The sequence below is a fragment of the Anomaloglossus baeobatrachus genome, chromosome 4 (assembly GCF_048569485.1).
Source record: "Anomaloglossus baeobatrachus isolate aAnoBae1 chromosome 4, aAnoBae1.hap1, whole genome shotgun sequence".
In the NCBI taxonomy this organism is placed as follows: domain Eukaryota; kingdom Metazoa; phylum Chordata; class Amphibia; order Anura; family Aromobatidae; genus Anomaloglossus; species Anomaloglossus baeobatrachus.
In genome coordinates, this window is record NC_134356.1 from 620,005,450 (window position 1) to 620,066,397 (window position 60,948).

General features: G+C 50.4%; 1 protein-coding gene across 3 annotated transcripts; it reads left to right on the top strand.

The window, feature by feature from the left end:
- The first annotated feature begins 23,246 nt into the window (after nt 1-23,246).
- LOC142304172 (melanin-concentrating hormone receptor 1-like) lies at nt 23,247-55,232 on the top strand. 3 transcript variants are annotated; one of them, XM_075346275.1, is made up of 4 exons: nt 23,247-23,585; nt 24,014-24,674; nt 31,585-32,136; nt 51,224-55,232. In XM_075346275.1, exons 2-4 carry the CDS (start codon nt 24,316-24,318, stop codon nt 51,438-51,440), a joined length of 1,128 nt encoding a protein of 375 aa, XP_075202390.1. In that variant the 5' UTR covers nt 23,247-23,585; nt 24,014-24,315; the 3' UTR covers nt 51,441-55,232. The 3 variants fall into 3 exon arrangements, with proteins under 3 accessions (XP_075202390.1, XP_075202392.1, XP_075202391.1); XM_075346277.1 differs by having other exon boundaries at nt 23,247-23,494; XM_075346276.1 differs by lacking the exon at nt 23,247-23,585 and adding an exon at nt 23,763-23,896.
- The last annotated feature ends 5,716 nt before the right edge of the window (nt 55,233-60,948 follow it).

Genomic DNA, 60,948 nt, shown 5'->3' on the forward strand with positions numbered 1-60,948 from the left:
GAGGCTGAGGCTGGGGGGAGGCTGGGAAGAGAGAGAGGCTGAGGCTGGGGGGAGGCTGGGAAGAGAGAGAGGCTGGGAAGAGAAAGAGGCTGAGGCTGGGGGGAGTCTGGGAAGAGAGAGAGAGGCTGAGGCTGGGAAGACAGAGAGGCTTAGGCTGGGGGGAGGCTGGGAAGAGAGAGAGGCTGAGGCTGGGAAGAGAGGCTGAGGCTGGGGGGAGAGAGGCTGAGGCTGGGGGGAGAGAGAGGCTGAAGCTGGGGGGGGGAGGCTGGGAGAAGAGAGGCTGATTCTGGGGGAGTCTGGGAGGGGGAGGCTGATGCTGAGGGAGGCTGATGCTGAGGGAGGCTGGGAGGGGGAGGGGGAGGCTTGGAGGAGGGAAGCTGATGCTGAGGGAGACTTGGAGGAGGGAGGCTGAGGGAGGAGGGAGGCTGAGGCTGGGGGAGGCTGGGAGGAGGGAGGCTGATGCTGGGGGAGGCTGGGAGGAGAGAGGCTGATGCTGGGGGAGGCTGGGAGGAGGGAGGCTGATGCTGGGGGAAGCTGGGAGGGTGAGGCTTGGAGGAGGGAAGCTGATGCTGAGGGAGGCTTGGAGGAGGGAGGCTGATGCTGAGGGAGGAGGGAGGCTGATGCTGAGGGAGGAGGGAGGCTGATGCAGGGGGAGGCTGGGAGGAGGAAGGCTGATGCTGGGGGAGGCTGGGAGGAGGGAGGCTGATGCTGGGGGAGGCTGGGAGGAGAGAGGCTGATGCTGGGGGAGGCTGGGAGGAGGGAGGCTGATGCTGGGGGAGGCTGGGAGGAGGGAGGCTGATGGTTGGGAGGAGGGAGGCGGAGGCTGGGGGAGGCTGGGAGGAGGGAGGCTGAAGAAGGGGAGGCTGGGAGGAGGGAGGCTGAGGCTGGGAGGAGGGAGGCTGGGAGGTGAGAGGCTGATGCTGGGAGGGGGAAGGTGAGGCTTGGAGGAGGGAGGCTGATGCTGGGGGAGGCTGGGAGGAGGAAGGCTGATGCTGGGGGAGGCTGGGAGGAGGAAGGCTGATGCTGGGGGAGGCTGGGAGGAGGGAGGCTGATGCTGGGGGAGGCTGGGAGGAGGGAGGCTGATGCTGGGGGAGGTTGGGAGGAGGGAGGCTGATGCTTGGGGAGGTTGGGAGGAGGGAGGCATAGGCTAGGGGAGGCTGGGAGGAGGGAGGCTGAAGCTGGGGGAGGCTGGGAGGAGGGAGGCTGAGGCTGGGGGAGGCTGGGAGGAGGGAGGCTGAGGCTGGGGGAGGCTGGGAGGAGGGAGGCTGAGGCTGGGGAGGCTGGGAGGAGGGAGGCTGAGGCTGGGAGGGGGAAGGTGAGGCTTGGTGGAGGGAGGCTGATGCTGGGGGAGGCTGGGAGGAGAGAGGCTGATGCTGGGGGAGGCTGGGAGGAGGGAGGCTGAAGCTGGGGGAGGCTGGGAGGAGGGAGGCTGAGGCTGGGGGAGGCTGGGAGGAGGGAGGCTGGGAGGAGAGAGGCTGATGCTGGGAGGGGGAAGGTGAGGCTTGGAGGAGGGAGGCTGATGCTGGGGGAGGCTGGGAGGAGGAAGGCTGATGCTGGGGGAGGCTGGGAGGAGGAAGGCTGATGCTGGGGGAGGCTGGGAGGAGGGAGGCTGATGCTGGGGGAGGCTGGGAGGAGGGAGGCTGATGCTGGGGGAGGTTGGGAGGAGGGAGGCTGATGCTTGGGGAGGTTGGGAGGAGGGAGGCATAGGCTAGGGGAGGCTGGGAGGAGGGAGGCTGAAGCTGGGGGAGGCTGGGAGGAGGGAGGCTGAGGCTGGGGGAGGCTGGGAGGCTGAGGCTGGGGGAGGCTGGGAGGAGGGAGGCTGAGGCTGGGGAGGCTGGGAGGAGGGAGGGTGAGGCTGGGAGGGGGAAGGTGAGGCTTGGAGGAGGGAGGCTGATGCTGGGGGAGGCTGGGAGGAGAGAGGCTGATGCTGGGGGAGGCTGGGAGGAGAGAGGCTGATGATGGAGGAGGCTGATGCTGGGGGAGGCTGGGAGGAGAGAGGCTGATGCTGGAGGAGGCTGATGCTGGGGGAGGCTGGGAGGAGAGAGGCTGATGCTGGAGGAGGCTGATGCTGGGTGAGGCTGGGAGGAGAGAGGCTGATGCTGGAGGAGGCTGATGCTGGGAGGAGAGAGGCTGATGCTGGAGAAGGCTGATGCTGGGGGAGGCTGGGAGGAGAGAGGCTGATGCTGGGGGAGGCTGGGAGGAGAGAGGCTGATGTTGGGGGAGGCTGGGAGGAGAGAGGCTGATGCTGGAGGAGGCTGATGCTGGGGGAGGCTGGGAGGAGAGAGGCTGATGCTGGAGGAGGCTCATGCTGGGGGAGACTGGGAGGAGAGAGGCTGATGCTGGGGGAAGCTGGGGGAGAGAGGCTGAAGCTGGGGGAGGCTGGGGGGAGAGAGGCTGATGCTGGGGGAGGCTGGGGAGAGAGAGGCTGATGCTGGGGGAGAGGCTGCTGGTGAAGGCGGGAGAGAGCGGCTGCTGCTGGGGGAATGGGAGAGAGGGGCCAATGCTAGAGACAGAGGACAAGGGTTGAGGGATAGAGCAATGACAATATCGATGGGGGGGAGTGTAAGGACTCAGAATAAGAGGGGGCCAGCATTGGGAGCTCATTATGGAGAAGGGGCAGCATGTCTGGGCTCAGTATGGAGTGGAACAATGTAGGGGAGTCAATATCAAGAGTGGGGTAGTGTGTGTGGGGGGGGGTCTCAGCATACGCGTTAGTGTGGTGGTCTTAGGATGAATGGGGCAGCATGGAGGTGTCATTATGGAAAAGAGGAAGGCAGCATTAGGAGCTCATGTAGAGGGGCAGCATGCACGGGACACTGAGGAGGGGGCAGCATGCATGGGACATTGTGAGGAGGGGGCAGCATGCATGGGACACTGTCAGGAGGGGGCAGCATGCATGGGACACTGTCAGGAGGGGGCAGCATGCATGGGACACTGTCAGGAGGGGGCAGCATGCATGGGACACTGTCAGGAGGGGGCAGCATGCATGGGATATTGTGAGGAGGGGGCAGCATGCATGGGACACTGTCAGGAGGGGGCAGCATGCATGGGACATTGTGAGGAGGGGGCAGCATGCATGGGACATTGTGAGGAGGGAGCAGCATGCATGGGACACTGTGAGGAGGGGGCAGCATGCATGGGACACTGTGAGGAGGGGGCAGCATGCATGGGACACTGTGAGGAGGGGGCAGCATGCATGGGACACTGTGAGGAGGGGGCAGCATGCATGGGACACTGTGAGGAGGGGGCAGCATGCATGGGACACTGTGAGGAGGGGGCAGCATGCATGGGACACTGTGAGGAGGGGGCAGCATGCATGGGACACTGTGAGGAGGGGGCAGCATGCATGGGACACTGTGAGGAGGGGGCAGCATGCATGGGACACTGTGAGGAGGGGGCAGCATGCATGGGACACTGTGAGGAGGGGGCAGCATGCATGGGACACTGTGAGGAGGGGGCAGCATGCATGGGACACTGTGAGGAGGGGGCAGCATGCATGGGACACTGTGAGGAGGGGGCAGCATGCATGGGACACTGTGAGGAGGGGGCAGCATGATGTGAGGACAATGTGCAGATCATATTTCATAATTGAGGAAGGTGTGGTGGATATAATTTATAAGGGAGGGCAGTGTGTAGTTTATTAGGGGCAGTGTGACAGTCACAGTATGTAAGTGGGGACGGTGGGAATATTTTATACTCATGCAATGTTTTGATGTGCCTGTGGTGATTCCCATTGGGGGGGGGGTTAGTGCCCTTCGTTTCTCATTGATACTTTTTCAAGTGTTTCACAGAGTAGATCTGCCTTAAACAGATGTCGTGTGCGAAAACTCAGTTTTACGTTGTCAATAAGGGGCGCGACCACTTAAAGTGCCTAGGGCAGCACGAAGGCAAAATACAGCCCTGCCCGGGAGGACAGAGACAGCAGCGGCGACCCATTCCCTGGCCGCATACCACAGGTGGCATCATGACATTCACCTCACTACTAACCCCATCATCCTTCCCTAGCCATCTTCTGTACGCCTCGGGGCAACGGAGCCAGGCTAGGCCGACCGTGACCACGACAGTCGACGGCCCGGCGACGAGTAAGTTAAATGCACCTGTACCGCCCCCACTTCAGCAGCCGGGCTGCTCGGATCCGGATCTGCAGTGTGGCTCGAGGGGTCTCCGGACCCGGGGGTCTCGCGGACACTTCGAAATAAAAGAGGGGATGTTGGTATCTGGGCATATTGTATACAGTCCGTGACGTCACCCATGGTGTGTGGTAAAATGGGGTACCACCGCTGCTATTGGGAAGCACCCGGGGCATTGGGATGGCAGCTAGCTGTTGTTAACCCTCCGTGGGTAGGGATGGATGCCCCGAGGCCCAGTGTCTCTGTGCTGAGGATGGTGATTGCAGGGGCCGGCGCGCCCGGACGGACCGGGGGATGTTGGTGTACTCACTATTGAAGAAATCACACAAGTCCATGGTAAACCAAGGTGCCGGTGGCCGGAGCTCCACGGCCGGGTGTATTCTGGTCCCTCACCCAGGGTGATGGTTTGTGTCACTTTCCTCTGCACTACTTTTGTTTCTTGTGGACTTCCCGGTATGGAACACGGGAGCCCACTCCCGTTATTATTGTTGGGAGCCGTGCCCACTGACGCTGGCCCTTGCGATCTACCGGGCCCTGGCAGATGCCCTATCCCCCGCGGTGGGCTGTTGTCTGCTTTTTGGGACTTTGGTTGGGACAGGACCTATAATCCTGTCCTCAATTGGTTAATTAGCGAGGCCGTTGGTTCCGGTCCTGGCTTCAGGGTCCAAGTACCCCCTCCGAGCATGGTTTCCGGGTCGGTTCTCCGGTGTCAATACAGCCGGCTCCTACCCTGTCCCGGTCCACCTCGGATCTCCGGCAGCTGTCTTCCTGTCTCCTGTCAGACACTGACCACCGTCTGCCACCTAGCCAGAACGCCGGGGCTCCAACCCTGACGCCTTTGCTCTATGACTTCACTTGCACTTGACCTCCTCCTCTCAACTCCAACTACCAACTCCTTTCCCCTCCAATTACAAACTGAACTCCACTCGACTCAACTCAACTCCACTCTTTTCCCGCCCCCGGATTCTCTAGACCCCTAGGTGGTCGTTCTCCATTCGCCTGGTTTCGCCCACTGATGTGCCTGTCCTACCCTGGGGGGGGTGACTAGGGTTTTGTTGGCTTGGTGTAACCCTGTGAGGGAAGGTGTTATGTGGGGGCCTATTCTATGTGTGACCACCTGGGGGAGCCAGGGCGTCACATTCCCCCTTGGTTTAATACAGACCGTCCGCGGGCTGCCCGACCACCGACATTTATTTTTCTTCAACTGTAGAATGGAAAAAGGGATAACAGGAATAATAACATTAAACTTTTTTTCCCTCACGGGAGGCACACTTCTTAAACGTTGCAAACAACAAATTTACTTTCCCATGGCACCCGCCACCCAAACAAACCTGCTCCCTGGTGCCACCGCTAAAACTAGTGGACACCCCTTTCCCAAGTCCAGGAACGGTTCCGGGTGACGCCCACTCGGGTCGGGTAAAAAGTTCCTTACCCGGCAGTCCTTGTCAAGGGCCCCTAGTCCGGGGGCCCCTGGCCTGGAGGTTAGTCACCGGTTACAATAGTGACTAGGCCTCGGCCTACTCTACCTCAGGCCCTTCCTCCAATCCGCCTCTCCAGAGGCCGAGCTGGTGCTCACAAGAAAGTAGGAGGGGATATTTACAAAGCCAAAAGTTTTTTGGTAGGCCTGCCAGTTCTCGGCCTTGGTCCATTTTTAAAACAACATCATTTTTAAACGGGGCTAAGCAACTTTTGGCTAGCCGGGAAACCGCTACCTACCCCATTCTCCACCACGGGCCTCCATTACCACCTCCACATGGTACACCGCTCCGGACCCCGATGGTAGTTTGCCGCAGGGGATCTTTCTCCTTATAAGTGCGGGCATGCACATCCGCTCTACACCGCTCTCGGGCAGCGATCTCCCTGCGCAGCTGCTGCCGCCGTTCCCAGCACGGGGCACGGGTTCCGTGCTCCGCCTCCTGCTCGGGAGCCAGGCCCGCACGGATGCCCTCGGCGCTGGCGACGACCGGACTCTCTCTCTGCCGTGGGCCCCATCGCTCAGTGGCCTGCTCCTCCTCTCTGCAGGTACACCCCGGCTGCTCCACAGCCGGGACGGGGTACTTTGGAGCGGTTGGCGCCATGACCGGGGTAGACTTCCGGTCGGGTGCTGCCTCCGCTGTGGCCGGGTGGACTGCCGGAGCCGACGTCATCACTGTTGCGGCCAGGCGGACTGCTGGAGCCGCTGTCATCACCGTTGCGGCCGGGCGGACTGCCGGACCTGACGTCATCACCGTTGCGGCCGGGTGGACCGCCAGAGCCGACATCACCACTGGTTCGGCCAGACTCGGAGTCGGATGGGATGTCGTCAGCGGTGCCGGAGCGATGGTGACGGTAAGGCCTGAGGACCCAGCCGCTGGGTCCTCCCCCGTAGATGGTACGGGCTCCGCTGCCACGGACTGAGGCAGCGGGTCGGTCGTGGCGTTGGCTGCGGACACGAGCGACGAGGGAGGTGGCATGGCAGATGGGAGCGGACCGGACCCCTCAGCCGGGCAGGCCGGTTCCTGGGGAACATAGGGGGGTGTGGGTCACTGCTTACCCGCTCCTCCGAGACCATCTCCACTCCGCGCGCCCGAACAGCTGCAGCCAAGCCCTTCATCTCTGACGTCCACTTCGCCAGCATGAAGTGGGCTTGGGCCTGGATCCTCCGACACATCCTGCCGCGTTGGTGTCCAGGAACGGGTTTCTGCAGAGTCCTGGCATCCCTGCACTTCACAGCGCTAGTTACATGCCGCTCCGTCCTCTCTTACCCACTTGGTTTTTCGGGAGCCCTCCCTTAGTGCATTTTACTAGTTTCATTTTAGGAGAGTCATTTCTGCCCTCCTCGTTCCCAGGGGGCGGGGCTTCCACTTCACGCTCTTTCTTGGGGAAGAAAACGCTGGGTTGTCGTTTTTCGCGCCCAAAAATGGCAACTTTTCAAGATTTTTACAGCGGAGAACCGCTGACAGTACGAAATAAGGGGAACTTCCACCAGGTAGGGGGATGGGTCACAATCCTGTTCGTGACGGAAAGTTTTTGTGGTGTACGGCCCCCACATCAGCAGCCGGGCTGCTCGGATCCGGATCTGCAGTGTGGCTCGAAGGGTCTCCGGACCCGGGGGTCTCGCGGACACTTCAAAATAAAAGAGGGGATGTTGGTATGTGGGGATATTGTATACAGTCCGTGATGCCACCCATGGTGTGTGGTAAAATGGGGTACCACTGCTGCTATTGGGAAGCACCCGGGGCGTTGGGATGGCAGCTAGCTGTTGTTAACCCTCCGTGGGTAGGGATGGATGCCCAGGGGCCCAGTGTCTCTGGGCTGTGGATGGTTGATTGCAGGGGCCGGCGCACCCGGACGGACCGGGGGATGTTGGCATACTCACTATTGAAGAAATCACACAAGTCCATGGTAAACCAAGGTGCCGGTGGCCGGAGCTCCGCGGCCTGGTGTATTCTGATCCCTCAACCGGGGTGATGGTCTGTGTCACTTTCCTCTGCACTACTTTTGTTTCTTGTGGACGTCCCGGTATGGAACATGGGAGCCCGCTCCCGTTACCTTTGTTGGGAGTCGTGCCCGCTGACGCTGACCCTTGGGATCTACGGGGCCCTGGCGGATGCCCTATACCCCGCGGTGGGCTGTTGTCTGCTTTTTCAGACTTTGGTTGGGATAAGACCTATAATCCTGCCCTCAATTGGTTAATTAGTGAGGTCGTTGGTTCCGGTCCTGGCTTCAGGGTACAAGTACCCCCTCCGTGCACGGTTTCCGGGTCGGTTCTCCGGTGTCGGTACCGGCGGGCTCCTACCCTGTCCCGGTCCATCTCGGATCTCCGGCAGCCGTCTTCCCGTCTCCTCTCAGACACTGACCACCGTCTGCCACTTAGTCAGAACGCCGGGGCTCCAACCCCGACGCCTTTGCTCTCTGACTTCACTTGCACTTGACCTCCTCCTCTCAACTCTAACTACCAACTCCTTTCCACTCCAACTACAAACTGAACTCCACTCGACTCCACTCTTTTCCCGCCCCCGGGTTCTCTAGACCCCTAGGTGGGCGTTCTCCATCCGCCTGGTCCCGCCCACTGGTGTGCCTGTCCTACCCTGGGGGGGTGACTAGGGTTTTGTTGGCTTGGTGTAACCCTGTGAGGGAAGGTGTTATGCGGGGGCCTATTCTATGTGTGATCACCTGGGGGAGCCAGGGCGTCACACACCTGCCCCGTGGGGCGTTACATTAGCACACCCACAGGGGCATACTAACATGGCTAATGGTGGTGACTGGCAAGGTGAACTCACACCCAGGGGACTAGTCCCATCACTCATTAGCATATGATAAAAGATCTTTAGAAATACTTTTTCTAAAGATCTCTTTATCTATGCTAGTGTGACGCCCCTGGACTAGTGAGGTCGTCACAGGGTACTGCACGTCCTTTATCTTCAGTGCAGGACTCAACCCCCATGGTTCTGGGTCCCCATCTTGCAGTACTGTCTCCAACAGCATTCACAAATCCTAATGACACCTCGTACCACACTCTGTCAGGCACACCAGTGGGCTGCTAAGGTGGAATAGGGCCGCCCACCTCGAGGTCAGGCAGGGAGGTGGGAGGTGACAAGTCAGTCGGCTCCAGGAGAGCAAAGAGTTCAGTGGTAGCCCTCGAGCTATGAGGAGCTTGAGGAAGCTAGGAGTTGGAGCTCCCAGGGGGAAGCAGACTAGGTCGCAGACGGTGGTCTGGACCCAAAGGAGTCAGAGACCCGGTCGCAGGAGATTGAAACTGGGTGCTTGGCTAGTCTTGGAGGATAGCCAGCAGCCGCAGTTCAATAGCCGGGCTGGGACCGATGGCACGTCGGGGTACATGGACCCTAGGTCGGGGAGAAGCTTCAAGCAACCCAGCAATTAACCTGCGGAGGACAGGACCTGTATGGACTGTTCCCATGAAGCTCAGAGTTCAGGGGCACTAGCGCAACGAGGGGGATAGGGCTTTTCAAGCAAAGCAGCCCACTGAAATCCCAAGCGTGAGCTCCTGAGAGCAAGCTCCTCTGCTACTCTTAGTAGGGGGCGGGGCCCGGAAAGCTCCAAGCTGACGGGCCACCTAGACACTCTAAAAATACTGCGCCTGGAGAAAGGCCACGAACCATCAGGCAGTGCTGCAGGGGACGGTACCCGGACGAGCTCCCCAAGAGGGCAGCGGCACCCAGAGACTTGGTTTACTACGTTGTCTGCGTCTGCTTTTCTTCTGAGTGAGTACCTGATTAACCCCTGCAACCAGCGAGCCTGCGCTCCCCCTGCACCCCACTCCACCATCCAGAGTCCGGGGGCCTTCCCCTACCTGTGGAGGGTAACGTCATCTGGCTGCCCCACTCCATGACCGCGGGTACTCCCAACGGCAGCGGCGGTACTGCTTATTACCGCACACCACGGGTGGCATCACAAACTACTTAAATCCCCTGAAAATAACCCCCCATCATATACCAGCGCGACCCCGAGCCCCCGGGTCCAGAGACCCTCGAGCCACGCCACGAGTAGCGACGTCCGGATCCGAGCGATCCGACGGCTTCTGGGGCGGAATGCGTCCGAGACACTATTGTATACATGGACGGTTATTCAGGGATTAGCAATATGTACCCAGAACTGCTCGTGGTTCTGGGTGCATATTAGACCTGACAGGTTCCCTTTAAGGTGACACAAATGCACAATCAGTTATTACTGGGGTAATACCACACAAATACTAAGGATAAACTCAATCAGTATGATTAACTCTGGAAAAAATCAAGGGCAAAGAACCAAAATATACCACTCTATGTGAAAGTGGTCAAAGACCATCCGACTCCTTTCCTCTCATAATAAGAAGGGAACATGGTTCCATTGCTATTTCCAGGTAAAAACAAAGGTGATAAAGTATTCTATGGTGTTATATTCAACAAAATTTTGGTAAATAAAGCTTATTTAGTCCATTGCAATCTGTCCACAGAAATCAAATTAGACGGGAACAGAGTAGGACCCAGACCTGAATCAAGTCTCGGTCCTGCTCTGCTCCCGTTTATTTAAAAATAGACTATTTTCTTTTGGAGTATTCTAGGAACTATCAGCAGCACAGAGGAACCCACTCTTCTCCCTTCTATGAATATCAGCAGGCTTTGTCATTACGTCTCACTCTTGTGACTTCTTCTTTTCATTTATAATAAGCTTTGGAGGCAGATTCTCAGAGATGTCAGTGTCCCTAGATAGATTTTAACTACTCACTTTTCACATCTTAAGAAAAAGCTTGTATTTTTCTGGAATGAGACATCAGATTAGGGGCTCCATGCAAAATCTCACCTTGTGGGGTATCCAGGATCATGAGGAAAGTAAGAGATCAGCCTAAAACTACACGGGGGGAAGGCAGCTGGGACCACTGACACCAAGAAAACAATTGATATGTGCAGGACCGTCTGAAGGTTGCCAATGAACAACTGGATGTGTCGCGGGCGGAGGGGCAGCGCTTGCTACGCTCGGATCCGCGGCTGCTGCTGTTCGGCGGCTCGAGCGGTGGGCCGGACCCGGGGACTCGAGCAGCGCTCCTCGCCCACGGGGGTGGTTTGTTTTAGGAGATAGTTCGTGATGCCACCCACGGGTCGTGGTGACAGTGGGCACCACCGCTGCTGGTGACGGGGATCCCGGGAGCGATGGCAGGGAGCAGCTAGGATGTTGTCCCCTCCGTGGGCAGGGGATGGTGATCCCGGGGCCCGGTTGTGGAACGGGGAGGCTGGATGGCTGGGGTGCAGGGTTGCAGGGGCAGCGTGGCGCGGTGCCGGATGGCACTGTGGTACTCACTCAGGCATAAATTCACAGAGTCTCTGGTAAACCAAACGGCTGGATGGACGGGTCCCGCAGCAGCCGGCTGCAGTGTCTTTGCTCTTGTGACACCCTGGCAAAACAAGGGTGTCACAGAGCCTGCATAAATCCAGCAAAGTGCAGGCCATTCTCCTCCTTGGTACCCTGATCCCACACCAGTGCAGCAGGACAGACACCCCCCCCCCCAGTGTAAGAGCTAAACAGAGCAGGAGGGGAGGGGCTGGAGCAGAGTGAGTTTGGAGTGTGAAGAGAGCAGACCAGGGGAGGATAGCTCCTGGCTGCTATAAGGAAGGGAAGTGTGAGGAAGGGGCCCGAGGTGGCCGGGGCAGGGTAGTGGCCCGCCGGCATCAAGGGGCGACCCAGATCACTGCAGGGGGAGTGGGCTCCCCATTGCCGACTGAGGAAGGAGAAAGAAGCGTTTGGCTGCAAAACAAGAACAGGATCCTGCTGTGCTGCGTGTGGGACCCCAAACACCCTCCACACCGAAGGCTGTGGACTCTGTCAGTTTCTAGTTTACCAGTGACTCTGTGTGGTTTACATGTGAGTACAATAGTGCCATCAGGCACTGCACCGCAGCACTGCGCCCAGCAGCCCTCCCCATTCACCACCGGGCCCCGGGATCACCAACCCCTACCCATGGAGGGGGACAACATCCTAGCTACTCCCTGCCATCGCTCCCGGGATCACCGTCACCAGCAGTGGTGGTGCCCATTATCACCACGACCCGTGGGTGGCGTCACGGACTATCTCCCCAAACAAACCACCCCCTTTTCACTTGTGGGCGAGGAGCGCTGCTCGAGTCCCCGGGTCCGGCCCACCGCTCGAGCCACCGAGCAGCAGCAGCCCCGGACCCGAGCGTAGCGAGCGCGGCCCCTCCGCCTGCGACACTCTCCCCGGACAGGTTTATGGTGGTTGTCTTTCCCTGCACCTGTGTAGAATGTGTTGACTCAGATGGTTTCCCAACGGTAGTCGGCTCCCCGGCGTATAGGTACCGAAGGAGCCTGTTTTGCCCGGAGGCGCTGGCCCTTGGATCTCTAGCCTATGGCGGTGGCTGTTGCCTTCTGTAGGGTCTTGGGTGTTAGGAAACCCCTGGGGTTGCGGTCACTTTCGGATTTGACCGTTGTCGGCAGCTCCAAGCCTAGTCGGGGTCCGATGGCCCTGCCTTTGTGCTTAGCTTCACTCCGCTCCCCGGTTCAGTACCGGCGGGCCACCGCCCGACCCCGATCCTATGGTTCCGCAGAGATCCACTAACTCCTGCAGATGGCCACCACCGTCTGCCGACCTTGCTGACAGTGCCTGGGCTCCTACCCAGACACTAGCAGTTTCTGTCCTCTCACTTTCACCTCCAAACTTAAACTGTTCCCAAAACTGTCTGCTTTTTCCCGCCTCCAGGCCTGTGAACTCTTCGGTGGGTGGGGCCAACCGCCTGGCTCCGCCCCACCTGGTGTGGACATCAGACCCAGGAGGGAGGCAACAAGGGTATTGTTTGACTGGTGTAGACTATCCAGGAGAGGGTGTGTGTGTGGTGTCATGTCTGTGACTACCTGGCTAGTCCAGGGCGTCACAAATGATTCTGAGAGTAATTGAGAGAAGGTGCTGTGGACAGAGGAGACAAATTTTGAGCTCTTTGGCCTTAACTCAACTCACTGTGTTTGGAGGAAGATAAATGCTGCCTATGACCCAAAGAACACTGTCCCCACTGTTAAGCATGGAGGTGGAAACATTATGTTTTGTGGGTGTTTCTTTGCTAAGGGCACAGGACTAGCTCACCGCCTCAATGGGACAATAGATAGAGCCATGTATCGTAAAATCCTGAGTGAAAACCTCCTTCCCTCTGCCAGGACAATAAAAATTAGTTGTGGCTGGGTCTTCCAGCACGACAGTGACCCAAAACATACAGCCAAGGCAACAATGGAGTGGCTGAAAAAGAAGCACATTAAGATCATGGAGTGGACTAGCCAGTCTCCTGACCTTAATCCCATAGAAAACTTATGGAGGAGCTGAAGCTCCGAGTTGCCAAGTGACAGCCTCAAAATGTCTTTTGTCAGTGGGCTATAGAATCAGTCACGGTTTAACTAATTATTTTTTTCACTGTATCAAAGTATTATTAAATTTAACCATGTTCTGAATACACATATAGATGGCTTAGGTTCGTTGATCTTACTGACAGATTCCTTTTAAGAGGAACAACATAGGAAGAGAAAGGAGACATTTGAGGAATAAAAATAATAAGAAAATATTGATTCAAAAGGAAAAAGTGTGTATTGAGCTGCACTGCTGTTAGGGGGTCATGGCTACGCCACTCCTGCAGATGTGGCCGGCTCGCAGGAAGGTTATTAAATGTATTAGTCTGTACTGTGTAATTTGGTAAATGGCAACTAGGTGGCAAGTGGCCCAGTGACTGCTTTCCTGACACCCCTAGGTAGGAAGGGGTTAAAGAAATGGAGGGGGAGAGAGTATAAATAGGGCAGGATGTAGAAGGAGGACAGGAGAGTCCCCAGTAGGAGAAAGAGATAAGAAGCCCAAAGCATTGGATTACAGAAGATCCTAAAGGTCAACCTTTTGACACCGGACATGTGAGGTCCTGCTCATTAGAGGACTGTTTGGAACTGCATCCCCAGAAGAGGGGTTGAGTCCGGACGGTTAGGGGTGGCGTTCGTCTTTCCTGGATTGAAAACCCAACAAATTCCTCTGCAAGACTGAAATTCAGTGGGATTTTAAAGAAAAGTAGGTCCTGGCAAGAAGCATGGGTGGAGGAGTGCTGTCGGAATAAGCCCCTTCAATAGCGCAAGCTAAATCCTTGTGGGTGGGACGTAGTGGCTAAAGGACTTTTTCAATCAGCTAGTGCAGTGTGACGATAGACAGGAGAATGAGGAACCTAGTACCATTCAATGAAGTGCAGTGCCAAGAAAGCGGTCAGCCGGTAAATTTAATGATGGAATGAAGTCTGGAGGGAGCTCTGTCGGGACCAGAAGCGGTGCCCGGGTAATACGATCTGAAAGTACCCATTTGATGAATGCAAGTAAAGTTCCGCTGGTTAAAAGAAGTGCATCTGTACCACCCCCACGCTCTGATCCGGAGCTGCGGTGGCTCGAAGGGTCTCCGGATCCGGGGGGGTCCGCGCGGACACTCAAATTAACAGAAGAGGTGGGGATATGTACAAAGGGATTAGAAAGTTCATGACGCCACCCACGGTGTATGGTAATGGGAGGGACCACCGCTGCCGTTGGGGAGCCCGGTGACGATGGTGTGGCAGCCTGATGTTTAACCCCTCCGTGGGTAGGGGGTTTGTGTCCCGGGGCCCGTTGGATGGTTGGTGTTTGGGTACCGTTAGAGATAGGAACAGGGGTTTTCAGTGTACTCCCTCAGTCCAGGAATAACAACACCGACAGCTTGTAAACCAGAATTCTGAGCACCACTGCAGCTTGTAGGGAGCACGCTTGGGTCCGTGCCCTTGGTGTTGCTGTTAGCCTGTGGCCCTGTCCTTGGTACCTTTGTCTCTGTTTGAACCCTCGAGTCTAAAACTCCTCAGGTCCCGCTCACTCGTATGGCTAACGGAGTGAGCTTGCTCTCAGGGTTCACACGTAGGATTTCTTTGGACTGTATTGGGAAAGTCCTATCCCATCAGTGCGCTAGTACCCCAATTTTGGAGTGGTTTGGGGATGAATCTTGAAGTCTTCACCCCCGTTGGGTAAATTACCGGAACGCGTGACGCTACTTTCCGGCCTAGGTTCCACGTACCCCGTCGTGTCCTGGCCCCTGCCCAGTGATAGCTTAAGGCCATCGGCTGCCCTCCTCATCAGTCCGTGCCCCTTGACACAATCCCCTGCGACCGGGGTTCCAGCTCCTACCAGGCCCAGACCAACGTCTGCCACCTAGTAACTACAGGAGCCCTGCTCACTGCCGATGACCTCTCCCTCTCAGAGAGTCACCTCCTCACTCTCCTCTCGGCTCTAGCTCAACTGTCACTTTCTTCACTTTCCCCTTACCAATCCCCCATGTCGGCGGCCCTATTCCCTTCAGGCCCCCCAATGGTCTGTCTGGTGGGTAAACTGTAAAGTGTTCCTAGGATTTTGATTGGCTAAGCTGTTAGCAACACCAAAGGACCAGGAGGAGTGGATACTGTGCAGAAGGGCAGATTGCACAATACCCTATGATGACCTGATAGGCCAGGGCGTTACACGTCGGTGTTTGATTCATTGTCTCAGTGGATGAATGAACTTTGTCAAAAACATACCTGCAGATGAGTGGCGATCGGGACGCAAGAGGTTGCCGAATGGCTGCGTTGCGGCCTGGCAGCCCCTGGGCGCATGATTACTACTTCCTTCCCTAGCGGCTCTACACTTTCATCAAAACAAAGGAACTATGCAATTTAAAAATGTTGAGTCTATGCATTTCGAAGTATTCATCATCAGGATTGTAAACAGATATCTGTTTAAAGTCCTGATGAAGAAGTTGGAGACTTCGAAATGCATAGACTCAATAAACATCAATTTTAAATTGCATAGTTCCAGTTTTTTGACGGCAGCGCAGGTCAATAAACACTTTTTTCTTTCGGATCGATCTCCTGCCTCGTGGAGCCTGTGGGACTCCAACAGCTATCGTTTACATGCCCAATTGTTCAACCTTAAGGTGAGCACAAAGGACAGCATGTTCACCTGTATATCTAGATAGGACCCATTGTGCTTTCTCTTTTCAGTTCAATAAGAAAATATTGGGAATTAAGAACACAGACAAACGTGATGTGATGCAATTGATGGAAATGAAGGACAACAGCAAAAAGGGAGAACAGAGTGCAGGAAATAATTATAGAAAGTGTCTTAGAGAGAAATTAAAATCCATAAGGCAACTCTGGATAGGGGACATATCCACCCCAACATGGAACATATGGGATTAATTATAACTGAGGAAGTGAGAAACTAATTATAACTGGGGAAGTAGAGAGAGTTGCTACTTCAAGCTCTACTGAAGTAAGACATACTGGTGTGGAGAGGTAATTGCTATCTATCAGATGTACCAGTTCAGATACAAAGTCTGGTATCTGTATATCCAGGGATTGAAACTTGCCAAACATGTCACCTCTAAAGTCAACATAACTGAATTTCAAAAGCTTGTCCTAGGCTTTTGGGCACCGATGGTCAGTGAAGAATATTGAGATTTGTATTGATCCAATATTTCTGGGAGGAACATTTTCAGCATCGCGATCCGGAGTCTACAAACTTATATATTTTTTCACAATTGTGAGGCCTACCTATGAGCTCCAAATTAAAATTAGTCATCTGGATGATGCTATCCATGCTCTGTTTCATATCTATAGAAAGTTAAAATCATGATAACAAACATGACCACGATGTCTTCTGCCTGGGACCTGCAAGGGTGAAGATATGAAAGAGGGGGATCTCATAATTTTCTGGAGACTAAAGCCACATCTCATGACCAACTCTGTTGTGAGCCACTAGAGAGCAGGTATGTAGGTGTAACTTGTGTTAATAAAAGCAAATGCCAAATTACGATCCTTGTTCAATACCAGGAAGATACATTGCTGTGTAGGGTTGGTCCAAGTTTCATTGGAGTTCTTCCCTCTGTAGATCTGAGCTATTTCTGTGACCTAGGTTTAGTAATTTTCTTTTGTTTATTCACTTTTATTTTATGTAATTGTGTATGCTGTATTGTTTCACTCCCCTGTGTAACATCTTTTGTATATTTTTAGAAACATTGCCTAAATTACTTTTTTAATTAAATATATAAATGTATTAGCTTCATTCCTCTTGCTCTATAAACAACATCCCTGAAACCAAACACTACACCTGTAATGGGTGTTCAATTGGCCTGTATAAACAATTGATGGTGGCAGCTAGTAATTGTTTTTTTTGTTATCATAGGGTTGGCAGCGACTGAACCCAGATGTATATATATATCCCATGCTTTGGAATCGGCTGTATATATACTATATTCTCACTGTGAGCTCCCCAATAATCAACCTAGTAGATTCGTCTATTACTCAACAGTCAATTGCATAATTGTCCTGACGACTGGGCGGCAGCAAAGTGTTCTTTGTGACAAATTGGTGGCAGCGGTGAGATATCTGTGTGATCTCCTAGGCCGTCTCCGTGACAGAAGGGCATCTTATTATTATCATTATTAATATTAATTTATTTTTAAAGAAACAATAATTCAAGGTGTTATACATGTGAACATGGTTTACATACAAATAATATATACTAAAAAATATAGTAAACTAACAGACTAGTACAAAGCGAGAGAGGACCATGCCCTCACGGGTTTACCATCTATAGGGTAGTGGGGAACCAAATAGTACATTTCTCCAACATATGTAAAGAGGTAAGAAGTGGGTGGTGGAAGAGAATAGAAAAAGATTGAGAGAGGAGCAAAGATTAAAGCGGGCTTTACACGCTACGATATCGTTAATGAATTATCGTCGGGGTCACGTTGTTTGTGATGCACATCCGGCGTCATTAACGAGATCGCAGCGTGTAAAGCCTGCTTAAGAGTAGAAGAAAGAGCAGAAGGTAATGGATAGAAGAGAAGATGGAAAAAGATCAATAGACACTCTATAGAGGAAGATTAAAGGAGTTGTTCACTAGTCTGATATTGATGGCCTATCCTTAGGATAGGTCATCAATGTCTCACTTTACCATTTTTCTTCCATCATTTTGCTCCTTTGCCCTAATTATACCCTACTTTCTTCCATTCTTAAAGGGGTTCTCCACTACTTTAACACTGATGGCTTATCCTTAGGATAGGTCATCAACGTCTGATCGGTCGAGGTCCGACACCCTGCTCCCCCGCCGATCAGCTGTTCTCGGTCCTGGCAGTAGCAGCAGACAGCCGGAAATGCTCAGTTCTGGAGCTGCTCCGTCTTCTGATAGCATCCACAGCCGGGCACTGCACATCCACCTCCTATAATGAATAGGAGGCGGATGTGCAGTACCTGGCCTTGGCCACTATCAGAAGATGGAACAGCGCCGGAACTGAGCATTTCCGCCGCCTGCTGCCCCTGCCGGAACCGAGAACAGCTGATCAGCGGGGGTGCGATGTGTTGGACCCTGGCCAAACAGACATTGATGACCTATCCTAAGGACAAGCCATCAGTGTTAAAGTAGTGGACAACCCCTTTAAGAATGGAAGCAAAAAAGGTATAATTAGGGCAAAGGAGCAAAAAGATGGAAGAAAAATGGTAAAGTGAGATAGATAGAACAATAACAGAAAGAGAGAACAAAAAATAGGTTTGTATAGTGGAGTTGTCGCGGGCGGAGGAGGGGACGCCGCGCTCTCCCACTGCTGCTCGGGTCCGGCTGCCGCGGCTGCTGCGGCCTGCTGCTGCTCGGTGGCTCGAGCGATGGGCCAGATCCCGGGGACTCTAGCGGCGCTCCTCGCCCATGAGTGAAAGGGGATTTTGGGTGTGGGGATTGGTTATTGTCCGTGACGCCACCCACGGTTGTGGTGATTTGTTGACACCACCGCTGCTCTGTATGGGGATCCCGGGAAGGATGGTATGGAGCAGCCAGTTGTTGTGTTGCCCCTCCGTGGGTAGGGGTTGGTGATCCCGGGGCCCAGTGATTAGGTGGGTGATGCAGGGCTTGGTGGGGTGCAGGGACGCGGGGGCAGCGCTGTGCCTTGCGGCACTGTGGTACTCACTCAGCCTGAGACGTTGACACAGTTTTCGGTAAAACACACGGCTGGAAAGACGGTTCCCACGGACGGCTGCACTTGCTTTCCCCAGTAGGTGACGGTGATGTCCCTTTTCCTGCACCTAATGTTTCTGTGTTGGTAGCGATGGGTTCCCACCGGTAACCCGCTCCCCGGCTTGGATATGGGCCGGAGGAGCCCTAGTTTGCCCGCAGGCGCTGACCCTGAGAAACTGGTGCCCTGGCGGTGGCGGTGTCTCTCCTCAATGGTTGGACTGTTGCCTTCAATCGGGACTTGGTTGTTTGGAGACAGACGTCCCCTTCACTGACGGATTTGGGAAATTCACGGCGACTCCTAGCCTTGCCGGGGTCCGAGAGGCCCCTGCCCTGGTGCTGACTGTTCTTCGTATACTGCTCCAGACCGCCGGGCCACTACCCGTCCGCGGTCCTTCCAGCAACCTCCGAGCAGTCACCCCTGCGGACTGTCACCGCCGTCTGCTGACCTTGCTGACACTGTCCTGGCACACAGCCGGACCAACTTCAGGCTTTACTACTCTCACTTTTACTCCTTTTCTGTTACTTCAGCTTTTCTCTTTAGCTCCACTACTACTTCCTTCTACTTTCACTTCCCTCACTGTTCTGCCTGGTTCCTCCCGCCTCCAGGGCTGTGAACTCCTCGGTGGGCAGAGCCAACCGCCTGGCCCACCCCCTGGTGTGAACATCAGCCCCTGGAGGAAGGCAACAAGGATTTTGGTAGCCTTGATGTTCCTAACTGGGGTGTAGGGTGTGGTGGTGCAATGACCTGTGACCCCTGGCTTGCCCAGGGCATCACATTCCCCCTTAGCAAAATGCAGACCGTCCGCGGGCTGCCCGTCCAACACCGGTTTTATTTTCTGTAAAGTATAAAAAGGTAAACGGTAACATAACATCATCCCACAACGGGAGGCACATTTCTTAAACGTTGCAAAACGGTTTACGGCTACGGTTTCCGCTCTCTCCCACCCAAGCAACCTGGCCCTGATGCTGCCCCTAAAACCCAGGCAGCACCCCTTTACCCAAGTCCAGCACAAGTCACCCGAGCGGGATCTGTCCTTCCCCTCCAGAGGGTAGCCACCGGTTCCTGTGGTGGCTGGGCCCCAGCCTGCTCTGCTGAGGGCCCTCCCTCCAACCTGCCTCTCCGGAGGCGGTAACTGCGGAAACGGTAACGGTAAAACAACTTATTTACAAGCCACTAACGTTTGTGGTTGCCCTGCAAGTTCACGGGCTTGTCCATGGAAAGTCCTCCATGCAAAACTTTTTAAACGGTCCCCACGGGGACAGCGGTGCCGGCAACGGCCGGTTTTCTCTCAATCACGGTTGTAGACAATCTGATGAAACTTCGGTAATCATTTTTGCTTATCATTCTTTTTCAACAAACTTGTAAACATGCTGACTGGTGGTCCCAACGGGGACTGTTGCAACGGTGCTCCGCTGCCATTACTCAGATTCTTCTGCTGAGGCGGACCCATCCTCTGCCACCAGCATATCAAACATGCACTGACATGCCCGCTGTGACAGGGGTACCCGGTACCCATTTCCACCGGTACGCGGGGTATGGACAACCACGGGGTCTCCTACATAGCGGGAACGCTCACTTGCCTCTTCAAACTCAACAGCGGACCCGGGGCTGGGGCAGGAGTCGTCATCTCTTGTTCCTGCGTCAGGCGGGTTGCCGCCAGCTGTCGCAGCCTCCTGGCCTCCAGCATCCAGCATTTCAGACCCTTCTGCAGTAGCACGGAGCAGCAGATTAGGCGAGCTTACACTGAGGCGCCCCATAAGTAACGGCAAGGGTGATGCATAGGCCGAGACTAGGCCGGGCCCCTCAGCCGCAGCGGCCGGTCCTGGTAGGACATAGGGACGTGGGTCACCAGTCGGTTCTACTACATCCATTTCCCCTCCGTACATCGGGGTAGTTGTAATCAGCTCCTCCACCTCGTTAGTCCACTGCTCCATCATCTGGAGGATTTGTTCCTGCTGACGCAGGTGGAACTGAATCACCCGGGCCCTCATCCAGGCCACGGTCTCGGGCTCAGGGTCTGGCACAGTCTCTACTGGGACTTCTGGCACCATGCTGTTAAGGGGCCGCGGTTCTAGCGGTTCCCCCTGGTATACTTCAGGGACGTCCCGGACGTCTGCAGCCGACTGGTCCGCCGGAGCGGCTGGGCAGGGTATCGCTACCGGTTGGGCAGGTAGCGGGCCTAATGGCGGAGCGGCAGCAGCTATCACAGGTAGCGGGGAGAGAGGCAGGGTGAGCGGAAGCCGGCCGGGCCCCTCAGCTCCAATGGCCGATCCTTCAGAAATACAGGGGCGTGGGTCGCTTACCCGCTCCTCCAAATCCTGTTCTACCTCGCGTCTCCACATAGCAGCCACCACATCCGCCATGTCGGTCTCCCACTCCTCCAGGAGGAGTTGCATCTGGGCCTGCAGACGATTACTCAGCGGGACGGTCCGGTCCCTCAACCACGTCGCCGTGCCGGGCGCGGGGGCTTCCTCGTTGGGAGTTGGGTTGTACATCTTGGCAATCGTGCCTTCCAGGAACCCAGTATTGCTGCAGAGTCCTGGCGTCCCTGCTTTTATAGCTGCTCTCACATGCAGCCAGCCGCCATCGCGTCCCCCTTAGCTTCTTTCCGGCCCCTCCTCTATTGGGGCGGAGTTTTGGCCTTCGCGCCTCTGCTACTCGAGAAGACGCTCGAGCAGGAACTTTTCGCGCCAAAGATGGCGACTTCTGGAATTTTTCAGCCGGATACCTCCGGCGGTTACAAGGCGCACCTCTACCCAACGGCAGAGCGGTAAGATCCTGTTCGTGATGCCAAGTTGTCGCGGGCGGAGGAGGGGACGCCGCGCTCTCCCACTGCTGCTCGGGTCCGGCTGCCGCGGCTGCTGCGGCTGCTCGGTGGCTCAAGCGATGGGCCGGATCCCGGGGACTCTAGCGGCGCTCCTCGCCCGTGAGTGAAAGGGGATTTTGGGTGTGGGGATTGGTTATTGTCCGTGACGCCACCCACGGTTGTGGTGATTTGTTGACACCACCGCTGCTCTGTATGGGGATCCCGGGAAGGATGGTATGGAGCAGCCAGTTGTTGTGTTGCCCCTCCGTGGGTAGGGGTTGGTGATCCCGGGGCCCAGTGATTAGGTGGGTTATGCAGGGCTTGGTGGGGTGCAGGGATGCGGGGGCAGCGCTGTGCCTTGCGGCACTGTGGTACTCACTCAGCCTGAGACGTTGACACAGTTTTCGGTAAAACACACAGCTGGAAAGACGGTTCCCACGGACGGCTGCACTTGCTTTCCCCAGTAGGTGACGGTGATGTCCCTTTTCCTGCACCTAATGTTTCTGTGTTGGTAGCGATGGGTTCCCACCGGTAACCCGCTCCCAGGCTTGGATATGGGCCGGAGGAGCCCTAGTTTGCCCGCAGGCGCTGGCCCTGAGAAACTGGTGCCCTGGCGGTGGCGGTGTCTCTCCTCAATGGTTGGACTGTTGCCTTCAATCGGGACTTGGTTGTTTGGAGACAGACGTCCCCTTCACTGACGGATTTGGCAAATTCACGGCGACTCCTAGCCTTGCCGGGGTCCGAGAGGCCCCTGCCCTGGTGCTGACTGTTCTTCGTATACTGCTCCAGACCGCCGGGCCACTACCCGTCCACGGTCCTTCCAGCAACCTCCGAGCAGTCACCCCTGTGGAATGTCACCGCCGTCTGCTGACCTTGCTGACACTGTCCTGGCACACAGCCGGACCAACTTCAGGCTTTACTACTCTCACTTTTACTCCTTTTCTGTTACTTCAGCTTTTCTCTTTAGCTCCACTACTACTTCCTTCTACTTTCACTTCCCTCACTGTTCTGCCTGGTTCCTCCCGCCTCCAGGGCTGTGAACTCCTCGGTGGGCGTAACCAACCGCCTGGCCCACCCCCTGGTGTGAACATCAGCCCCTGGAGGAAGGCAACAAGGATTTTGGTAGCCTTGATGTTCCTAACTGGGGTGTAGGGTGTGGTGGTGCAATGACCTGTGACCCCTGGCTTGCCCAGGGCGTCACAGAGTGAAACGCCAGTGTAAGTGGGCATCATTATATTAGTTTGTACGAAAGTGCTAGTGAAATCATCTGGTCCAGGATATAATACCTTTTTATTGCAACTAAGACCTGCATACTGGGGCATATTAGAAGAAAACCTATTTGTAGAATAATCTGCAGAGCTCAATAGAGTAAAATCATAGTCCAAGCTGAGAAAAAAATAAGAATAAAGAACAGGAGCCAGGGAGAGGAATAAAAAAGGAAAATGGAAAAGGATATGTGATGGGTGGGATATAAAAATAGAGAAAATGGAAATGAACTGTGGAGTATGGATAGCAACGAAGAGAAAGAAAGAGATGAAATAGATGAGGGTTAATAAATAGGAGATAGAAAATGCGGAATAATAAAGGAGTGAAGGCGGAAAACTGAAAAAAGACGAGAAGTGAGTGGAGGAGTGGTATAACAATGAGAGTGCAATAATGAGACACTAATGGATAGAGTGGAGGAGTGACAGAATACGAGAATGAACGGAGGAAATGAAGGAGGGTGGAAAGGATGACTAAAAGGAAAAATAAAGGGAGGGAATGAAAGAGGCAATGTGAATCGGTATATACAGAGGGGGCAGCAGAAGTGATCGGAAGCAGAAAATGGACAAGTATAACTAGAAAGCAGGGGGGAGGAGGAGAGCCATAACACAATGAGCAGAATACAAGAGAGCAGCTGGAGGAAAGGCGAGAAAGAGACATGGCTTTATTAGAAGAGCGAGGGGAGAAAACACTCAGGGGCAGATTTAAATAGATTAGTGTGTACAGTCCTTACCTGGCAGAATTCTCATTTCTTGCTATTTTTCATGCACTTCCAATCAACAAGTCCCAGGTAATCGTAGCAGCGATCTAGTCTGGGTGTCACATACTTCCATGCAGGCACCAGCGCACAGACACACCAGCGCACAGACACAGCTGGGGAGGTAAGCCGCTGGCACAGAAACGGCTATGGATTCCTAAATTGTATTGACTGACGTAGTAAATTTGTGCGTATAATGTGTCTGTGTTGTAAAATGTGGAGCGATATGATTCAGATGGATGCAATATATATACACTGTGCTCTGTGTTCCCTCCAAGCTATGTATTGACGGGTTGCGAGAGGCATCCTATACATATCAGCATATTTCTGTGCTGCAGACTGAATGGCATTTGGTAATGCGGTGTAGCTGCAGTGCCCAGAGTTGTAGGATGTCTGCGGTGCTATAGAGCTGACTGTGCAATGTGTGGATATGGGGTATGTATGTATAGGGCTGGATTCTGTGGAGCCACTGCTGGCACAGACTCATACAGGTGACTGATCCGAGCGTGGGAGGGAGGTGATTAACTACCTTTCTGTCCTTTTTTATTTCAGCTATCGGTCTGGCACACTGGAGGAAAAGTGAGAAATGGTGAAAAGGAGACAGATACAAGTGAATTAGTTCACACCTAGAATATGAAGAGTAAACAGTGAGCTGTGCGAGAATGAGGGGGTCGCTCTGCATGTATGTATCCTTATAACATCTCCCCCCAAACTGGGCTCCTGACCTAAAAGATATTACAGTAAAGGACCATCTCATCATATCTTCAATTTGGGATGGACTATGACAATCTAAGAGGGAGCAGGACAATCTCCAACATCTACGTCTTGACCCCTGTTCACACCTCGGTAACAGAATGACACCATCCCTGCCTCTGATGCCAACGACTCTGCCCCCTGCCTCCGGTGTGTTGTCACTGCGTGGTCCTGGGTGGGGAGTAGTCTATGGAATGATCTGTGGTTGTGGAGTCTTGTGTAATGGACTGGTCCTGGCCGTACTTCTCAGCTGTAGGCACACCCTGGTATCAGACTTGTATGTGGTGAACCTGGCGTTAGCCGACCTCCTCTCTTTACTTGGCATGCCATTACTAATCCACCAACTGCTCCATGATAGAGGCTGGGTCTTTGGAGATATCCTATGTCGTGCTGTGACCGCCTTGGATTTAAACAATCAAATCACCGGTGTGGGCATTATTACTGCCCTGTGCGTTGACAGGTAATATGTCTTGGAGGGTCTGGGTGTTTCATTTTTTTGTAGGAGCATGTTCCTTACATTCACCTGTAAGATTTTGACTTGTCTTTTTCATTGTTTCTGGGACATTTGGTTAAAAATGTCCATGATGTCCTGAGTAGTGATGAGCGAGCACTAAGATGCTTGGGTGCTCGCTATTTGAAACAAGCAGGTTGGATGCTCAGACGGGCTCAACTCTAGTACCAAGTATAATGGAAGTCAGTGGGAAACTCAAGCATTTTCCCAAAAGACTCTTCTGGAAAATTGCTCAAGCTTCCTATTGACTTCCATTATACTTGGTACTAGAGTTGAGCCTGTCTCCAGTAGCGAGCATCCAAGCATCTTAAGGCCGCTTTACACGCTGCAATATCGTTACTGATATCGCTAGTGTGCGTACCCGCCCCCATCGTTTGTGCGACACAGGCAAATCGCTGCCCGTGGCGCACAAAATCGCACAGACCCGTCACACTACTTACCTGCCTAGCGACATCGCTGTGACCGGCGTACCGCCTCGTTTCTAAGGGGGCGGTTCGTTCGGCGTCACAATGACGTCACTAAGCGGGCGACCAATAGAAGTGGAGGGGCGAAGATGAGCGGGACATAACATCCCGCCCACCTCCTTCCTTCTGCATTGCGGGCGGCCGCAGGTATGTTGAGGTTCCTCGTTCCTGCGGTGTCACACGTAATGATGTGTGCTGCCGCAGGAACGACGAACTACATCGTCCAAGCAGCAGCAACGATAATTAAGAATAGGGGGGGATGTCACCGATGAGCGATTTTGAACGTTTTTGTGACGATGTAAAATCGCTCATAGGTGTCACACGCAATGACATCGCTAACGCGGCCGGATGTGCGTCACAAAATCCGTGACCCCAACGACATTGCTTTAGTGATGTCATAGCGTGTAAAGCGGCCTTTAGCGCTCGCTCATCACTAGTCCTGAGTCCTGAAAGCGAAATCTGCAATGATATGGTTGTTGGGCATGTAAGGGTGGATACACACTTCACGTACTTGTTACAAATATTTTTTTTGCAAAATCCATATTAAAATTCTGTAAAGTACATTGTAATGTAAAGCTGGCTTTACACATTAGATATCTGTTGAAAAAAATGATTGTCTAGCTGACAGCTATCTTTCCAGACTCCTTAAAACACAAGAAGGCTTGGTTCTTGTGTTCATTATGAGAGCAGCTGCCAGAATCATTTGGCAGTGGCTTATCTACCTGCTGAAAAAAAGAGTTGTCTCCTAAGTGATCAATATTTATGTCTCCTGATATAATCTGTTCGGAGGCCACATGCGTATTAGATGGTCAGCCATTGGTTAGTTTGGCCAACTTTTTATCTAATTTTGGTGAAAGCCTTAAAAGAGTTTTCCAGCTTCTGAAAACCTCTGTTCACCGGCTGTAGTTTGTGTTAAGAAAAACAACAAACTATGTTGTATTCACCTCCGAGTTTAGTGCTGAGTCTCCACCGCTGCTCTGGTATTGTCTGCAGTGCTGCCATCATGTCGCCAGTGCCGAGCTGAGTTATTGGCGGCAGCACAGTCAATGTGACATAAGCGCTGCAGATAATACCAAACACCGACTACATCATTGAAGATTGAGCTCTGGACCCAGGGCTGGTGAGTAAAGCACAAGATTGTTCATCTTAAAACAAAGTGCAGCCAGAGGACAGGAGTTTTCAGATACCAGGAAAACCCTCCTTCACTCACATTGTAAAAACCTCTGTGGATTGTAGCCATGCTTCCGATGTTGAGAACATGCTTGTCAATGCAAGTCTATAGGTCCATGAAAAAAATCAGACCCAGTGTGGTCAAAGATTCATGAACTGTATGAAAACAGAAGGTGGAGAAACTTTTATTTTCCTGTACTTTGGAGGAAAAACTGATGACCAAAATCTGATCCGAAAAAATCAGTCTGTTTTTCTTGAATGTGGAAAAATCAGATGTCTGAATGAGCCTTAAACTTGACTGAACCCTCTGATTAAAGCAGAAGGTGTTGACCAGTAGTTGTGTATCGTGTGTTTTTGACTCTCCACTGACAGAAGATGAGCCACCACCTACAGCTTACTCCCTTCTCTTTATTGAAAAAACATGAACGCCTGGGCAAGCCAAATATCAACGTATTTGGGGGACGTAGGAGAGATAGGTGTCGGACAACCAAGTGTTTGTGTAAAGCTCACCGCCATGGATGAGGTGACGAGCAGGGATAGTGGACCCACTGGACCACAGGGGGAACCCAGGTTTACTCTTTAGTGGGAGCAGAAAGGTGAAACTGGCACAGCAGGTACTCAGGACTTCAGGTTGAAGTTACAAACACTACTTTATTCATAGAACATAGCAGGGCTTCAGACACAGACGGGATGGGTCCAGGAAACAAAAAGGAACTCAGTTGAGCAGAACTGGTTACAAGCAGGACTGGTGCTGGAGGCTTGCAGACAAGAGCACATGGCAGGACCAACACATGTACTAAGCAAGAACCTAATGAGATGCTCTAGCCCCTCCCAAAAGGAGAGGAGACCTTAAGTAACTGGTGCCTTCTGGGGATAGGCTAGGGACACCTTAGCAGGATGTGCATGCCTCCCTTTAAAGGGATAGGAAGTGTGTGCACGCACTCCCTAGGCTGGTGACCAGGAAACCCCACATAACATCTGCAAGGCCTGGGGCCTAGGCAGGAGCTGAAGGCCATGCACATGGGGGACGAGACAGGGACTGCATTACACGTGGATGGCAATGAAGGTGCGCAGAGGACCACGTGTCATGTGGGTGGCCACGGGGGGGGACAAGGCGAGGACCACGCAATACGAGGAAGGTCATGCAGAAAAGAGGAGAGAGCATAAGCCGACACTCACGTCATCTGTGTCAGCCATGGAAGGAGGTACTCGGTCCTGGGCAGTTGCAAACGGGAATGTCACTTCGGGTGGCCGTTGCCCAGTCCCGTGCCCTGGGGACGCTTAATGAAATGGCAGGGGCTATTTACAAGGAATAATGAAATTAATGTTCGTGGCACCACCTGCGGTAGTGCGGCAAGGGAATAGGTGCCGCCACTGCTGCTTTTGAGGGACTGGGGCTGACGGAATCAGCGGCAAGTGTGTTAACTCCGTCCGCAGGTAGGGTAAACCCCAGTGTCCTCTAGGTGCTGGATGAGGTGGATAGTGCAGGAACAGGCTATGAGACCTCTTGGTGTTGGATGAGGTACACAATGCAGGAAACAGCGACACACACTGCTGGTTACCATGGGGCTGAATGAGGTGCAGGCTGACGGAATCCATACAGGCAAAGTCCGAGTGAAACGGAGTCTTTACTGAAAATTTTTACTCACAGGTTACACTCCCCTGGTGCTGGGGACAGATACCTGATTCCCTTTGTCCCGGCTTTGTCTGTGTAGCCTGGCTATGGCCCCCTCCGTGCACTTCTCTTGCACAGCTCTGTCAGAGTCCCCTGCAGACCCCGCAGCCAGCTTCTTCTCCCCTGGGTATCGTGCGATGATCCTCAGGCCTCGCACCCAGACCTGACACCCAGCCGGGTGTCCCCCTCCTTCCTTCTCCTCTCTCTGTCTCTGTCTGGACTTGTCTGATTTTCTCCTCCACTTCACTCACCAACCCCTCCCCTCCCCTCTAGGGACCTAGCTACAGGATGGTTAGATTTACACCTCCTAGGCAACCTCCACTTCCTGGACAGGCTTTACACCATAGGACGGCCAACCCTCTTGTGGTTCAGGGTTGTGTGAGTGTTTTAGGTGTGTGCGGGTTTAGCCAGAGCTAGGACTCCAGGAACCAGGTTGAAGATTTTAGTAGCATGACAGCAGGGGCGCTACACATCCACAAGGTGGACGAGCTGGGGACCTTACTACACGTGGACGTCAGGAAAGCGGGAGAGACACTGTGTTAAGACGCGAAGGAGCGCCGGTGTACTGGGGGAGCCGGCGCTACAGTTGGTTGGCATCTATCTCATTTGACATGGACATGGTTGACTATCACTATAAACAATTACCTAAATAATGGCCACTTAATAATGCAGCATTTTAAGCAGCTCAATTGAGCTTAGAGGTAATATGTATCTTACAACAGAAGTGAGGAACAGTCTGCTTCGGATACGGCTTTGTGTCATTATGTGTTTGACTGTTCCTGTGATATTCGTCCAACATCCTAAAAGCTGAAAACTGTCATTTTTTCAATATTGGAGAAATGTCAAGTCTTGACTGATGACACCAACGGGACCCGCGGCTTTCTATATAAGATTGTTTAGCAAAGAACAGATATATAAAGCTACAGCACTGGTCAACATCAAAAATCTGTGCAAATGATAGCAGTCACCAAGACATTTAAGCAGGAATCTCGTTGATTGGTTTATGTTCTTCTTCCAAAATAATGGACCCTTGAAATAGATCGCATTTGGGTATAAGACAATTTAAAGACTTTGCATCCTATTGAGTCACGGCGTAATTATTATCTGGAATATATTGGGTACATTTATTTTACTTAGAAAAGGAGGAGGCAATGCCCTTTAAGCTGAGAGTGGCAAAAAAACCCCTACTTTTATAAAAGGTATTAAGAAAAAGACAGTGATACTTGGAGTTGCCCTAGAAACTGGAAGAAAGTAGGAAGGAGTGTCATTAATAATGGGGTGATCTACAAAAATGCATATAATCATGAAAAATAAGACACTATAGGGTGACAGCTATAAGTCGTCAGGTCCTATTTTTTACAAGACGAGTAAATTAGATTTAATATGAGGTTATATCCTTGATCCAGCTGTGCAGATACAACCCGACATTCAGGGGGACTTTTACCAAAAGTGTTTTTTGTGATGAAAGGTTTTCGTAATTAAAAATGCCACTAAATTTACTAGTCACCAAATTCTCAAAATTGCCTTGAAAAAGTGTTCATACCTTTCCCATATTTTTCCATGTTGAAACAATGATACCTGGTTTTCCAAATATTTAAAAAATATAAATCTGAAAATTGGGACGTGTGTTTGTATTCGGCCCCCTGTAGCCTGATTCCCCTAAATAAAATCCTGAGTGAACAATTGCCTCCAGAAGTCACCTAATTAGTACATTGAGTCCCCCTGTGTGTAATTTATTCTCAGTATAACTACAGCTGTTTTGTGAAGGCCTCAGAGGTTTGTATGTGATCATTAGGCTGGAGTCACACTTGTGAGAGACTCGCGCATCACCTGGCACGGCCTGATGCTCTCCGGCCACAGTGCGGAGCTGCCGCCTGACCACCGTGCGGAGCTGCCGCCTGACCACCGTGCGGAACTGCTGCCCAACCTACACCACACCTACTGTCTCCTCCCCAAAATCCTATAGAATGTAAGCCCGCAAGAGCAGGGCCCTCTTCCCTCTGTACTAGTCTGTCTACTGTAACTTGTATATGTATTCTGTATGTAACCCCCTTCTCATGTACCATGGAATTAATGGTGCTCTAGAAATAAATAATAATAATAATAATAATAATAATAATTAAACAACCATTGATTATCTACATGTAAGTCTTTTAACAGCCTGTTTAGACCACCCTAAAATACTTCTAATAAGAGTTAATATAACCATTCTTCTTGCATAGAACATCTTGTCGTCGACAGTACATCTACTGTGTATACTGGACAAACTACCAGCTGGTTAAAAACCATCTTATTTGAGAAACGAGTGTTTTGCTCATTCTTCAGATGATCGCCCTCATGTTTAGAAAAGTCGATAATCGGGAAATAAGTGTTCCTAGGAATGCACATTTCCAATTATTGACCTGTCGAAATGGGCCCTTTCTCAAAAGCAGCAGTGTGGTTGGAGTACGTCTATGCCTCTCTCACTCTGCTCCCTCCCTCTACATAATCTTCAATAGGAAGCTGTAATCTGATCCCTCAGTGAGTCGGCCGTCAATCATGTTTCCACCAAGTCAGAGTGAATGATAAAACCAGAAGTGGAAGAAGAATGGGCTTTTCTCTGATAAAATATAATACAAAGTAACTTATACTTGATTTAATAGTGATTTATGCCATGTTTGATAAATCATCTGACCGTGACCATTTTAGTTTATCATTGATATTACGTGAGTCCAGTTCTGGTGACAAGAAAAGGTAAGTGAAGGCAAAAGAGCTTTTATGGGGCATCCTGTAGGTGTTTATCGGGCACCTGTGTGTACGACATTTACTGGGTATCTGTGGTAAAGTCTGGCTTGGGGATGATATATAATTTAATGGAATCATTTGGGACTTATTTTCATATACTGCTAGGCCAATTAAGAATTCTACAGGTTGGGCCATAAGTATGGATACACCCTCGGTGGGCCATAAGTATGGATACACCCTGATAAAATGGAAGTGGTTGCTGATATCACCTTATCGTTTGTGGCATATTAGTACATGGGAGGGGCAAAACATTTGAGGTCGGGTGACGCCCGTCGCGGCCATCTTTTTTATCAGGGTGTATCCATACTTATGGCCCACCCAGGGTGTATCCATACTTATGGCCCACCCAGGGTGTATCCATACTTATGGCTCACCCAGGGTGTATCCATACTTATGGCCCACCCTGTAGTGTGCTGCAATGCAGTTGCCTAAGCATTTGCAGATGACTCTATAGGTTCTACAGTGGAAATAGGTGGTATGGAAAATGATCGAAAATGTACAATACCTATGTATAGAGTCCGTGGAATTTGCCTGCCTCTGCCCAACGCACGTTTCGTTCTGCGTTGGACTTTCTCAAGGGAGGGTAGTGATGAGAGTTTAACTATATAACTTTCACTATTTTCTATCTTTAAATGTTTTGGGGGCAGTGTAATTGAGTCCGTCATGTTTTTTATAACAGTGCCAAACCTATCACTGCTACTCTACAGATACTGCACTTCTATCCATTTTACTTATGTACCGTCTGCTTTCTCTTGCCTGTTTACAGATATGTAGCTGTGGTGCATTCTTCTACCGTGGGCCAACGACGGAGTGTGCGTTGTACATGGATAGTAACCGGCTGTGTTTGGCTATGTTCCCTTCTTCTCAGTACTCCAGCTCTCCTCTACTCTGGAGTGCGATGGGGCGATGGTGTGGCCCTGTGCGTATTGGACCTTCCTGGTGCTCCGCCATCCCTTTACTGGTACACGCTGATGCACAGTCTCCTGACATTTCTACTGCCTTTGTCCGTCATAGTTGTATTATACTCCCTCACACTTCACCACCTCTCAAGGGTTATGAGAAGAGTCCAAAGGGCACCATCTCAGCGCAGCCGGAGAGTTACACGTATGGCACTGGCTATTGTGGCTGCATTTCTATTCTGCTGGGCTCCTTTCCATGCAGTACAGCTTGTTAATCTGTTTTCCACTGGACCCCCCTCAAGCTCTACTTTCTACCTCAATCAAGCTGCTATTTGCCTAGGATATGCTCACAGCTGTGTCAGTCCTCTGCTGGTTATCTGCTGTACTGAGGGCTTCCGAGAACGCCTCCCGCATGCACGGTGAGCACTCTTAGTAATTTTCTTATGGATAAACATCATGTAATATGACCAGGAATAAATGCCAAGCCACGAACTCTTCTACCTACACTCTGCTTTGGGGGGTATTTATCTTATCTAATTAGCTGATCTCTTTATGGATAACTTCATATGTATAGTCTTCCAGTGTGTCCCAACTCAAGTCTTCAAGGCCCACCATCCGATCATGTTTTCAGGATCTCTTAGTATTGCACAGATGATGGAATTATCGACTGTGCAGATGAAAACATTTTGTGAATGTTGGCATTTTTATCACCCCATGTCCATGATTCCGGTACGTATGACGTCCGTTTTCATATGTATCGGAAACACGGACAAACGCAGACCCATTAAAATCAATGGATCTGCGCACACCTCTGTATTTTCATATGGTCTGTGTGCTCCACACGGCGACACGTTTATTTTTCTCCAGCAACACTGATGTCATAGGGACCACACACTGATGAGTGTGATTTTCTATACTCACCTGTCTCTGGCTCTGCTGTCTTTGGCGACGCTGCCACTTGCTTCCGGGCCTGCTCATTATGCTCATGCATATTCACTGCACCGCGGACCCGGAACTGAAGCAGCAGCGCCGGAGACAGCAGCGCCAGGGACAAGTGAAAAAGGGTTTCTGCTCTACATGTGCTATCATGGATAGCACACTGTGAACACTAATGTACCACAATGACGGCACATGGATGGCCATACGCACCTTCAACACGGTCCGTGCATAACATCAATGTTTTGCTCGGACGTGTGAAGGAGGCCTAAAGGGTACTTTATACGCTGCGATGTCAGTACCGATATCGCTAGCGAGCGTACCCGCCCCCGTCGTTTGTGCGACACGGGCAAATCTCTGCCCGTGGCGCACAACATCGCTAACACCCGTCCCATGGACTTACCTTCCCTGCGACGTCAATCTGGCCGGCGATCCGCCTCCTTTCTAAGGGGGCGGTTCGTGCGGCATCACAGCGACGTCACACGGCAGCCGTCCAATAGCAGAGGAGGGGTGGAGACGAGCGGCCGGAACATGCCGCCCACCTCCTTCCTTCCTCATTGCCGGTGGACGCAGGTAAGAAGAGGTTCGTTGTTCCTGCGGTGTGACACATAGCGATGTGTGCTGCCGCAGGAACGACGAACAACATCGTACTTGCAGCAGCAATAATATTAAGGAAATGAATGACGTGTCAACGAGCAACGATTTTTCACGTTTTTGCGCTCGTTGATCATCGCTCATTGGTGTCACATGCTGCGATGTCGCTAACTGCGCCGGATGTGCGTCACTAATGACGTGACACCGACGATATATCGGTAGCGATGTCGTAGCGTGTAAAGCACCCTTAAGGCAGCTCTACCAAAGTTGCAAAAAGCTGGTGCAGTCCAGTGGCATGACGGGTCAAGGTGATGCCCACTCACCTAATTGATGAAGAGCTGCAGAATGCCTTATTCCAGAGATCCTACTCTGCTCGTTGACTGGAGTACGATTTTGGAGAGGCACACAGAGCTTCATGCCACTTTCAGACACATCTGACCCATTGCAAGGTTATTGACTGTTAAAGATTCAGGTGCCTCGGACATCAACATGCCCCCTCATCAATAATGCTGGTCTTGATGAATCAAGCCTATGGTTTTTTGTGATATTCATATATATTAGTTGTCCTCCATCCTGAGCAGTTAGAATCCTGAAGGTAAAGATCAGCACAAAGTGCAGAATACAACTTTTTAAAATATGGGCAGAGAAAAGAAACATATGGGTAGTGAACGGCCATCACAGTCAGTAGCAAGGAGGGAGCAGGAAAGTAAGCAGGGATGCCCTAAGACTGTGTGCGCACCACTGGGCTCCAGAAGTGTTAGGGGTACTTTGCACACTACGACATCGCAAGCCGATGCTTGCGATGCCGAGTGCGATAGTCCCCGCCCCCGTCGCAGCTGCGATATCTTGTGATAGCTGCCGTAGCGAACATTATCGCTACGGCAGCGTCACACGCACTCACCTGCCCTGCGACGTCGCTCTGGCCGGCAACCCGCCTCCTTCCTAAGGGGGCGGGACGTGCGGCGTCACAGCGACGTCATACGGCAGGCGGCCAATAGAAGCGGAGGGGCGGAGATGAGCGGGACGTAAACATCCCGCCCACCTCCTTCCTTCTGCATAGCCGGCTTGAGCCGCGGTGACGCAGGTAGGAGATGTTCCTCGCTCCTGCGGCTTCATACACAGCGATGTGTGCTGCCGCAGGGGAACAAGGAACAACATCATACCGTCGCTGCAGCGAAATTATGAAAATGTCGGACAATACACCGATGATACGATTACAACGCTTTTGCGCTCGTTAATCGTATCAAAAAGGATTTACACACTACGATATCGACAGCGACGCCGGATGTGCGTCACTTTCGATTTGACCCCACCGACATCGCAGCTGCGATGTCGTAGTGTGCAAAGTACCCCTTAGTGCACGCGTCCAATTCAGTTAATGCAGCGCTCACTCTAGGCGAACTGACAATCAAGCTAAGCGGCTATGGTAAAAAGGAGGCGGAATGGTGAATGGAGAACTGATTTATTTGAACTAAATTAAGCCTTGTTTGATTTTATTTTTATGAACAGGATACAATTTATAGGAATGGCATAATTATTATAGATTGTAAGTCCCTATATGACTGTAAATACTGTTTATTTGGAGTTTTGAGAGTAGCAGACTTCCTTTAATCAGAACCAGTACTTCCTTCAGGATAGAATTCTGGAGCATTGTTATCACTATATGTTGTGATGTTCATGTTATTCTTCCTATAAATGTATTAGTAAATTGACATGATCTGAGTGGTACCTATTAGGGGTGTGACCATGTGATACTCTCCAAAAACTTTTAATCTTTATGGGGACATGTTTGTTTAACAAGGGGAATTGACACTCATTTGTCAATTTAAGGCTGAGGCCACACAGGGATCTACTGCGATCCTCGCATGACACTCAGCTCACGCTGGCAGCACAGCAGGAGCCGAGTGTCATGCGAGTGTCACTGCGACTGAGGTCCGATCATGCGAGCGGACCTCAGCTGTGGGGTTGGGCCGGCTCTGAGGAGGGGAGGGCCGGCTCTGAGGAGGGGAGGGCAGGCGCTGCGGAGGGGAGGGATTTATCTCCCTCTCCTCCGTTGCCGGCTATTGTCATTCTCGCTCTGCACGCATGGTATACCGGTGTACTGCGAGTGCAGTGCGATTTTTATCTCACCCCATAGACTTGAATGGGTGCGAGAGAAACAAAACTCGCATTACAATCGCAGCATGCTGCGATTGTTTTCTTGGTCCGATTAGGGCTGAGAAAATAATCGCTCATGTGTGCTGGGACATACGCTAATATTGGTCCGAGTGGAACGGGATAAAACATCGCATCCACTCGCTCCGATTTTCATGCCGCGTGGCTTAGGCCTAAAGAGGTTGGTCACAACATTTTTATGATGGCTTATCTTTAGGATAGGCCATCAATATCTGATCAGTGGAGGTGTGACACCGGGTGCCAGGAGGATCTAATGAAACTATCCCAGACCTTTGTGCTCCTGTGCCTCTGTTACACCTTGTGTGTGTCTTCCTCATCTCTCCTTGTTGATTCCCAAAGGAACTATGACATCTGCCGTCAGCATTGTCAGATGGGAAATTTTTGTATGAATTGTTCAGCTAGGGCCTTTTGGTATTGCATCATATTACTAGCCCTCTCTACCTCAGGTAGGAGAGTGTCACGGCTGTCTCTTTGTATTTGAGACAGATTTAGGGCTAGAAATCCATTACTATGCTCACCCCTGTAGTTAAATGTAGTTTCATTTCCTTTGGGGAGGAGAGGGTTAATGTCAGTATTCCTTGCCAACAAGCATTCTCATTACCATCCCAAGTGTTTCTGGTTTGGGACCTCTCCATGTACCTTTATATACCCTCTGCTCCCAGCAGAGGGTGCCGGGTACTCTCATTTGGATGCTTGGCCTGGAATTCGAAGGAGCTGGTGGAACCCTCTTCAAAAGTTGCTTTGTAGGCTGCAGTCTTGGTGCTAACTGCAGCAGTCTGTTGGTGTGTTTCCAACCCGTCTGTCTTTCTTTCCTTGTGTGTTGTTTTAGTGTAGCAGTGGGACTAGCATCCCTTACCTGTCCACTCGCTAGTCAGCACTATTGTAGGGTCACTCAGGGCTTCATGTTCCTGCTCGGCGACAGGTGACGAACCTGTATAGGGACTGGAGTTGCAGGTACAGTAAATGGAGTATTTGTCCATTTTTCCCTCTCACTTACACTAGGGCCCACCGTTGTTAAAGTGTCCCCAGTGTACCCCTTGTGTTGTGTGTTGCATTGTGTGTTGCATTGTGTGGCATATTTCCCTGTGAAATCTGTGAAATAATAACCAGCCCAAACATTTTTTTCTGAGCCCATATGGCTTAGACTGCTGCATTGGCCCACAGGCTGCAGACTCTTATCACAAGAGGTGGTGGAGATGCGGACTAAGGGGCACTTTGCACACTGCGACATCGCAGGTGCGATGTCGGTGGGGTCAAATTGAAAATGACGCACTTCCGGCATTGCATGCGACATCGCAGTGTGTAAAGGCTGGATGATACGATTAACGAGCGCAAAAGCGTCGTAATCGTATCATCGGTGCAGCGTCGGCGTAATCCATGATTACGCTGACGCGACGGTCCGATGTTGTTCCTCGCTCCTGCGGCATCACACATCGCTGTGTGTGAAGTCGCAGGAGCGAGGAACGTCTCCTACCGGCCTCACTGCGGCTTCCGTAGGATATGCGGAAGGAAGGAGGTGGGCAGGATGTTTACATCCTGCTCATCTCCGCCCCTCCGCTCTGATTGGCTGCCTGCCGTGTGACGTCGCAGTGACGCCGCACGACCCGCCCCCTTAACAAGGAGGCGGGTCGCCGGCCACAGGGACGTCGCACGGCAGGTGAGTGTGTGTGTGAAGCTGGCGTAGCGATAACTTTCGCTACGCCAGCTATCACCACATATCGCTGCTGCGACGGGGGCGGGCACTATCGCACTCGGCATCGCAGCATCGGGCTGCGATGTCGTAGTGTGCAAAGCCCGCCTAAGGCTGTGCAACATCTGCAGCATGTGGCGGGTCAGCTGGTCATGGCCCAATCACAGCCTGAACCTAATGTTGCCCTCCCATACAGGTTTTCTGGGGGGCGTGACAAGCTCAGGATTTTTGAAGGAGATTGTAAATTATATTTTAAGCTCTACCTTTGTTCCTCATGGAGTGAGGAACAGCGAGTGGGTGTTGTAGTCTCCCTGTTGCAGGGAGATCCCCAGTCCTGGGCCTTCTCTCTGCTGACAAATTATTTGGCTTTACAGTCGGTTATAAGTTTTTTGCGGCTCTGGCCCTGGTCAATGGTAATCCCAACGGCATCTCTCTTGCGGAATCAAATGTCCATAGTCTCCAACAAGGGGCATGGCTGGCTGAGGAGTATTGCTCTGAGTATCGGAGATGGGCCACAGACACCCAATGGAACGATCTGGCTTTCAGGTGTCAATTCTCTCAGGCCATGTCCCTAGCTATAAGGGTGAGTAGATGCCTCAAGGAGAGACCAAGTAGGACCTGGTTCCACGTAGTTCTTGCTCAGGACTAAGGGGTGCTTCACACACAGCGAGCTCACTGCCGAGATCGCTGCTGAGTCACGCTTTTTGTGACGCAGCAGTGACCTCATTAGCGATCTCGCTGTGTGTGACAATGAGCAGCGATCTGGCCCCTGCTGCGAGATCGCTGCTCATTACACACAGCCCTGGTTCGTTTTCTTCAAAGGCGCTCTCCCGCTGTGACACACAGATCGCTGTGTGTGACAGCGAGAGAGCGACAAATGAAGCGAGCAGGGAGCAGGAGCCGGCGTCTGGCAGCTGAGGTAAGCTTGTAACCAAGATAAACATCGGGTAACCAAGGTGGTTACCCGATATTTACCTTAGTTACCAGCCTCCGCAGCTCTCACGCTGCCTGTGCTGCCGGCTCCGGCTCTCTGCACATGTAGCTGCTGTACACATCGGGTTAATTAACCCGATGTGTACAGCAGCTAGGAGAGCAAGGAGCCAGCGCTAAGCAGTGTGCGCGGCTCCCTGCTCTCTGCACATGTAGCTGCATTACACATCGGGTTAATTAACCCGATGTGTACTGTAGCTAGGAGAGCAAGGAGCCAGCGCTCAGTGTGCGCGGCTCCCTGCACACACAGCGGTGTGCGCTGGTAACTAATGTAAACATCGGGTAACCATACCCGATGTTTACCTTAGTTACCAGTCTCCGCAGCTTCCAGACGGCGGCTCCGTGCAAGCGCAGCGTCGCTTGCACGTCGCTGCTGGCTGGGGGCTGTTCACTGGTCGCTGGTGAGATCTGCCTGTTTGACAGCTCACCAGCGACCATGTAGCGATGCAGCAGCGATCCTGACCAGGTCAGATCGCTGGTCGGATCGCTGCTGCATCGCTAAGTGTGAAGCTACCCTAAGTCTCACAGGTACAGATGGACAAACCCATGCAGTTGGAGGGTGTCTCCCCTCCTACTAGATCTCTTGTAGCTCGCTGTGGGATGGAGTTGTGCTGTTACTGTGGTCTCAAGGGTCATTACATTCGGGTTTGTCCATCTATCCCAAAAAGAGTACATCTATCAAAAAAACGCATTCCCCTGGTCATTTGGAGGAATGTGACCAGAGCGTGTACATTTCCTTCATTTTCCCCTCTTTGCTAGTCAAGGTTTTTCCAGGTCAAAGAGGGGATTTTTTTCCCCTCTCCTCTGGTTTATCCTGAGTGTAAGATATCAAAAACGGCTTTTTCGCGGGCTTCTCATATTGCTTACCCCGTGGATGCTACATTATTTCTGTTGCTGGTCCTTTGGGGAGTTTGCCAGTTTCTAAACGCATGAAAGGAAATAAACGTCCAGATCCGGACCTGTGTGTGAATGATCTTTTAATGGTTTTTTACTAATAACATCGTGTGGAAATGTGCGTCAGGGGCTAGGGGCTCCCAAAGTCTTGGTCCATATTGTGTTGCGGACATTACCAGTCCTGCGGCCGTTCGGCTGGAGCTACCCCCGATACTTAACACTCATAATGGTTTTTGTTATGATCCGGAACCATGGAAGACCACCATAACTCATTGGTAAAAGGTGACAAGAGCATTGGCAACTAATCTGGCCGCCATCCCCTTACTAACCATCAACACTAGAAGTAGCCGAGGGGTGAACTAACATCCTGTGCACCGCTGAACCCAGCCGGAGAACTAGCTATCCTAAAGGAAGGAAAGATGAATAACTCTCTGCCTCCGAAAATAGACAAAGAATAGCAAGCCCCCCACATTCAAAGACTGCGGTGATATAGGAAAACACAATACACAGATAGATGATAGGATTAGCAAAAGGTGAGGCCCCAACTGACTAAAATAGGAAAGGACAGGAAAGGGGCTGATGGTGGCCAGAGAAAAACCCTGCAAAATTCCAAATTCCTGATAGTACAAAAAGGCCCTCAGATCGCTCGATCTGCACTCCATCCTATACCAGGCGCTCTTGTCATACCAATGAACAGAAAACAAGAATCATTACAAATTTAAAAAGCCACAAACACATGGACTTAAAGGAGCTATACTCCAAACAAAACTGCAGGGAGTTTCCCAGCTAAGCAACTGAGAGGGAAAATCCTTGCATGCAAATAAACTGAAAACAACCACAGCAAATGACAAACTCAGATAAGAGTAAAAGAACCAAACAACAAATAAAGAGCAAAGCACTTATCTGGGGTAGATGTGGTGTGGAGCAGAATGAAGCAGGCTGGTGAACAAAGAACAACTGACATCCGGCATAGCCTGCTATCAGACTAGGATTTAAATAAGCAGAGAGTTAGCAATGGAAACGCCCATTGCTCAACACACCTGATCTATGTCCAAACCATTCCTGGCCACAAGAGGGAGCCTCCCAGCAGCCAAAGCATAACTGACATTCACAACAGGTTTTCCCAGGTCAGCGCTTAGGAGATGTGTGGTGTCTCGGGAGCCTGCATGCGTTACTGGTATCCGTAAGAGTCTGTTCACATGCGAATTGAACAACACATAGTATGGATTCCATCTTGAGAGTCCTGACTCCTGAGGCCTCTCATTAAAAGAGGGGGTACTGTTGAAGCGATGGACTGAGGGCTCTCGCTTTGCTGAGCAAGTCACAGAATCAGACAGACTTAACGGGTAAACCAGAGAAGGATGTTTATTGAACAGAGAGACAAATATACTCTTCCGCGCAGCTGAAGATAAGGAGAATAGGGAAACAAGTGTAAAAATGAAGAATCAAATTACAGTCTTGTATATTTTAGCTGAGGCAGCAAGGTCAGATTGCCACAACTAGTACAATGAACAAAGAAAATACAACTAGCAATACAACGTTATGCACATCCTGTTCTATCCACTACCTGACTGGCCTCCACTAAAAGGGGCCATGCGGATACCGCACTCTCACTATGGAGGCCTATCCTGATTTCCTCATCGTCGTACCCGGGTACTCACACATGGATCCGTCCGCAGGACTTGTTCGTGTGACGCTCTGGCAAAACCAGGTTGTCACAGAGAGTGCACAGATCTTCCAGGTGCAGGACTCCATCCTCCCTGGCATACCAACACAAACCCACACCCAGGTACATAACACCAGCCAGCAAAGCCTAGTCACCCCCCATGACAATAGGGACACACCAGTGGGCGGGACCAGGTGGATGGCAGCGCCCACCTAGGGGTCCTGAGGTGTCCTGGGAGGGAACAAGAGAGTTGAGTTCAGTGCGGAGACAGGAAGTGAGAGGAGTGTGGAGTGACAGCGGAGTCAGGGGTTAGAGCCCCTGGACTACCGGACTACTGACTAGGTGGCAGTCGGCAGACAGGGCCACAAGCGACGGAGATCCGGTCGCGGGAGATCTTAAGTGAACCAGGGCAGGATTGTAGCCTGCCGGTGCCGACAGCGGGAATCCGGTCTGGAGGCCGTGCACAGTCGGGGTGCCTGGACCCCAGGGCGAGGAAGGTTTCAAGCCCCTTGTCAATTAGCCAGCCGGGGACAAGATTCCACGTCTTGTCCCACCAGCAAACCCAACGCGGGGGATAGGGTGTCCGCCAGAACCCACAGAGATCCCACGCGTCAGATTTCGCGGCCCACAGCTCCCAACATACAAAGTTAACGAGAGTACACTTCCCCATTTCAAGTGGAGTTGTCCTGTTGAAGACACAAACACTGAGTGCAGGAGGAAGGGACCCCTGTTTGCTGTACCAGGGTATGGAACCCGAATACACCCGCCAGAGGTTACCGGTCAATGGCAATTTAGTTTACCACTGGACTCTGTGTGAACTTCTTTGGAACTGTGAGTAAACCATTCTTGACAGGTCCAGCCCTACATGACACTCTCCGCAACATCCTTCCCCGTACACCTGGGCCCCGGGACAACACCTCCCCTACCCGTGAAGGGGATACCATCCTGATGCCCCACTCCATCAGCCCCGGGCGTCCCATATCCAGGCAGCGGCGGTGCTACCAACCCTCACGGCAACCCACGGGTGGCGTCACTGACAAACGTTTCCCCTGTAAATACACCCTTCCTATGGTTGTGAGGACGGACGGCCACACAAGCCTGGGTCCGGCTACCACTTGAGCCACAGTAACGAACCGAGCAGCCCCTTGCAGCAGGCTGGCGCCCGTCCACAACATTCGCTCCGAGGATAATCAGGCTGAAGGTGCTCTCTCCGCTGTAGAAAAGCGATGAATGACTCTCCTCTTGACCACACTGGACAGCTGGGCTCATCAGGCACGGAGTTCTAGCAGGCCGGATTCTGTCTCTCCATTCTCTGCCTTCTCTCAGCACGAACTGGAAATCCCCTTGTCATTTCCTGTTTCTCCTTCCCCAGAGCCCGATCAGACCAACTTAGCTCAGGCAGCGGGGGGAGGTGGGGGGGGGGGGTCCGGGCAAAACCATTATGCCCTGCTTATGAGCCAGTACCTTAAGGCTATATTGCAACACATACAGGAAGCAGGGAAGCAACATACTCAGTAGGGGCTACACTCCCCTAGACTCTCACAGCTGTCTCTTTGCATTTGAGACTTGTGACAGATTCAGGGTTAGAAAGCCATTACTATGCTCACCCCTGTACTTAAATGCAAGATTTTTCATTTTTATTTTTAACTATAGATTGTGATACGGGGGGGAAAAAAAACCTTTTGCCGTAATGACTGAAAGATACATTTAAAGGGAAACTGTCAGTAGGATCAACCCTTCTAAGCCATCTATATGGCCATGCAGGTCATAGAAAATTCAATAACATAATACCTTGATATCTGCGGTCCGATGTCTTATATCAGAGAAATTCATGTTTTTCTTATATGTAAATTAGCTGTTAAGATCTATGGGCCGGACATAGCTCTCCCCGAGAGTCTGCCTCCAGAAATTATTTTAAATGAAAGGGGGAGTCACTAATGTGAGACATGTAATGACTGAAAATATACCATAGCTCTAGAGAAAGACATGGATCGAACATCCAAAAATCATGTATTGATCTAATGCCGCTAGGCAAAAATTCAGACATTTTTAGTTTAACATTCTAATCAGACTGTATGAAACCCACTACCATGTCACATGGGGCCTCTCAGTGGGTCCCTAACTTTTTATAGTCTTAAGGGTGCTTTACACGCTACGACATCGCTAACGATATATCGTCAGAGTCACATCGTTAGTGACGCACATCCGGCGTCGTTAGCGATATCGCAGCGTGTGACACCAAAGAGCGACGATCAACGATCGCAAAAACGTCAAAAATCGTTAAATGTTGACACATCGCTGCTTTTCAAAATATCTTTGGTGGGGCATGCCGCTGGTTGTTCCTGCGGCAGCACACATCGCTGTGTGTGACACCGCAGGAACGACGAACATCTCCTTACCTGCGTCCACCGGCAATGAGGAATGAAGGAAGTGGGCGGCATGTTCCGGCCGCTCATCTCCTCCCCTCCTCTTCTATTGGGCGACCGTTTTGTGACGTCGCTGTGACGCTGAACGCATTTCCCCCTTGAAGGAGGGATTGTTCGGTGTCTCCAGCGACGTCGTAGAACAGGAATGAGCGTGTGACGCTGCCGTAGCTACGTGGCCGCTACGGCAGCGATCAGCACATATTGCACCAAAGATGGGGGCGGGTGCTATCACTCGCGACACCGCTAGCAATCACTAGCGATGTTGCAGCGTGTAAAGCACCCTTTAAAGTTTGCGGCATTGTGCCACTGTAACGTCTGTGCTCCACTAGCAGGATGGGTGACCTGGTGCCCCATAGCACCCATGGTTTAAAGGCGGCGTTACATGTAACGATTTATCGTGTGATCGCACCCACCCCCGTCGTTTGTGCATCACGGGCAATTCATTGCCTGTGTCGCACAAAGTCGTTAAACCCCCATCACACGTACTTACCTCCCTAACATCGTCGCTGTGGGCGGCGAACATCCTCTTTCTGAAGGGGGAGGGACATTCGGCGTCACAGCGACGTCACACAGCGGCCGCCCAATAGAAGCGGAGGGGTGGAGATGAGCGGGACGTAACATCCCGCCCACCTCCTTCCTTCCTCATTGCCGGAGGGACGCAGGTAAGCTGTGTTCATCGTTCCTGGGGTGTCACACGGAGCGATGTGTGTTGCCTCGGGAACAACGAACAACCGGCACGCAGAAGGAGGAACGACATTATAGAAATGAACGACGTGTGAACGAGCAACGATAAGGTGAGTATTTTTGCTCATTAACAGTCGTTCGGAGGTGTCACACTGTCGGCATCTCTAACGATGTCGGATGTGCTATTAGTGCGACATTATGAAAATGACCGACACTACACAGATCACCGATTTACGACGCTTTTGAGAGCGTTTATCAGCGCATCTAGGCTTTACACATTGCGACGTTGTTACCGGCGCCGGATGTGCGTCACTTTCGATTTGACCCCGACGAGATCGCAGTAGCGATGTTGCAGCGTGCAAAGTACCCCTAAGGCTGAGTCCCCATGACTCCAGGACACACCACCCCACAAACAAAACCACAGCAACAATGGTCGACACACAGCACCCACACCAAGTGAAAGGAGAAACTCACCTTCCATAAGTTCCAGCTGCATTAGTGTGACGCCCTGGGCAAGCCAGGGGTCACAGGTCATAACACCACCACACCCTACACCCCGGATAGGTACACCAAAGCTACACAAAAATCCTTCTTGCCTTCCTCCAGGGGCTGATGTCCACACCAGGGGGTGGGCCAGGTGGTTGGCTCCGCCCACCGAGGAGTTCACAGCCCTGAAGGCGGGAAAACCAGGCAGATGAGTTTTAGCAGTGAAGAGAACAGTTAGTGAAGTTGGAGTGAAGTGGTAGAGGAGCAGGAGAGAGGAGTAAAAAGTGGAAGGGAAAGTGACAGTCGAGAAAGCCTGAAGTTGGTCCGGGTGTGTGCCCCGGACTGAGAACAGCAAGGTCAGCAGACGGCGGTGACCATCTGCAGGAGAGGCTGCTTGGAGGTTGCCGAAAGGACCGTGGACGGGTGGTGGCCCGGCGGTACCGGAGTGGTATACGAAGAGGAGCCAGCACCATTGGCAGGGGCCTTTCGGATCCCGGCAAGGCTAGGAGTCGCCGTGAATTTGCCAAATCCGTCAGTCAAGGGGACCTCTGGGTCTCCCAACAACCAAGTCCCGATTGAAGGCAACAGTCCAACCGTTAGAGAGAGACACCGCCACCGCCAAGGCACCAGTTTCTCAGGGCCAGCGCCTGCGGGCAAAGAGGGGCTCCTCCGGCCCATATCCAAGCCGGGGAGCGGGTTACCGGTGGGAACCCATCGCTACCAACATTTCATTAGGTGCAGGGACAGAGACCGTCACCGTCAACTACCGGGGAAAAGCAACAGCAGCCGTCCGTGGGAACCGTCTTTCCAGCCGTGTGTTTTACCGAGAACTGTGTCACCGTCTCAGGCTGAGTGAGTACCACAGTGCCGTGAGGCACAGCGCTGCCCCCGCGTCCCTGCACTCCACCAAGCCCTGCACCGGCTCTGCCATCCAGCATCCCCCACCTCACCACTGGGCCCCGGGACAACTACCCACGGAGGGGAGAACCAACAACTTTGCTGCTCCCTGTCACCGCTCCCGGGATCCCCATACAGAGCAGCGGTGGTGTCCATACAATCAGCACAACCGTGGGTGGCGTCACGGACAATAAACTATCCCAAAAACCAAACCCCTTTCACTCACGGGCGAGGAGCGCCGCTCGAGTCCCCGGGATCCAGCCCATCGCTCGAGCCACCGAGCAGCAGCAGGCCGCAGCAGCAGTGGCAGCCGGACCCGAGCAGTGGGAGAGCGCAGCGTCCCCTCCTCCGCCCGCGACATTAGATCAATGTATGATTTTTGGATGTGCAGTCCATTTCTGTTTTCTAAAGTTCTGGCATGTAATAACTGACTGTCTGCTCTCCTGATTGACATGTCTCCCACTGGTAAGCCTCCTTTCATTTAAAATAAGCCCTAGAGGGAGATTTTCAGGGAGCTCTGTGTCTGGCCCATAGTTCTTAACGGCTTATTTACATATAAGGAAAATGTGGATTTCTCTTTAATAATACATTGAATTGCAGATATGATCATAAGGTATCATTTTATTCCTCTCCCTATGACCTACATGCCCATATAGATGGCTTAGGACGAGGGTTGATTCCACTGACAAATGCCTTTTAACATAAAATCATGATTAAAGCAATTGGTCACTATCTTATGACACATTCCCCTTAAATACCAATGTGATTGACAGCAGCATTTACTGTAAAGGGGGCTTTACAGGCTGCGATAACGGTACCGATATCGCTAGCGAGCATACCGGCCCCCGTTGGTTGTGCGTCACGGGCAAATCGCTGCCCGTAGCGCACAACATTGCTAACCCCCGGCACACAAACGTAACTGCTCTGCGACGTCGCTCTGGCCGGTGATCCGCCTCCTTTCTAAGGGGGCGGGTCGTGCGGCGTCACAGCGACGTCACACGGCAGCCGTCCAATAGAAGCGGAGGGGCGAAGATGAGCGGGACGTAACATCCCGCCCACCTTCTTCCTTCCTCATTGCCGGTGGAGGCAGGTAAGGAGATGTTCGTCACTCCTGCGGTGTCACACATAGCGATGTGTGCTGCCGCAGGAGCGACGAACAACATCGTTACTCACCAGACAATGATATTTGGTGTTTGGACGACCTCTCAAAAGCAACGATTTTTACCACTTTTGCGATCAATGTAGGTCGCTCGTACGTGTCACACGCTGCGATGTCGCTAACGACGCCGGATGTGCGTTCCAAACACCGTGACCCCGACGATAAATCGTTAGCGATATTGCAGCATGTAAAGCCCCCTTTAGTGGTTAAACAGCAGCGATCAGAGCCAGATCTGATCGCTGCTGTTGGAAGTAGGTGCAGTATCATACACTAGCACATGACATCCGGTGCACATGTATGGCATAAAACAGGAAGGGATTAAAAAAGTTGACAGGAAGAAGTTAAAAAGGTTTGAGGAGTAAAACTAGCTGCCAGTTTAGGTATATATATATATATATATATATATATATATATATATATAAATACTAGATGGTGGCCCTAACGCATCGGGTATTCTAGAATTTATTGTGTAGTTAATGTATGATTTTTGTTATATATATACAGTCAGGGCCAGAAATATTTGGACAGTGACACAAGTTTTGTTATTTTAGCTGTTTACAAAAACATGTTCAGAAATACAATTATATATATAATATGGGCTGAAAGTGCACACTCCCAGCTGCAATATGAGAGTTTTCACATCCAAATCGGAGAAAGGGTTTAGGAATCATAGCTCTGTAATGCATAGCCTCCTTTTTTTCAAGGGACCAAAAGTAATTGGACAAGGGACTCTAAGGGCTGCAATTAACTCTGAAGGCGTCTCCCTCGTTAACCTGTAATCAATGAAGTAGTTAAAAGGTCTGGGGTTGATTACAGGTGTGTGGTTTTGCATTTGGAAGCTGTTGCTGTGACCAGACAACATGCGGTCTAAGGAACTCTCAATTGAGGTGAAGCAGAACATCCTGAGGCTGAAAAAAAAGAAAAAATCCATCAGAGAGATAGCAGACATGCTTGGAGTAGCAAAATCAACAGTCGGGTACATTCTGAGAAAAAAGGAATTGACTGGTGAGCTTGGGAACTCAAAAAGGCCTGGGCGTCCACGGATGACAACAGTGGTGGATGATCGCCGCATACTTTCTTTGGTGAAGAAGAACCCGTTCACAACATCAACTGAAGTCCAGAACACTCTCAGTGAAGTAGGTGTATCTGTCTCTAAGTCAACAGTAAAGAGAAGACTCCATGAAAGTAAATACAAAGGGTTCACATCTAGATGCAAACCATTCATCAATTCCAAAAATAGACAGGCCAGAGTTAAATTTGCTGAAAAACACCTCATGAAGCCAGCTCAGTTCTGGAAAAGTATTCTATGGACAGATGAGACAAAGATCAACCTGTACCAGAATGATGGGAAGAAAAAAGTTTGGAGAAGAAAGGGAACGGCACATGATCCAAGGTACACCACATCCTCTGTAAAACATGGTGGAGGCAACGTGATGGCATGGGCATGCATGGCTTTCAATGGCACTGGGTCACTTGTGTTTATTGATGACATACATAACAGCAGACAAGAGTAGCCGGATGAATTCTGAAGTGTACCGGGATATACTTTCAGCCCAGATTCAGCCAAATGCCGCAAAGTTGATCGGATGGCGCTTCATAGTACAGATGGACAATGACCCCAAGCATACAGCCAAATCTACCCAGGAGTTCATGAGTGCAAAAAAAGTGGAACATTCTGCAATGGCCAAGTCAATCACCAGATCTTAACCCAATTGAGCATGCATTTCACTTGCTCAAATCCAGACTTAAGACAGAAAGACCCACAAACAAGCAAGACCTGAAGGCTGCGGCTGTAAAGGCCTGGCAAAGCATTAAGAAGGAGGAAACCCAGCGTTTGGTGATGTCCATGGGTTCCAGACTTAAGGCAGTGATTGCCTGCAAAGGATTCGCAACAAAATATTGAAAATAAAAATATTTTGTTTGGGTTTGGTTTATTTGTCCAATTACTTTTGACCTCCTAAAATGTGGAGTGTTTGTAAAGAAATGTGTACAATTCCTACAATTTCTATCAGATATTTTTGTTCAAACCTTCAAATTAAACGTTACAATCTGCACTTGAATTCTGTTGTAGAGGTTTCATTTCAAATCCAATGTGGTGGCATGCAGAGCCCAACTCGCGAAAATTGTGTCACTGTCCAAATATTTCTGGACCTAACTGTATATATATATATATATATATATATATATATATATATATATATATATATACTGTATACAGTAGATGTTGTGTGTAGTTGCCAACTGTTTGTGTAGGGCGCTGTAAATGTTCTGGGTGTGGGGGTGTGTGAGAGCGGTGTTTGTGTGTTGCGTTGTTTGTGGAGCGCTGTGTGTCTGTAGCGTTGTGTGTGTGTGGTGTTGTGTGTGTTGCACGGTTTGTGTGTGGGTGTGTGTGGGGTGCGTGCGTGTGTTTTGGGGTGAGGTATGTTTTGTGCAGTGTGTGTGTGTTGCGCGGTGTGTGTGTATATTTGTCTGTGTGTGCCGCGGTGTTTGCGTGTGCGTGGTGTTTTATGTGTTGGGTGTTGTGTGTGTGATGCGTTGTCTGTGTGTGTGGGTGTCTGTGTAGGGCGGTGTTTGTGGTTCCCAGTGTGTGTGTGGTGTGTTGTGCGGTGCATGTGTGGCGGTGTGTGTGTTTTGGGGGGAGGTGTGCACCCCCATTGTGCTCCACCCCCCCAATGCTGCGCACCCCCCATCGTGCTCCATCCCCTATGCTGTGCACCCCCCATCGTGCTCCATCCCCCATGCTGCGCACCCCTCAGAGAGGAGTATAATAGGAGGACTATAATAGGAGGAGTAATCCTGGGGAGAAAGGAGTATAATAGGAGTAGTCCTGGGGGGAGAGAAGTATAATAGGAGGAGTAGTCCTGGGAGGTGAGGAGTATAATAGGAGGAGTAGTCCTGGAGGTGAGGAGTTAATAGGAGGAGTAGTCCTGGGGGAAGAGGAATATAATAGGAGGAGTACTCCTGGGGGGAGAGGAGTATAATAGGAGGAGTAGTCCTGGGGAGAGGAGGAGAGGAGTATAATAGGAGTAGTCCTGGGGGGAGAGAATAATAGGAGGAGTAGTCCTGGGGGAGAGGATTATAATAGGAGTAGTAGTCCTGGGGAGAGAGGAGTATAATAGGAGTAGTAGTCCTGGGTGGGAGGTGTCTAATAGGTGAAGTAGTCCTGGGGGCGTGTCTAATAGGTGGAGTAGTCCTGGGGGGAGGTGCATAGGTGCCCACTGTGTGCGGGGGCCTGAGCCGAGCGGCCAATGTGTGTGTGGGGGGGGGGCTCCATGTGGCCTCCTCTCCCCTGCAGCGTCCATGTGGCCTCCTCTCCCCTGCAGCGTCCATGGGGCACTCTGCACACTGACGCTAACAGGCGGCAGTATGGTGAGGTAATCTCACCACGCTGCCGGACGCCGGGTCAGAGAGCAAACTGGCTCCACTGAACCCGGAAGTGCGGCGTGCACGGAAGTACGGGGATTAATTTGTATCGGCGTTTTAAAGACGCTGATACAAATGAATACAGGGAACTGGATCGCCGACGCTGATTCGTCGAACTGGCTGTTATTTTAACAACAGGTTCGCCCGAATCCCACCCCTGGGCTGAGGCGAGCGGCCAATGTGTGCGGGGGGTGGGGCTGAGGCAAGCTGTCAATGTGTGCGTGGGGCGGAGCTGAGCCAAGCGGCCAATGTGTGCGTGGGGCGGGGCTGAGCCGAGTGGCCAATGTGTGCGGGGCTGGGCTGAGCGACCAATGTGTGCGGGGGTGCTGAGGCGAGCAGCCAATGCGACGGTTGTCACTGTAATGACGTCATTTTGGAGCAAGACAGACAGACAGACTGAGGCAATTATATATATATATATATATATATATATATATATATATATATATATATATATAAATAATATATTTCAAATATATTTTGGCCCATTTTGGTGCAAATTCTTGAATCTAGTTTTAGGCCTATTAATTATGTGTTTAAAACACTGCCTGCCCCTTACCAAAAAGGTAGGTGACCTGACAGACTTGTGACCTATCTAGGACAATGTGTAGCTTACTATGACTAAGGGGCCCTTTGCACACTGCCGAGCGCTATAGTCCCCGCCCCCGTCGCAGCTGCGATATCATGGTGATAGCTGCCGTAGCGAACATTATCACTACGGCAGCTTCACATGCACTCACCTGCCCTGCGACGTCGCTCTGGCCAGCGACCCGCCTCCTTCCTAAGGGGGCGGGTCGTGTGGCGTCACACGGCAGACGGCCAATAGAAGCGAAGGGGCGGAGATGAGCGGGACGTAAACATCCCGCCCACCTCCTTCCTTCCGCATTATAGCCAGGACGCAGGCAGGAGATGTTCCTCGCTGCCGCAGGAATGAGGAACAACACCATACCGTCGCTGCAGCCAAAATAATGAAAATGACCGACACTAGAACGATCATACGATACCGACGTTTTTGCGCTCGGTAATCGTAGTTAAAACGATTTACACACTACGATTTCGAGAGCGATGCTGGATGTGCGTCACTTTCGACATCGCACCTGTGATACCGTAGTGTGCAAAGGGCCCCTAAAATCATAAACAAAATATTGGAGACCTAGAGAGACATCCAACTGCTGACAGCTTTGCCAAGGTTCTGGCTGCTCATCCGTGCAGTCATTACCTTTTGGGGGAGACTTTGGGTTTGGCCAATTTCCTTCATCATGTTATAATACTCACACTTCGAGCTATAGTGTAGGTACTGCCAATAGGTGGCACCTTCATACTTTCATAGACCGTTTTTCTTCTTTCTGTGGGTGAGCTGATTTACATATCTCTATAGTGTCAGTAGCTTTATATGCTTTATTAGCCAACATTTTGCAAGAGTGTCCATTGGCATACACTTGGCAGATGTACGCTGTTATATTAATTGCCTCCTTTCTAATTACAGCTGTTGCCGATTCCTCTTCCGCCGTTGGGCTGGGTTTTGGCCGATTGCAACCTTACCGAACAATGGTCCAAGCTCTGCTATCAACAGTCCTCCTATAGATGGATATTGTGCGCCTCAACACCGGAGGAGGACTATTCACCTGGAGACCCCGCCATGTTCAATCACTGAAAACACCAGGATCAGCCTTGGAATTCGGGATGAAAGCAGCATCTTATAATATCTGCTGGAATTATGTATTTTTGGGAGGATGATGACTGAAGTGCTAGCTGTGCCACAGTGAAATCCGAGTAAATGTCTTCCTAGTTGCTATATGTCGGGTTTACTACAGTGATGTGCAACTTGTGACTGTTGGACAAACTACAACACCCAGCATCATTGACCACCTACAGCTATCAAACCATTCTGGAAGTTGTAGTTTGGCACCAATTGTAGAGCCCCTGTTTGGAAATCACTGTGTTAAAGCTCTGACGCTTGGTTATCAATATCCTTTTTTTCAAATGGTACCTTGAGATGATATAGTAGTGGTATATTTTCTGTACAGAGATCTATAACGGCACAATCATTAATCATAATCTTAGACTTAAGGCCGCTTTACACACTGCGATATCGGTACCGATATCGCTAGTATGGCTACCCGCCCCCATCGGTTGTGCGAAACGGGCAAATCTCTACCCGTGTCGCACAACATCGCCCGGACCCGTCACACGGACTTACTTTCCCTTCGATGTCGCTGTGACTGGCGAACCGCCTCCTTTCTAAGGGGTCGGTTCATTCAGCGTCACAGTGACGTCACAGCAGCGTCACTGAACCGCCGCCCAATAGAAGCGGAGGGGCGGAGATGAGCGAGACGAACATCCCGCCCACCTCCTTCCTTCCGCATTGTGGCCGGGAGGCAGGTAAGGAGAGGTTCCTCGTTCCTGCAGTGTCACACGGAGCGATGTGTGCTGCCGCAGGAACGAGGAACAACTTCGTTACTGCTGCAGTAACGATATTTGAGAATGGACCCCCATGTCACCGATGAGCAATTTTGCACGTTTTTGCGACGATGCAAAATCGCTCATAGGTGTCACACGCAACGGCATCGCTACAGCGGCCGGATGTGCGTCACAAAATCCGTGACCCCAACGAGATCGCTGTAGCTATCTCATAGCGTGTAAAGCCCGCTTTAGCTTAAAAATGAAGAATACCTTGTTCAGATGAGAGAGGACGGGCAGGGAATGTATTTGCACTAAGGCTTTGTTCACATGACTTTTGATTGATTTTGACAGCTAAAACAAGTAGTAACATTTGGTTTAGTTTTTAGTTTTCATGACATTGCATTGCAAAAATATTCGGGTAACATGATTCAGAAATTTGTAAAAATAAATAAATATGGGTTTGTGTTGCCAATTTCTGAGACCTGTAAGGTTAGGTTCCCACAATGATCTTTTCTAGCTTATTTTAGTCTTAAAGGGGTTGTCCAGTGTAAACAAGTTATCACCTATCCATAGGGTTAGTGATGACTGGCTGATCAGTTTGTGCCGATCCACTGGGTCCTGATCAACAGATCAAGAAAATTTTATTCCTGATGGAGAAGTTTTATCCCTGTTACAAGATGGTGCGGCAGGTTGGATTTCCAACCGTTGCTCAATTCATTCCCTATGAGGCTGCCAGAAAAATGGTTCAGGATGTGCACCGCCTCTCCAATCTTACTGGGCTAAAAGTTTCCGTTCTGCTGAGCAGTCGGACCTTGTTACGGGTATCAGACAGTCATGTGGTTTCTGGCAATAGAAGGTCACAGTGTTTGGCTGTGCAGAATGCTCCCTGACTTTTCATTGTTCCTGCTGTCCATATTCATTGTACTAGATAACTTTCCTGCTGGATTTTCATCTCTTCCCCTTTAGGACCCAGGGGAGCTAAACTCCTGTCCAGCTGCTGATCATCAGTATTCTCCTAGTGCTTAAATACTCCCATCTTCCCTGGACTTATGCTGGTTATATTATTCAGTTAATTCAGGCTCTGGTTGCAAGCAGGTGGCTTGTACTCAGCTGTTGTGTGGATGCTGTTATTTTGCTGAGCTTTCTGCTTGAGTCATCTGTGGATAAGTAGTTCATGCATTTTCCCCCAGTGTGTCCTCCTTGTTGTCTTCTTTAGTGTCTAGTGGGGTTGACGAAGAGCTAATCCCATCTGTTCCCTAGTTAGGGCCCAGCACTAGGGATACCTAGGGTCCGGTATCCGGCTCAGTGCATAGGTGTGGAACCTATCTAGGAAGGTGAGGGACCCCAAGGACCAGCAGTAGGTTTGGTCAGGGGTCAACATCTTCTGTTTCCCTAGGCACAGAGTTTCCCTTCCGTTTCGCCGTTTGCTTGGTACTTCCCCATACCTAGCGTGACAGACCTCCACTGATCAACACTTCAGTGGATAGATGCTAACTTGTTTGTATTGGACAAATCCTTTTTTAACACAATGGGTGACACAGAATCCTTATTCTTTATACATAGGGTCCTATAGGTGGCACCACACTTATAATCAAGTCATGTCCTAAATATCTGACGTTAGATTATCCCTTTAAAGCTCACCGGACATTTTCAGTAGACTATACCAAACAAAAATATAAACTCAGCACGTTTGCTTCCATTTTTCATGAGCTCAACTCAAAGATCTAAGACTTTTTCTGTGGAGACAAAAGGCCCTTTTCTCTCAAATATTGTTCACATATATGTCTAAATCTGTGTTAGTGAGCATTTCTCCTCTGCCAAGATAATCCATCCCCCTCACAGGTGTGGCATATGAAGATACTGATTACACAGCAGGATTATTGCACAGGTGCGCCTTAGGCTGGCCACAATAAAGTGCCACTGTAAAATGTGACGTTTTACAGTATTGGGGGGCATCCGGGGAATCTAACACAGATGTAGATAAATTTATAAGTAATATTTTAGAGAAACGGGCCTTTTATCTACATAGACAAAGTCTTAGATCTTTTAGTTCAGCTCATGAAAAATGGGAGTGAAAACAAAAAAACAAAAGAGTTGTGTGTTTATATTTCTGTTCAGTGTGTATATGCACAAAAAACCTAACGTGGTTCATTAACCTTCTGTGCCTCATCGATTAGACAGAATCTGCTGTCTCTCTAATTCGAATGATAATTATTTTTTACCTCCGTTGACATTTTTCAGTACGGCGCTCAAAGGCTCAACTACCAGAATAACAGGCTACAAAGATGCACACCCATGGCAAGGGGTTTGTACTGTCAGCTTTACAGCCACTATTTTTTTTTAATGCAATGCGTCTAAAGTAAAATCAAATCGCAAACAGTGTTCATTAAAGACACTCTACCGCTTTGTGGGTCTAACCCAATCCAGCCCTGTGTGAGTCCGCGGTAACAAAAAACAACAACCGACATATAAACCTTGCGCCTGATCCTACTTCTTGAAGCAAATCAAACACATTTTGTATTGCTCCATTCACACTGGCTTCATGGTTTTTGTTTAGCTCCACTTGCTTCATGGTTTTTTCATGGTTTTTGTATTGCTCCGTTCACACTGGCTTGATGGTTTTTGTATTGCTCCGTTCACACTGGCTTGATGGTTTTTGTATTGTTCCGTTCACACTGGCTTGATGGTTTTTGTATTGCTCCGTTCACACTGGCTTGATGGTTTTTCTATTGCTCCGTTCACACTGGCTTGATGGTTTTTATATTGCTCCGTTCACACTGGCTTGATGGTTTTTATATTGCTCCGTTCACACTGGCTTGATGGTTTTTATATTGCTCCGTTCACACTGGCTTGATGGTTTTTATATTGCTCCGTTCACACTGGCTTCATGGTTTTTATATTGCTCCGTTCACACTGGCTTTATAGTTTTTGTTTCTCTCCATTCACACTGGCTTCATGGTTTCTGTTTAGCTCCGACAACAGTGGCTTCATGGTTTTTGCTTTTAGCGGTGATTCCTTAGACTGCTTTCACACTGCGTTATTACCTGCGTTCAGTAGTCCTGTTAGAGCTTCCCTCCGCACCCCCCCGCAAAACAGGTTTCAGACGTATGCACCGACTGGGCCATTGACTATAATGGTGTAGATGGAGTCACCGTGTCCTCTGTATTGCTCCATTTTCAGGCGTATATGCATTCTGCAGACGGACACCCAGATGCAGTCTACTACGTCAGGGTGTCTGCCTGCAGAAGCTTATACGCCTGAAAATGACGCAAGACAGAGCACACGGTGACTCCATCTGCTTCATTATAGTCAATGGCCCATTGGCACTTGCATCTGAAACCCATTTTGCGGGGGAGGGTTCGGATGGAAGCCCCAATGGAACCAGTGAACGTAGGTAATGATGCAGTGTGAAAGCAGCCTTAGATGTAAGATGCTGGTGTAACCAGATGAACACCATTGACTATAATGGAGTAATGATATCCGACATTTTAGATAACATAGTATGCTTATCTAGTTGAAATCTGATTTGTGCTGTGGGCTACAAATGTAGATATGAACACAGCCTAAAAGGTAATAATGTGAACAAAGCTTTACTGCATGTATAATTTTCATTCTACTATATAATCCTATAAGGTCTGATGGATCTCTAATGATGTTCTTTCTGTACTGCGCTCAGTGCCAAAAAGACAACCACATCATTAGCTTATAGGATAATTGAGTTACAGCTAAAAAGTCAGCAATGTTTACTACGATAATGTATCTAAGATGGTGCAGTAATAGGCAACATCTACGGTAATGGAAACCTTTGTGGGGCTCTTACAAATAAGTTTGGAGGAAATATTTCATTATAAAGGGGATCTCCACCATGTGTGAAAACAGTATGTATTAAAATAATAAGAAGTAAAAAAAAGAAAAATGTGAATATTCTGCAAAGACTGCTGTGTGTTTTAACGACTGAGTATCCCAATGTGTGTAGACATAAAAAGTGACTGACAGCTCACCCGTTGTACAACGCATCAGTCACAAGCGTTAAGTAACGCAGGTGACTGATGCAAAACAACGGAAATGTGAACATAGCCTAACTTTGCTCTAAGCATACAGTGTCCTATGTGCCACAGTCCTGCATTAGGAAAACCTAATAAACACATAGCTATAAGTATTGTAAAACATGATATCTGAACACAGGAGAGGTGACAAATGTCTCATCGCAGGGAGGCCTACTGCTGAGACCTCAACCAAACATGAGAACATGGGTCCTATTCCCCTTGTTCCTCCTCACTCCATATATACGGTATATAGTGATATAGTTACTATCGACCATTGATATTCCATTCATGTCTGAGGGACTGACATTGTGCCGGACTCGACTACCTATACCAGTCCCATTGACACTCGATGGAACAGCAGCAGTTATGTATGATGAAGGACCAAGCCACATTCAAGGTCCACCAGAATAAAAAAGAACGGACATATCAGGACCTCCAGGGATTACATAGTTATCATCTATACTATTGATAGAAGGTACAAGAATGGACATATTGTGACCTCCAGGATTACTTAGTAATCATCTATACTATTGATAGAAGGTACAGCAAATATCTACATGGAACAACCTCTTCAAAGGTGTATTCCAATACATAGGTGACTACTTCTAGATCAATTGAGGTTCGACAGTTAGGACCCCCACAGTCACTAGAATCGGGCATTTCTATCCCCATTGAAATGGAGTGTGCATGCTTTACTTGTGCTCCATTCATATCCTATAGAAAGCTGAATACAGCACTCTACAGTCCCATAGCGAATGAATGCCACCATGTCTGTGCTCCATTCTATCCGGGATAAAAGTGCACTCTTCTGGATGTTGCTTAGGGTCCCAGTGGTCACCTACAGCGCTAAAAGCTATCTGCAGCATAGGTGATAACTTCTTCCAACTAGAATGCCCCTTTCGAGCGTCCTAAAGGTAGCCCTTACTGGGAATCTCGTTCAATAACCCAAAGCACAATGCAGTTACTAAAAGCATCTCTCTCTGGAGCCTGGCTGTGCTAATTAGTGTCAATGAGAACCATGGTAATGCATCATTTCCCCTGTGGTGGCGCTGTTACGGAATGAAACACTTGCAGACAGCTCCCCCTGCAGATTGCACTTGATCACTAAAGGTCTCCGCAGCAAATGAGAAATACCCGCTGAGCTCACAATGTATTGTAGGGATCTACAGTAGAAGAGATGTGAATGTATGAGATCATATGTGCACAGTAAAAGAAGCCATCTTGCCTTACCAAGCCCCTAACACATCTTCCGTACATCAATTTGGAAACTATTTCTCATTGTTCTCTGTGGAAATTATTTTGTTGCGGTGTGTTTCGAAATAAAGATGAGATTTTTTTATTAAACTGCTTTTATGTCTGTTGTGGAGAATATGTTATATTCATACATGCCAATGGTACATACCGGTATTTATAAACATCCTGACCTGTATCCAGAGGTCACCAAGACAGGATAGAAATCCAATACCAAGATCCCAGAACAAATGGTAGGTAACAAAATTAATCAAAGAAAGGAACAAGTAGCCTGACAACCGCAGACCGCCTGGTGACATAAGTAATTCAGCTTGGGAAGTGAGTGCTAGCTTCGGAGAAGCTTCAAAGGGGACCTCAGACAGCCTGGCTATGGGGTAAAAGTTACAAAATTGGAGTGTGTGTAGCTCCCACAAATATGGCATATTTGTAGCCTCAGGACAGCGGGACGCACATCACACATATGTTGCCTTAATTGTGGGACATGCGTATCAGGAGGATAGGAGGAAAGCTGTTGCCATTTCATAATTTTTTGGAACCTGAAGGCACGTCCAGTCCTGTCATAGGTCACCAGGTATGTGGGAGGTACATGGGTTATGTGAGATAGTGGGTCCATTGATATGTGACGGACGGTACGTATCTCCCAGAATGCGTACAGAAACATATTAGAGCCCTACATAGTGGTCAGTCCAGTAACCTCCAGGCCAGGTTATGCAGGTGGCTCATGGCCACAGTTCTCGTTTAAGGGTATGTGCGCACGTTGCTTTTTACCTGCTTTTTACCTGCTTTTTTGCTCCTTTTTCTTCTGCGCTGTTTAATGCCAAAATGGATGTGTTCTTCTATTCAAGCAAAGTCTATGGGAATTTGGGTTTCTTGTTCACACTATGTTGTTCAAAATGCTGCCTTTTTGTGGCAGAACTTTGGTCAAAAACTCAGCTTTTCAAAGAAGCAACATGTCAATTGTTTTTGCCATTGGGGTTTTGCACTGCAAAGCTGAGTTTTTCACCAAAGTTCTGCCACAAAAAGGCAGCATTTTGAACAACATAGTGTGAACAAGAAACCCAAATTCCCATAGACTTTGCTTGAATAGAAGAACACATCCATTTTGGCATTAAACAGCGCAGAAGAAAAAGCAGCAAAAAAGCAGGTAAAAAGCAGGTAAAAAGCAACGTGCGCACATACCCTAAAAGCTCTTTGCAAAGGCCTGGGTGGGGCAGAGTTGCTTTTGTAAGCTGCAGAGCAAGAAGCTGAAAGGAGTTCAGACCCATGTGGTGTGATAACACAGGTCTGTGGGGCTCTCTGAAAAGCAGTACGGGGTGCAGTAAGACCGACTCCTACGGCAGCGGGTACCTGTGTGACGTGGTAACCTATGGACTGTATATAGCCTGGATGTATCCTGAAAGACGTATATTCCTGTGCAGCAGCGGTAAATAAACTGATGTTGATTGGACTTTTTGGGTCACTGACTCTTTGTCGTCCTGGGGGACCCCCACCCCGCTACATTTATTAAAAACCAAAGCAAACATTTTGAAGGAGATTCTTCTCAGAAAGGTCACATCCAGTAAACGTGTGGGGAGTCCCAAGGAAACCAGTGGCTCCACAGCCCCTCCCCTGTGCCGAGCCAGCACCAGGCTTAATCATATGGAACAAGGTAACTGGTTCATCGTATATCTGTTTACACCTATATCTTACTTGTAACTGTATTACTGACCAATATATATCTGCAAATTAATTGTTTAAATATTGTTTTATCTAGTGTGCCCTTCCGGCGATTAAATATATAATTTAGCACTGGGTTGTCCTTTTACCTCGATCCATGAATCCCATGACCGTGTGCTCGTCTTAGTATTACATGCTACCTGGGCTGGTTTCTGGTCCGCTATAATCCTGCTAACAGACCAGACTTTTATCTAACAAGGAACTGGTGGCAGACAAATGGACTGACCAAGCCCTGCTTCACTGGGACTAGTGAAAAGGGTTTGTCAGCCTGTCAAGGTTGTAAGTGAGTGGGGTGTCATGCCAGAGATTGTGCATAGCCCACTCTGTCTCCTTCCCCATGTCTTCCCATGCCCACGTGGACAGGGGGTGTCAGTGACCTTACGTACCTCTTGGGGGTGTGGAATGTCACGTGTTGCCAGAAGTGATGAGGACATATTGTGTGGCTTGGACAAATTAGAGACGTCAGGGTGGGGCTGCGAGGTGTTGTTTCATCATAGATTTAAGGACAGCGGTGGGGTGTCTGCGTGACCTCTCCAGCTTTTTGTCACATCTGCAAATTGATATGTCCTCCTGTATTACAAGCCCACCTCTGTTTAGATAAAGGAAGGGTGATTTACATCATTAAAGGAAACCTGTCACCAGCATTACCCCTATAAGCTGCGGCCACATCCAGTGAGCTCTTATATACAGCATTCAGGAAAACTGTATATAAGAGCCCAGGCAGATCTGTATAACGTAACAAAAACATATTTTATTGTAGTTACCTGTGGAGCTGCCGGTTGCGATGGGCGTCGCTGGCCTCAGTCCGGCGCCTCCTATTTACTTGTGATTGTTATCCTCCTTCCCAGCTACGTGTGGATGACACGTCAACCACACAGAGGCCTCAGTTGCGCTTCTGCGCACTTCTCTCTGCTCTGCTGTGGGCTGAGTAGAGAGAAGTGCTTATTTCTCCTGCCGTGAGGAGGTTGTTAGACAAGGTTGTCTTATCCATCTGCCACTTATACACACATGTTCTCTTTCAGTCCTTCAGACAATTAACATTCAGAAATCCTTGATGGATCACAATACAAATTGTGGTATCAGTCAGTTAATACGTAATTCACACAGCAACCGAACCAGTCAGTCCCTGAAAACGTCTAAGACATTGTTCATATAACATACACTGAGACATTGATTTATCACCTTATACAACTTAACAAAAATTAAATATATACATATATCACATAGAAAAAAACAAGATAAAACAAACAAAAATCTTAATTCTCTATTACATTTTTATCTCGTTAGTTTAACGTGAACAAGGAGCTTTTTATTCCTGTAGCCTTCTCACCCTAGCTGTGGACTAACCCTAGTTCCCAGAACTACATCCTCTTCCCTCCTCTGAATAAGACATTTAATTCTGTATTACCTAGTTCCCTGAACTATAGCCTATTCATTCCACTGAATAAGTTATTTAATTTTCTCTATTTCTCTCTAGGTTTCAAAGCTATCATTATCTGATTATCTCTATTGGTACCTCTATAATCAGCAGAGGTACCAAGGGGCTTCGAAATTGTGGCTGGGGACTTGTCGCCTGATACAATGGACAGGAATCAAAGCACCGTTTTACTTCTTCGTAGACCCTGGGCCACTAAAACCGCTGCAGAATTTAGTCCAGGGTTTCCTTATGGCCCAAGGGTCCGCTAAGTATGTGTGGATAGGCCAGGTCCATTACCAACCTGCGATAAGCCTGTGGCAATGATTGTTCTACCATCTTACCCCATATTTTGTGAACTCGATACACCAGGTCATGAGT

Excerpts from the sequence above, each read along its gene's own strand:
- LOC142304172 (XM_075346275.1), top strand. The coding sequence starts at position 24,316 with ATGACACCATCCCTGCCTCTGATGCCAACGACTCTGCCCCCTGCCTCC. Across the intron at positions 24,675-31,584 it reads ACTGCCCTGTGCGTTGACAG|ATATGTAGCTGTGGTGCATT; the intron begins GTAATATGTCTT and ends GCCTGTTTACAG. Across the intron at positions 32,137-51,223 it reads GAACGCCTCCCGCATGCACG|CTGTTGCCGATTCCTCTTCC; the intron begins GTGAGCACTCTT and ends TTCTAATTACAG.